The sequence below is a fragment of the Neovison vison genome, chromosome 8 (assembly GCF_020171115.1).
Source record: "Neovison vison isolate M4711 chromosome 8, ASM_NN_V1, whole genome shotgun sequence".
Classification (NCBI taxonomy): Eukaryota; Metazoa; Chordata; class Mammalia; order Carnivora; family Mustelidae; genus Neogale; species Neogale vison.
The window spans coordinates 141,289,479-141,361,567 of NC_058098.1; positions in this window are offsets into that span (position 1 = coordinate 141,289,479).

Genomic DNA, 72,089 nt, shown 5'->3' on the forward strand with positions numbered 1-72,089 from the left:
TGCATGTTCAGGTTGGGAGTCATACAAAAAAGAGGTCCCTTCTCATCACTCTGCTTCAAAGGTCTGTGCTATCAATGTGGCGTCCTGGGACATGTTCCTCTTGACCACATGGGTGATGGCAAGTTTGCCAGTGTCCTTCATGATGGAGTCTCTCTTTGTCTCCTGTTCCAACGCTGGTTCTCTGAAGTAAGTCACTAAGTGCACACCCCTGGGCTAGAAGATAGGCTGTGAGGAGGGAATGGAGTCCCCCTCCCAGAAGCATGACTATCCGTGTGCGTTATTTGAAATTCTGTAAAGAATTCTGTAATTCGCCCATAATTGCTTATGTATTTAGTCATTTATGTAACAGTACAGACTCAGGGTGTATTTTATACTTCTGGTTCTGAACCAATGCTATGTTATTTACTTTGTTTCTCTGATTGTTCTAACTTTGGCCTTTGGGGGCCACTTCAACTTGTCTCCTGTGTGCCTTCCATATATCCCATACTGTGGTTTTCTGAGCACATCTTTCCTTTGGGGGAATATTAGATGGTCCAGGTACATTCTTATTTTCCTTGACCCAGGTCTAGAATGAGCCATTTCCCCAAGGAGCCCATGGGGCATTTATTAGTTCTGTTTTTCTAGGTTTAATTAACTTCTGACTTAATTGCTTTGCTTTCAGGGAATGTGCTCTGTAGTAGTTTGTTCTTTTTTTTTTTTTTTTAATTTGCTCATTCTTACTTTATGGCCTAGCAGCTGGTAAATTTTTGTAAATGTGTTATGTTTGCTCTGGAACAGCATTAGATAATTGCTGGGTGCAATATTTTCTGGATATTGAATAAATCAAGCTTGTTGTTATTTATTTTCTGTTTTTATGTATCATTTTATTTTTTTTATTATGTATCATTTTAACTTTTGGATGTCCTAACTTGTTAATGGAGAGAAAAAGACACATTGAAATCTTACAGTAGGATGCTGGATTTGTGATATAATTCTACCATATTTTCATTTTTGCTCATTTAAGCCATTTAATAGTACATCCACAAAGCAATATGACATATTAAGATGGGTCCAGTGCCAATGGATAGTATAGGACCCTAGTCATGGGTGAGGAGGTTAATACCATCTTGCCACTGGCCTGTCACTCTGGCCCAGAAGAGAAGGATGAGTCCCACTGCACTGCAACATCACAGCAGGGCAGGACAGGTCCCTGGGCTGAGGTTGAGCCAGAGGGCAAGTCACCCGATGAATGCACCAAGGTCCTGCCCTGTTGCTCTGCTCTCAGACTTCATGGGGTACAAGCATACCCCTCCATGCCCATGCCCCGTCTGCTTCTAGGAGTAGAAGGTAAGGGCATCCCTCACTGCTATGACCCGGGAGGGAGGGAAGGGGGCCCCGGGCTGCAAGGGACAGCTGTGAGGGCTAAGAACGTATTTCTGGGAGGTGGGAAAGCAGGACAGGCCATGAGCACATGTGAGCTGAAGCTCCAGGTCCCTGACCTATATATGTTCCATTGTTACACTGGATTTCAGTTTATGAAAACAATTTCAAATTTAATATTTAAAATAATTTCATTATTGTAACTATTATTTTGTTAAGTCTCAGAAGAAGTAGAGTGGACACACAATGTTCTATGAGTTTCAGGTAGACAACAGAGTGATTCGACAATTCTGTCCATTATGAAAGACTCTCCATGACAAGTATGGTCACCCACGGTCACCACACAGTTTATCATGATGTCATTGACAATATTCCCTGTGCTGTACATTTCATCTCTGTGACCTATTTATCTTAAAACTGGAAGTCTGTACCTTCCAGTCTCCTTCATCTCTCTCTCCCATCTCCCCATCCCTTCTCCTCTGGCAACCACCTCAAATTTAGTATTATTAAAAATTTGAAGCTAATACAAAACATTAAAACCCTAGTGGGGACCCTCTGAGCACAGGTCTTTGTGTGATGGAGTGGACTGTGCCCAGGAGCCTGGCCCGGCACACAGCCTTCCTGCCACAGCTCCTGCTGAAGTTTTCAAATTAATTTTGTAATGAACCTGTCTATCCATACAAACACTTTGTATCTTAACATGTCCTCAGGCTTTTTGTGATTCTTTGTCAAATATATCTTCGTTTTTCTTTTGCCAATTTTTGATAGTTTGAATTTTGTCTCTTGCAAACAATATGTAACTTCATTTAGTCATATTTTTGTTTATGAAATCTGAGGTGTTTTTGCAATCATGCTGGAGTTTTCCTCATTTGCATTTGTTTGCATTAATGACCATTTTGCTTCACCCGTTTTACTTTGTGTTTTCTACTGTCATGATTTTCCGATCCATTTTGTCGTTTTCTCCCTTTTGACATGTGATTGAGTTTTTGAAAACATTATTTCGGGTTCCTCTCCCTAGGAGAATATGAATTTCTGCATAAGTTACTCTTTAATTTTAACATACATAATTAACCAAGTGTTTCTTTAGCCATCCTATATAACAAAATAGCTTTAGAATCAGCCATGCTGATTTTCCCCACAGACCCTCCACCCACCCCATCTATGCACCCCTGCTGTTATCACTGTGGTTCAGTCCCTGCTAGTACCTCTTCCCATTTCTTTCTGTTAGCTTGTTTTGTCGATAAAATCCTTTTCTGCAAGCAAAACTGAGAATTGGCATCTATTTTCATCTCTTTGAGGAAAATTTGTCCACTATCTTCTAGGTCCTATGATTGGACTGAGGAGTATGATGTAAACCAGGATGGTTTTTCTTGCTCAGAAATCTCTCCTTTCTCTATTTGAAATTCTCTTTGATTTTGAGGTCTGTGGATTCACTATGGTCTAAGCATAGTTTTCTCCTTATTCATCCTGCTGTAGTTGTGGTCTGACTGTGGACTTACGCATTTCATTAGCCCTAAACAGTGCTGGTCATCATCTCTTCCAGTAAAGCCATCCGTCTGTTCCTTGCAGAGTCCCCTGCTGGGATGTTCCAGATAACTTTTCACACCCACAGCTCTTCACTTTTCCTGTGTATTTTCTGACTCCTGTGCTTTTGGGTTGCATTCTAGGTAATTTTTGTGCATTTATCTGTGAATACACTTTTTCTTTTTGGTTTAATCAGCTGATTAACAATTGCATTGTTGAGTCTCATAAGTATGTATATATGTATACTACACACACACACACACACACACACACACGTATTTACAGGTAGATCTAGTGCCTTCGAGACCATCCATCCCTCCATCTACAACTCTAGCTATGCTTGTACCTGTATTTGCATCTATATCTATATATACATTGTATTCTGTATTAGTATCCATATCTATAGATACATTGTATTTGGACATTTTTCAAAGCTGCCTTGGCATTTAGAAGTTTCTTGTTGCTTCCACAGCTTGACAATTTTCTTAAAAAATATATATGTATCTGATATGTACATACTAAGTAATATTTATTTTATACTTTTTTCACTTGAAAAGAAATTCTTTTCTGAAATAAAAATATTCCAGCCTGAATGTCTTCAAATCTCTATTGATTTAACAAATTCTCTTTTTCATTGTGTTCAGCTGACCACCATATAGTACATCATTAGTTTTTGATGTAGTGTTTAATGATTCATCAATTGCATAGAATACCCAGTGCTCATCCTAAGGAGCCCAAATGTAATGCCTGCGTTTCCAGTTGCCCCTTATGTCCAGTGTTGGCTCTTTTTGTAACATTTATTGATCTTTGATTATGGTCTCTAGTGTTTGGTTGATTTTAACTTGTGGAAAACCAGAATCTCTAATCTGAGGATATCTTTTCAGGGAGGATTTATGCCTGCTTCTTCTGAGGTCTTGGGACCTCACTGGCATGGGGCCATTTTATCCTGAAACACTGAATAATGTCAGTGCCATTAGAAACAGTGATGAGTCTGAAGGGGTGGGAAGATAGGCTTTGTTCAAATGTGAGAAGTTTTCTCCAACAGTTTGGAGAGTTCATGTGAGTACAGGGGAAGTCTAGAACTAGGGGGAGATTTTAAAATCTATAGAAAGAAAATAAATGGGGACGCCTGGGTGGCTCAGTGGGTTAAGCAGCTGCCTTCGGCTCAGGTCATGATCCCAGCGTCCTGGGATCGAGTCCCACATCGGGCTCCTTGCTCGGCAGTGAGCCTGCTTCTCCCTCTGCCTCTGCCTGCCATTCTGTCCGCCTGTGCTCGCTCTCTCTCCCTCTCTCTCTGACAAATAAATAAATAAAATCTTTAAAAAAAAAAAAAGAAAGAATGAAAACACTGGAGCTCCTTAGAAGTAAAAATAGTGGAAACCACTGTGGGGATTAGACCATGAAAGGACTGGAAAACCAACCTGTAATTTTAAGGCTCATCTATATGTTTTCAAATGAGGATATTTCATGAAAGGCGATCAAAAGAAGTAAACATTATTTATGATAAAAATACGTGTCATCATCAGTGTGAGTTCAGATACAGTGTGGTCAAAAGAAAGAAGAGGATATGGCTTCTAGCTTCTGCTCTGTTGCAAGACGACTACGTGCAGAGTGATTTCTAGTTGCTGTTCTCTCTTACGAACAGAGCCCCGTCCTCACGCAGGACGGCTAAGCACATGGCAAAGGACAGCAGCTCTCCATCCTGCATACAGGTGCGGTCAGGTGTGTGTAATCGTTAACAGTCATTAGTATCACTTCTGGCAAATGTCCTGCTACAGGGCTGTCTCATCGAGAAAGTGAATTATGTTATGCTTTCTTTCTTTCCCCTTTCCTCCTGCCAGAGACTTAGATCTATAGGAGTCATCTCTGAACCTCAAAGACAGAATGATGTCAGATAAACAGATGGCAGAAAAGTGATGGCAGAAAAACAAAGATGTTCCGCCTCTGATAACTTTCTAGAGCTGCCACACCCATCCTCAGTGGTCTGATTCCAGATTAACAACCAAGAACATTCCTGAGTGACACAGTACGGGAGATTTAACCAGAAACTTTTAAGTAAACAAAGATGCAGATGAGCTGTACTGCACAGTATAGGCTGAAATAAGATGGTGCGTGTGGAAGAGTTTGCAAAACCGAAACAGTAAAAGACGGAATTCGTAAGCCAGGAAGCCCTCTTCTCCTGCTTGCCTTCCACACAGACATCATCTTTTTCATGTCATGTTTAGGAATGTTAAATGCTCTCTCTATTCAAAATCTATGTCTTTAACTTGTCATTATTTATGCATTAAGGATGCTAAGTTTCTGTTTCACATTTTAGTGCCAAATGTCCAATTCTGTGAATTAATAGGAGAAAACGAGGAAGGAAAATTGATTTCCAAGGCAACCACTTTATACAAGCTGACGTTTTTTAGGGGCGCCGGGGTGGCTCAGTGGGTTAAAGCCTCTGCCTTCAGCTCAGGTCATGATCCCAGGGTCCTGGGATCGAGCCCCGCATCGGGCTCTCTGCTCAGCAGGGGGCCTGCTTCCCCCTCTCCCTCTGCCTGCCTCTCTGCCTACTTGTGATCTCTCTCTGTCAAATAAATAAATAAAATCTTTTTAAAAAATAGAAAAAAAAAAAAAAAAAGAAGAAGAAGCAGCTGGTGTTTTTGTTCTTGATCGTGATGTTATCTTCCTGTGCTGTTTCCTTATGAAAGTGCCCTTTGGACGGGTGAGGCAAGGCAGCCCCTTGCATTCTGCGTCTTCTCCAAGACAGGTGGGGTGGGTCCCCACATCTTGGGCTCTTCTTGCCTGCCAGAAACTTACCCTTTCAGCCACAACTGCTCCCCATGAGGAGGTCAGTAAGAAGCTTCCATTCCCCATATAATGAGTAGTTTCTGATTCCATAGAAATGGAACAAAGTAATCTGTGCTGGTTTGGCTTTACTGGCTCTTAGTTCCACATCAACAGTCGCTCAGTCTCCGTAGAAAGGATGGCGTAATGGTTGACATGAATTGGCAGGAAGCTTCTTACACATTCTAAGCATCCAGCCACATGGACAAGGTCACCAGCAAGTGCACATACAGTTGTAAAGACTCAGAGAGAGTAAGAGCGATCAGACATGTGACATCACTCAACAGGAATGCAGAGAGTACTCTGAAAATTCTCGGGAAGCAATCACATAAGCTCTGAGGAAGACCCCCTAGAGAAATGCACTTGATCACCAGGATCAGGGCAGACAGAAATGGTAGAGTGTTAGATTATAATTAGGGTCGTTGAAGCAGTTCCATAATTTTATCCAATTATAACTTTAAAGCAGGGATGAGGGGTGCCTGGGTGGCTCAGTGGGTTAAGCCGCTGCCTTCAGCTCAGGTTATGATCTCTGGGTCCAGGGATCGAGCCCCACATCAGGCTCTCTGCTCAGCAGGGGGCCTGCTTCCCCCTCTCCCTCTGCCTGCCTCTCTGCCTGCTTGTGATCTCTCTCTGTCAAATAAATAAATAAAATCTTTAAAAAAATAAAGCAGGGATAACCACAATCTGAAATTCTTTATAATAAAATCAGCTTCTAACAAGAAGCCTTCCTAAGAGCTAAATGAGGAAAAGGCTTTCTAGATTGGAAAGTGCATAGTACTTGCATCAAACACACCACCAACTTGAAAAGGACCAAACATCCCCGGAAAATTGTTTTCTTCTAGGGAAAATTTTCAATTAAATTCAACAACCATTTACCATCTCTGTGTTTTCTGGAAGGCAAAGTGAATTAGACATGGTCCTTGTCCCGGAGGAGACTTTACTCTAGAAAAGCAGGTGAAGACCATGGGTAATAAGCAAAACCAAAGTGGGTATGAGAAACAATCTGTTTGGGGCTCGGGGTGCTTCCTCAGAGGGAAGTGAGCAGGCAAACACTGGTCAGCAATAGCATGGGAGGTGAGGGGAAGCCACTGGGAGCAGAGGATGCTCATGAATACTCTGGTTGCTGAGAAGCCAACCTCTGAGGTCACAGGAAGAAAGAGGAAAGGAAGAGACAAGGAGATGAAACTCCATTTCTCCAACTCCCGTGGGAACAGAAGCAATTCTTTTGAATTTCATAATATTGAGTCTTCAGATGGTTGTGTATGAAAATAACTAAAATAACTAAAATTAATGTCAAATGAAAGACATTAAATTAGACTACAGACCAGAAGTCACCAAATGTGGTCTGTGGACCCTGGAGGCTCTTTAAGATTCTTTCAAGGGGACTGTGAGGTCAAAATTGTTTCACCCTAACACTAAAACCTTAGTTGCTGCTTTAACTTCACTGACGTTCTCACTGATGGTGCAAAGGCCTTTGGGTAAATGCAGGTGCCTTACTGTGAATCAGGCACCAGCTTCTGAGCACATGGGAAATCAATGTACTCATTTTCTCTCCACATTCATGAGGGATTTAGTGTTTTGGAAAATTTTTTTGCCATCATGACCCTAACAGCTTCCCATTGCTTCAAGACTTTTAGGATGAATGTGGTGTCTAGATTTTAGTTCATGAAATGGGTCAAACTTTGGGAATGCTGCGTAACTCAGTGAACCAGTATTTTCCAAATAACCAATGAATTATGTTACAAAATCATAGGAAGTAAATGATCTATTCGATGTGCAAAATAGATTGAGACAATTTAAGGTAATATATTGCAAAATCATAATTGATATGTTCTGGATTCCATGTTGCAAATGAACCTGAAGAAAATTGAATTTTGGTTTACATTTAAGTGGATTGTTCACAAACATAGGAGAAGCTATTAAAATAGCCCCTCCCTTTTCCAACTTCGTATTTGTGTGAAAATTAATTTTCTGTATACATCTTAAACAAATGAATGTATAATAATGACTTGAGTCAATAACATATATGATTATCAACTTTTATTTTTGAAGCCAAATGTTAAAGAGGTCTACCAAAATGGATAGTGATGTCACTCTTCCTACTGTTTTGTTTTTTTGTGTGTTTTTTTTTTCCTTTAGTTTGGAAAATGTTATTTTTTCACAAGAAAGTTCATGTTGCTATGTAATGAACATAGTGCTCCTTTTACATGAACTATCAAATAATTTTAAAATTTTAAATTTAATTTCTGTCTATAAATACACATAAATAAAAGACTTCTGGTATTCTCAATATTTTTTAAGAGTATAAATGAGTCCTTAGACAAAAGTCTTTAGGACTCTCTGACTTACCAAGAAAGTAACTGGAGACAAATATGGAAGGAGATGCTAGTTCTAAACTGTAGAAATGGGGATGTCACTGTGAGAAGCCAGCTTTTTATCTGGAGGGCAATAGGCAATCCATGAAGGTCTGGGAACTAAAGAGTAATGTTTTCCTAATTATACTGGACTTAGAAGATAACACTGATTAGGATGTGACAGAAGGTAGGAAGACCGGCTGAAACAAAACCTTGCTAGTGGAATCTTATAATAGAAGATAAATGAGTGTCACTTGAGAATTTACAAGAGTATGATTTAGTGGCTGATTAGGAAAGATAAATTGCAAAACACTGAGATTGGGGACAATAATTTGGAGGATCAAGGTGTTCCCGGAGACTTCAAAGTACAAAGATATACAGAGAGGAAGGGTTGATGCTTTAATTTAGGGCATGGTGAATTTTTGCTTCCAGAGATTCACAAAATAGACTGGAGGTGGCAGGGAAGAGGTTGCCCACAGGTGGTTGGAAAGGCTGGAGTTCAGTCGGAGAACAGTAGCAGGGCTGGGGGTCCATGGTTCAGTCCGTCAAGATGGAAGGGTCTGTGCAAGCCTTGAGAACAGAACAGAACAGCAGCAAAGAGAAGAGGCACAGAGATGAGAAGTGGATAGATGATATTTCCAGTCAGGGGACCATGAAAAACGGGGAGGAATGAGAGAGAGAATAATCAGAGGTAGGAGAGTATCAGAGAATTCAAGACAGAAAATTTTTTACAAAGGGGAGACCTCAGGGTACTTTTTATTCAAGTGTAACTGATTTTAACTATTGCATTTTTGTTGTTTTACGTTTCTAAGATTTGCAAGGTATCTTGCAAATCAGATACTTAACTTCAAATTTCTTAATTTCTAATTTCTTGCAAATCAGATACTTAATTTCAAATGCAATATTCATGTAGCTAAGTGTAGTCATTGCCTAGGGCTATTGGAAAAAGCAAAGAAAAAGAGTGTATTACAGTCATTTAGATCAGAAATCTGACATAAGTCACTGGGCTAAAACCAAGGTAGCCAGTGGATGCATTGCTTTCTAGAGGCTTCCGTTCTCCTGCTTCTTCCAGGCTCTAGAGGCCACCTGCATTCCTTGGCTCATGGCCCATTTCCATCTTCAAAGCCCAACATGGCCAGTTGAATCATTCTTAACATCACGTCCTGTGGCACTGATTGCTTTGTTGTCCTCTCTCACATGGAAAGAGGCTTATAATCACAACAGACCCACTGGGATAATCCAGGATAATCTCCTTATTTTAAGGTCTGGTGATTAGCAAACTTAATTTAATCTGCTGTCTGCACCCTCCTTTCTATCTTTGGGGGAGTGAAATTCTGCCTACCACACTCAAGTGTACTTGTTGACTCAGTAACTACGCAGTAACTATTTATAGAATCATGAGAAACCAAATCATAAACATAGTCCTATTGAATTCCTTTCCTTAACTGAAAAAGTGCATGAATTTTAATGCCTTTCACTTGGGAAGGATTTTATTAATAGCAAATGCATTTTATAAAATGGCAAAATACTGCCCTGCTTAAGTCATATTAAAGCATGACCAGCATCTGGCAAATCATGTCTCTGACATAAGATTATCTTTGGTAGAGAGAAGTTTCTGGAAAGGTATTGATAGCCACAGTCCCCCCCAAGGGTAAGAAGATACCTACCCTTTTTGTGCTGTATGATCTATTGTAAGCTGAATGTCATTTTTTAAACATAAACATATGTTATTTTCATAATGATTTATTCCTTCCTTAATCCAATGCAATATGGTTTTCTATTTTACAAAGTACTTTTGATATACTGTATGATCTGCTTCCCAGACCAAGTTTTATGGGTTATTATCATTTTGGTGGTGAAAAAATTTAAAGTGTATCTCAGAGATGTGAAGTGATTTGCCCAGTGTAGCCCATCCACTAAATATTAACAACAGGATTTAAACACGTATCTTTTCACTCGAGAGCCTTCTCTTTCCACCATGCTATTTTATTGTTACAATATGCAATTTGCAGTTAATAGTTAAAGGATAATGTCAAGTCTGTTGATGACTTATTTTATTCTATATCCTGAGAGGCCCTACAGTCATGGAAATTGACTCTATTCACTGGAGGCTCACAATTAAAACTGATTTCTGGGAACTGTATACTCCAAGTGAGGCTCACAGCAGATGCAGACACATGGGTTTCTGGTGGTTTGCGGGTGGTTTCTATTGTTAGAAGCAGCACAGGTATATCTACCCTCCACCCATCCTTCTGAGAGAAAATACCATTCTGATAAAAAAGACACTCGTGAACAGGTGAGGGAGAGTGTTTGTGTTACGCTAAATACAATGTTGGAAAGATGAGTGTTAAGAATAAAGGTCTTACCTTTGGGAAAACTCTGAAGCAAATTGAGGGAGGTCTCTTTAGCCCGAGGGAGCACCCACTTGATTGTTTGATGAAAGGATATTAACACGGTCTAAAAGCAAGCTTTCCAATTCATAGTTATTAGTTTCCCTATTTATTTCTTTTTTTAAAAGATTTTATTTATTTACTCGACAGAGAGAGAGGGGACACAAGCAAGGAGAGTGGGTTGAGGGAGAAACAGGTTTCTCATTGAGCAGGGAGCCACATGCAAGGCTTGATCCCAGGACCCTGGGTTTATGACCTGAGCCGAAGGCAGACGCTTAACGACCGAGGCTCCCATTTTGGAGGTGGGGGTGGCTTTGTTGGTCAATGTCCTGGAGGTACCCATGGAGCAGAGATGTGCACACAGGGGAGCTCAACAGTGGGCATAGGGAGAGTAACCATAGGAAATTTCTTCACTTGTTTCTGATTCTGTAATGGAGTTGAGGAAAATACTCAAAATAGGGGAAGTATACATGACATCAGAACAAAACAAAAAGATTACTCAATGAACTTTTCTTTTTTTTTTTTTTTTTGGTTTGGTTTTTTTCCAATTTATTTATTTTCAGAAAAACATTATTCATTATTTTTTCACCACACCCAGTGCTCCATGCAAGCCATGCCCTCTATAATACCCACCACCTGGTACCCCAACCTCCCATCCCCCCGCCCCTTCAAACCCCTCAGATTGTTTTTCAGAGTCCATAGTCAATGAACTTTTCAATGACGAATCTGTCCTAAATAAAGCACAATGGAGAGCCCTTTTCTTCAACTCTAAATGTGATCCAGTGGCGATATTAATTGTCTTCCTCTCTGTTTTCCTTTTTTAACTTGACCAAAATGGCTGCTTGGGTTTTGGGATTGGAGCTCTGGGCCATATCTTACTCACTTTCACAGTAGAAAACTGAAGATTTGGTAAGTGTAGAAGACTGCAGCTTTAAAAATCAAGGAACTCTTGGTCAGATTCTCTTTCAAGACTGAAATTGTGTCCAATTTCAGTTCTTGTTTTCAATATCTTACCCCCAACACACAATATATTTATGATGGTCAACATTCACTTGGAAGCCATAGCAATGGGCAGCTGTATCTGTACTCATAGGGAAAGTACCATGAAGGTATAGGAATGAGCTAGCTCTGCCCTGTAATAAGGTTGTACACAAAAGTAGAGGTGGAAGGTAGGAGCAGTAGAAAGACCTAAAATGTTTGCATTTGACAAAAGGGCATAACTTGACTGCCAGACTTCTGTAAGTTTGTTATTATTTCCGAGTATTTCATTTCTGTGTTGGATAGAATAGAAAAGTCATATGACACATACTAGGACTCAGCCTACTTTTTCTATAAAGACTTAAAAATAAGTCTTTTAGGTTTTGTGGGCCTCTGTCACAACTACTCAGTTCTGCTATGGAAACCCAAAAACATCAGACAATATATAAATGAATGAGTGTGTGTGTGGCTCTGCACCAATAAAACTTTATTTCCCAGAGCAAGTGGTGGGCTGGATTTGACCCATGGGTTGTAATCTGCTGACCCCTGGGTTATAAGCTGAGAACCACAAGCGATTTTACCTTATAATAAAATTTAACAGGAATTCATTCATCTGAAATCCTACTGAAAATGTAAAATAAAAACACTAGCCCCAAGAAGGTTCTGTGGTACAGTGGGAAATACATAGTTTCTGTTCCTAGTCTTCAATCAGAATCTGAAATGCAAATGCTTAGCTCTCTAACCTTGGCTAGACTATCTGGTCTTTAGATTCTTTGGCTGAAAATAATTCTGAATCATCATTATAAAGAAATCGAGTCCTGCTTTATCCACTTAACTAGAAGAGAAGCCACGTCCTGGGCCTCAATTTCTTGTTATATCAGTCAGGACACCAACAGGACTCAAATGACGTGCACTAGTCAATGAGTCATTTGCTGAAGGAGCTGTTTACAGGGGTAAAGTCAGGGTCGGGAAAACTGACAGGAAACAGGAAGCATCTCAGGGACTGAACCAGTGGGAGACTCCACCCTCCTAGACCTGGAGGATACAGGGAAAGAGCTACTGCTGGTATTCAGAGAGTGGGAGGCAGAGGAGGCTGGAGGGTGCTGCCTGATGTGGTTCCCATCAACCTGTGGCCAGACAAGGAGGGCGCTGGGGACACAAACCATCACTTCTACATTTGCGTTGTCTGGGAAGTGTGGGAAAAGAATTTAATCCAGAAATTAGTGGTTAAAACTTTGTGGGATTTTTTTTTTGGGGGGGTGGCTTTGTTGGTCAATATGGTGGTACCTATGGAGCAGAGACATGCAGAGGGGGGCTCGGCAATGGGCCCAGGGAGAGTAACCATTGGCAGCAGCACCAGGAGCATCGAGTCCACATTGCCAAAGGAGTAGAAGAGCCCAGTGGGGATGGGGAACAGAAAAGAAATGGAGGAGTCTGTCTGGAAAAGAGCTCTGGGTGCTTTAATGTTTCAAGGTTAGAAAAAGAAAGTGATAGTAAAGACCGAGATGTGTCCAGTGCGGAGGGGGCTGGATCAGGGGAGTTTGGCGTTATCAGTCCCCCAGGGAAAAAACTATTCTAATCAGACAGAGAGAGTCACGTGGGTTGGGTACCCTTGCAAGGCCACCTGGGGTAAAGGCAGAGTGTTGTCCATTCAGGTTCAGCCCTCTTATCTGGTCTGATAGGGGTAGAAGCCACACTGGAAGATTGACTGATGAGTAGAAATGTAGAGAGAAGCATCTAAACGTATCATGGAGAATTTCTTCTGTGAATGAGGAGAATCAAAAATGCATGATGGCTTAGGGGGACTCAGGATTCATGTAAAGGGCAGAATTAATTTTATGGTGATGACAACTGTTCTATAGGAAGAGAGAACTGATGAGTAGGGAATAAGATTTTTTCATTAAAAAGGGGGAAATAAGAGTTAAATAATTATCTGCTTTTAGAAGAGTACAGAGAAGTACCCTCCTTTGTACCCACAGAGAAGAGTACATATGGATAGGAGTGTGAGGGGGGTTGTGGGCTTTGAGATTTTTTTTAAGAAGAAATAGACTTCTGATAGCCTCTATTTTCTCAAAAAAAGGTGTGAGATGATGTCATCAGCTGAGAAGGACTGGAATAGTTAGGGGCTGAGGCTTGAGAGCACAGGGGATCGGGCAAAGTTGTGACAGGCTCGCACTGAAGATTCAGGGGGCTCTGGGGGAGGTGCAGGTACTGGGATCCGGAGTCGGGGAGCACGAGCCCCAAAGTGGAGGGTGCTTCTAGTTGGAGACCATGGTGCATAAGTAGAGATGAGGCAGGTTACTTATTATTTATTAATTTAGTGAACATCTATTATGTGCAGACACTGTTCGGAAAGCATGAAAAATTTATATGATAGCCTCGTATGCCTTTGTGGGGTGGAGATGTAAGAATTTGAAAAATTCAAATGTTAAAGTAGGAACTATAAAAATTTAAAGTTTACAAACCAGGTGAAATATTTGACATTAAAGGGAAAATAAAAGTGACAGGGAGGGACCTGGCTTTTTTTGTGTTCTCTCTTCCACGTCCAGATGCGATGTGTGGAATTTATTGCAATTATTTATTCCGCTCTGTGTGTTGGAGAATATTAAGTAATCTGTGATGTCTTCAATGCACTGAGACACAGACCCAGAACATTTTCTCAGCACTGGCATTCCAATTTGATTAAAATTTAAACAATTTTGAATTTCCCCTCCTGCATGGCACCTTCAGGAGCTTGCTCTGTGCTGTGGCTGGGACCGATCTTGTGTTACGCACCTGCCTGCTCTTCCTTGACCCACATTTGAAGATGAGGAAACCAGGTCCTGTAGAAATCAGGAGAGCTGCCTGGGGATGTCCACTGAGCAAGGCAGGAGTCAGGACCTGAGCGGGTGTGTCCTCACCGTCAGTATCTGAATACTGCCTCCCTGGAGGTGGGTCCTGGTCCCCACATCCCCACAGCCCTGCCAGGCCTCCAGGGCCAGGACCTGAGCCGGGAAGTTAGAGCCGTGGAAGCAATCATCATTGTGAGGATAGCGAGTCCCATTCAAAATACTGTATGTAGGAATATCAGTGACAAAATCTTCTTTAGGCTGTGAGTAATGATGTTCATCCTAACTAAACCTCATGCCCAGTAGGACTTAACCCAAAAGCACAAATTGTTTTCCCTATGCCCAGTTTTTTAAGAAATCCAAACCCTATGTTACATACTGGATGCAAAACTCTCCAATAGGATCTCTAAAGAAGTTCTTTTGTTTGTTTGTTTGTTTGTTTTTGTTTTGTTTTGTTTTGTTTTGTTTTAATTGAGGAACAAAAACTGCTGTTAAAGAAATGCATTTGAACGTATTAAGAGCTGTTAGACAGAAAACTTTTTGGTGAAAAATTTGAAGTATATCATTTAGTGTACCAGCTTAATTACAGAGCAGCCTGAAGTTGCCTATAGAAAAACCTCAAATTTCTAAGACTTTAACTACATGCCTCAGTAATAGTGGAACTATAGACAACCTCTAGTTTATTATGTGATAAAATAAGGACGTAACGTGGACAGAAATAAAACTGAGTTTCGACTATTTAATTCCAAAATCAAATATTTCCTCTTAGATTCTAAGAAACATATTAACATCATAGACATGCTAAATATTTTTGTATTTTTAATTAAATTAAGCAATCTATCTGTTAATCTATCCCAGTGTATGTGTTTTATCATTTTATACACATACTGCACTAAATAAATCTCAGCCAGGTACCATAAAATTAAAATTATATGCTGAAATATTTATCACAGGTGTCAGTTCAACAGACTATATCTCTGTATGTAAAAAAGACTCCTGTAGGAAAAGTTTGGTTTTGTTTTTTTTCCCCTCTCATTGTATAAACATAGATGTTAGAAATATCTGGTATTAGCAGCTCTATAGAAAAACCCCAGAAATATGTAAATAGACACATTCAAATACTGATAAGACACTAACCCAAGACCAAGGATGCAGCATGCGTTACCATTCCTTTTATAAAATTACTTGTTGGCTCTCTAAGATATCATGTAATTAAAGATCTCAGATATTCATGTAAAATGAAAGCCTAACTCTGCAGAGTTAAAAGCACTGAGGAAACAGTACTGACAAGACATTTGCAAAATCTTAGGACATCTTAGAAGCTGGAAGACCGACGACCACAAGAGAGGGGTGTAATTTTATAGGAGGGATGCAAATTGGATGTCCTTCTAGTTCAAGACTTAGTAGGGACACTCCTCACCCCCGTACCTACTCTGTACTAAGCGCTGTGATACATATCGATGAGTTCACGGCCACAACAACCCTGTAACTTACTGTTTCCCAGTTTTATGGATGAAGAAACTGAATCCCTAACCCCAGGTAAAGACACTCCACAGCAAGTGCTTTCCAGAGACAGGACAAAAGCCCGTATTTCCCCCATCAATGTTCACTCTTCTCCCCCGTGGTTCAGTGGAAGTCAGATTCCTTTAGCGTCAGCATCAAAATCATGATAACTGCTCAGTAAAAGGTAGTGGCTAGAATAAAGATTCCCACGTTAGAATGCACTGTGGCTAGCATCAGTACCCTTACTAACTCAGGAGTAGATGGTGGCAAACGAAACCTGCCCCACCAAGCCCCCCACACCCTTCCCAAACACAAACAGCGGGTAACGGCGAAGCAGGGAGAGCCTCACTTAGGCAAAGGGACAGCGGAACTGTGCACGGCGGTGGCAGGCCCTGCCCTGGACATGAGGGGAATCCTTGATGGTTGTGGGTTCTGCTTTCTATGTACAAGTCTTTCTGTTTTCTCTATTGCCCCCCACACCCCTCTCCGGGAGACTCTCCCTTGCCCAGTATCCTTACTGATACGATTTTAGCCGGTATTGAGTAGAATGCCTCCCCCGGACACAACGGATTTCAAAGCTCAGTTCGTGCCGGTGCCAGTTTACACAACAAGACGTTGTTTTGATGCGGCAACCGTCAATCACAGGCTTGGGGTTTTGTTACTGAAAAACCGGTAAACATCTGCCATATCTCCTTTCTGTCAGTTCCTGTGGCGACAAACACCTCAAAGTTCTTTGTGACAGGGGATTCTGCAGCTGGTTTGTTCCGTCACTCGCTGGTCCTCCTCAGGTTCACGGCAACTGGAAACTCTCGGGCTTGACTCAGAAAGCCATCCTCCTCTCATAATCTTCTCATTGAGTTGAATTTCACGGCCCTGTGTAGCCTCGGTTTCTCAACCCCTAATCCCATTTCCTAATCAGCTCCAGGCAGAGATCGGGCTGGTGAGGACGCTCTGCTCTCCTCAACTCAAGATTTCAGGGGTGCCTCCAGCTCTGTTGTCTGCCCTGATGTCCACCTGTGGTGGGGATGAGAGGGAGGGCAAAGGGTGCTGTGTGTCCAGGTGAAGATGGACAAAGTTCTCTTCACACAGCACGAGCCACGCCTCTACGTAAGGGAAGATGAAAGGTACAGTCTAGTCGTGTGCCCAACACCAGTGGGAAAAATCAAGTCAGCAGCTTATCAGTGTCTGGGAAAACAGCTTCAACTCCATGTCAGCCCACTTATAAGCCAATTCTTGAAGAACTGGCAGCTGCCATTTCCTGAGGACACTTCCTAATATCTAAAGCCTTCCTTTCGTTCTTTGAGAGAAGTCTAAATTTGATGTTAGAATTTATATTTCAATGTGAGTTTATTTTGTCTACCGTTATAAATCAGGTACATCAAGTTCAGTTGACAAAAATGTCATGTCTTTGATAATAAATAGTTTACTTTTTAAAACATTTGTATTAGGTATTTCACAATAAATATTTTACTAGAAGTATTATATAACAAATTTTTAAATCAAAATCATGCTTACTTGTGGAGCATAAGGAATAACACAGAGGACATTAGGAGAAGGAGAGGAGAAGTGAATTGGGGGAGATCGGGGTGGGGTGGGGAGACAGACCATGAGAGACTGTGGACTCTGAGAAACAAACTGAGAGTTTTGGAGGGGAGGGGGTGGGGGATGAGTGAGCCTGGTGGTGGGTATTGTGGAGGGCACGGATTGCATGGAGCACTGCAATGCAGAGTGTGCTGCATAAACACACTCTGAAAAATTAAAATAAGATTTAAAAAAGAAAACAAAATCATGCTAATGATTAAAAATAAATAGAAAATAAAATTTTAGTAATAAATAATACCCTCTATTCCCTAGGCACACTCCTTCTCTCATTCCTTAAATAGAGCTCATTTAACTCTTTTAGCTCTTTGTTCTTTTCTTTTCCTTACTTTTCTGGATGCCACTGCTATCATTTTATTTTACCTGTAGATGTTATCTCTTTACATCCTTCTAGAATGGAGGTTTACTTGGTGTTTTCCCCCTATTCCCCTCTGCATCTGCCCAATGTACTTACATTTATTTCAACATTCTCTGTGCCAGCCACTTCTCAAAGCCACTCTCCTCTTAAGGCTCCGGAGAAGGGTACTTCCTCTCCTCCTCCAGCTTCTGCGATTGGCCAGCGATCTCAAAGGCCCTGGCTTGCAGTCACGTCCCTCCCATCTCTGTGTCCGTCACCCCACGATGTGCCCTGTATGTCCCCATCTCTGTGTCGCACTGCACTAGGACCACCCGACCGCAGCATGACTCCAGTTTCACTAATTAGATGCACAACAGCCTTATTTCTGAATAAGGTCACGTTCTGAGGTGTGGACAAGGAGGACTTCAACGTCTGTTTTCAGAAGACACAGTACAAACCACGGCACTCTCTCTCCTTCTTTAGTCTTATTGCTCTTCTCATCTTTCTGTGGTTTCCTCTACTCCTTGTACGTCATAAGATTTTTCTTTACCAGTTATATACTAAATTGGTAAATAGTTATTTCTCAGTTTTAGATTGTCCTTTTCCTGAATTTCTTCCCTCAGAACTATCCAAATTTTCTACTTAGAATAATACATATTTTGGGGCACCTGGGTGGCTCAGTTGGTTAACTTTCTGACTCTTGATTTTGGCTCAGGTCATGATTTAAGAGTCATGAGATGAAGTCCCATGTGGGACTCCACACCCAGTGCGAATTTAAGATTCTCTCTCTCCCTCTCCCTTTGCCCCTCCTCCAGCCTTCCTTCAAAAATAAATAAGCAAACAAATAAATAACTCCCATTTACCATTTACCTCTGCTTTTTCTTTTTTTTTTAAAGATTTTATTTATTTATTTGACAGACATCACAAGTAGGCAGAGAGGCAGGCGGGGGGCGGGGGGGAGCAGGCTCCCTGCTGAGTAGAGAGCCCAACATGGGGCTCTATCCCAGGACCCTGGGATCATGACCTGAGCTGAAGGCAGAGGCTTTAACCCACTGAGCCACGTAGGCACCCCAACCTCTCCTTTTTCTGAATAATTAGTCTCTCTGTTCATCTTTTGTCTCTTTTCACTGCTGGAAGTTCTCCTTAAATCTCAGCTGACCATTAGGTGACACTCCGTACCTCAGTGCCAGAGCTGGGGACATGGTGTCACCTATCTGTGTTTATGGGAGAAGTTCTTTACATGAGCTATATTTTCATGTAGACTAATATCTACTTTCCACTCCTTCCACCTTCATGATTTAAAAAGAAAATTTGTTATATTGCTCTCATTATAGTGGGATTTCAGAGTGAATGAAATATAATAGTATTACTGATGGATTAAGTGTGGGTTCCATCTGCAATATTGGCTGTATTTTTAGGATTCTGAAAAACAATGACACTGAAGAGATGCCCCAGTCCAGGCATAGAATTTAATTTAAACTCCAATAGCATTTGCTTATCCCAAGTGAAAATAATAAGACCACACAACGCTGAATTTGCAGACTCTGATAATTTTATAAAGCTTTACAATGGCATCCATTTTGGCTCCCTAATTTTTATATATTATCATGTGTTAATCAATTCAGTGTTTGACACTTAACAAAATGATCTGGAAAACACAACTACAGAATTACCATTTTATTCAAAAGATATTCTTGTTAGTGAAGTTCACTCATCATATGGTCCAGGTTTATTTTGCCCATCAAGCAAAATGATTGCTTTAATAAGGAGATCCTCTATATCATTTAAAGAGAAATACTACCACACGAAGATTTTGATTAGTTTTTCCACAATTTTACTTAGATAATGTCGTTCCTGATCCTCAGGTGCTTCCCTTATGATGATAGAAGAAAAGGAAACTCATATCATTCCCTGTCCATTCTTCTGTAATCAGGGACATGGTTTCCATGGTGCTGCCAATAATGAAGTTCTACTTGGAGGGTTAACTACATGGTTTCACACATGATCTGCCAAGGATATTTTCATTAGTGATATTAATACAGCCTGTAATTGTTGTTTTAAACTTTGTTTTGCTCTTCTCTTGATATTAGAGAGAGAAAGAAAGAGAGAACATGTGTAAAATTATCTCAGACTCCCGGTCCAGCAGGAAAAGAAATAAAGTTAAATAAAAGGCTACTCTGTCAAAAGATTCAGAAGAATCTATTTACATTTAACCTGCCTTTTTTTAGACATGGCTTACTGGCTGCCAGCAGTGTCACGGGGAGACCCAATACTTTCCCCAGAGCTGAGACTGCACGAGACCCCCGAAACATAAGATATGGTCATCAAAACCATTCACAAAGTCATTGTATCCATGAGGCAAGTCCATACAATGTTCTTCAAAAGGGGTCTTTTGTTCCAGCAGATCCTCAGCTCCTATGAGCCCCATACCTGGCCTGGATGGATATCGGGACAGACAGACCAGATCCCAAGGCAACTCTAGGTCGTTGTCCCCGGGTCTTACAACCAACCATGGCCAATAAAGGAGTAAAATAGCTGGCTTTGTTAGGGATCAGAATAGTCATTGTTTTCAAAGCAAAGCGATTCCCATAGAAGTAAGTCACTCTTCACAGTTGGCATCATAAAAGTATGCTTTTTGAAGGCAAATAATTTTCAAACATGAGACATACACTCTAGCTTTGGTTTGCAAGATGGTAAGTCCACCGCTCAGGTATTTATTTACTAGTCACCATTCATGTTCGTGTACTAACAGTTATATGTACCTCTGAGGTAAAAGATTTATAACGGTATGAAATATCTTTGAGGTACCATTTCTGTGTCTGCTCCACAACTGTGAGTTAGTGGTCTGGATGAAGTCTGCGTTTAACCAACATAGTGACTGATAATTTAGAGACGTTGCATTTAACAAAATTGCAAGGAAACGTCCTTTAATCACGATGCTTTCCTGTCAGGGAGGTGACTCGGTGATTGCATATGTGATCATATATGTGAACAAAGAGCATATGAAGTGACACTTCAAAAGCACGAGATCCAGCCGCTGATGCTCTCTCTCTGCAACTCACCTCCCCAGAACCTGCCAACAGTGGCACATAACCAAAGACCAGGTGGCCAAGAGTCTGAGGAATTGAAAGTCCTACAACATGGGGGCATAACATCTGTTTCAAAATGTTTTTTAAGTCTGTTGTTTGAGAGCAAACTGAGGGGTATTTGGCTTTTGAAAGAATTAAGCATAGTCACTGAATGAGTTCCAGATTTATTCTCATTGAGAGAACTTCCTGGTTGATCCCACATAAGTAAGGGTCTGGAACTCAAACAGAAGCTACAGTCATCCTGGCTTGAAGCAACAGAGAACCAGTTTTGGGGATATCAGAGTGGCTGGAATCAGGAAAAAATCCCTGAGTAGGGAATGTCACAGAAGAACAGTCCCAAATCTGTGTGTAGTATCCTCGGCTGATGTCCAAATTACACCTGTGCTATTGAGACACCAGGACCCCAGAGAGAAATGCAGCAAGATGGGCATGGAAGCAGAGCAAGGACCACAGCTTCTGCCCACAGAAGGGAGGCATGATCTGGAGGCTGACAGGTGCCAGACAGAGTTGCTTAGGAAACACTTTGGGCTTTCCCAATACCAGCCCAAACACAGTGTGAGACCAAGCAAGCTTCCACAGGTTCAAGGCCATCAGACAGTGACTTAACTGCCTCCCAGAATGAAAGTCAATCTGCTCAGAGGATTTTACCTATGTGTCCTCTGCAATGCTCACGATGCAGTAAACAAGTAAGAGATTTGTAGAAACAGAGGACAATTTGAAAAATGCTGAAGAAAAAAAAGTTACAATAAACAGACCCTAAAATGACCTCCCAATGGTGGAACTATCAGACAGGGAATTTAAAACTGCCACGAACATGTCCAAGGACTTGAATAGAATAACAGTCACAATGAGTGAGCACACAAAGAATCTTAATTGGAAAATGAAGCTATTATTAAAAATGGAAATTCTAGAAGTGAAAGTTACAATATCTGAATTGAAAATATAACAATATGAGTTTAACAGAAAGAAGGGTTGGTGAAAATATCTAATAAACAATTTGAGAAAAAGAGACAGAGGAAAGATAAAGTGCCATGATTGACAGAGAAAGAAAGAAAGAAACAAAAAACAAAGTAAAGAGTATTTCTTGCTGACAAATCATGAAAAGGAAATAACTCATTTTTATACTGGAGCCATTCCATTTAGTGAGTTCATGAAACAACTAACACCTACCATAACCTACTTCATACTTTTACATTTATTATGTGTTTTACTCATGAATGTATGAGAGGAGTTTTTGTACTTATTTTAAATTGAAGAAGAACCTGAGTTTCAAAGAGATTATATGAGTTATCCAATGCCCAATTTCATTAGGGAGACTTCATGTCCAAGTCTATCAGATTCAGAAGTCTACAGTTTCCAATATACAACAAGAGATTCTAATACACAGCAGATTCTAAAACCAGACCCTTTTACCACCCAAGGATTTATATATAAGAACTTAGAGCTTTTAGACAGAAATGCATATTGGTTAAATAATGAGAGTATTATGTGAGTAGCATTTATGTCTTAATGGGATCTTTCTGAAGATTATTTTTACGGTATATGCATTATCTTGAACTATGAAATTTTTAGGGCTTAGTCTGCAGGGCAAAAGTGATTTAAGGCAGAGGAGACCTTCATACATACCCTTAAATTTAGAATGATTCCAGGACAGGCTGCTATCATGAGCCAGTGTTTTAGGACATACAAGCATTCACATGAAGTTTTAAAGACAATTTAATAGAACATATCCTAGAGCATATAAGCTCTGAACATGCAAAATTCACAGTTTGTAGCCTCATCTGATTGCTAACTACAGAAAGGAACATAAAATGATAATTAAATAAAATATTTGTTGTGTAAGTTGCAAAGATAATTGAAAAAAGTATTTTCACAAAGTGCTGGTAGAAATGCAAGTTATAGCAATTCCTGCAGAAAAGTTAAGAAAGTAGGTAAAAAGAACCATGTAAAAACATGGATAAACACTCAAGATGTAATAGTATTCGAGGTTATTGTGCAAACACTAAACTTGTACTGACTTAGCAATGTAACTTAACATAGAAATCAAAAGAACGACACAAACACAGATGTATACCTTCTCAATTTGCACAGCACAATATGTAGAGTAACATAGAGGCGTAACGTGCCTCTTGATGGTAGGGATATGGGTAATTTTATGTACGTATTAGATTTTTACAAATGTTCATTCATTCATCCCACTGGCAAGATCAGTTACAACATTTTATGATAAGAAAAACATTTTAAGCTATCATTACCATTAGGTAATCTGTAATTTCTTACCTGATGTTCCTTCTGCATATATTACTTTTCTCCTGAACTTGATCTGTTTGAGATAGTATCATTCTCCAAAGTATGGCTGAAAGACAATCCTCTCAAGATGTGTTTAGAACACAGGGAGTGTAAGTAAGTAAATTAGTATCTCCCACAGTTATTCTTTGGTCAGACTTTTCCTGACTCCCTCAGTGCAAAGCAGAATTAACACACTGTGATTTCTGGTTCCTGGTCATACATTTCATCCAGCAACTCAACTGTGGTAAATTCAAATTCTCAGGACAAGGATTACAGAATACTTACTCCTATGCTGATCTTTTACGGCACCTTGCTCGGAGGAGGTTTTCCAATAAACTTTATGCCGCTTTGAAGTCTTTGGTTCTTTTTAAAAAACAACAGTGGAAAACCTTTTGGCAAGATCTAAAAAACAAAGAAAATTAAAATTTGATGGAGTGGATGGTTTGCTCTTCTTTCAAAGGTGATATGACATTTTTCTTTCTTTCAAAAAAGCCTAAATTTATTGGATATGTCCCTGACAATGCTCCATTTCCAGATATTAGATAAAATATTGCACATGTATATTTAGTTCTATATAAGTTCTATATATTTAATTTTATTTCACACTTTCCATATAGAATCTAAACAATATTTAGAAGTTAACCACTGCCCTCCACATCTAATTAAGGATGAAAGGGTTGATGTTCAAGGAACAAAATCTCCACTGTAGTCTTTTCTATTTCTTAAAGAAATACTTGAGACATATCATCGCTCAGACTATTTGCAGTGAGAAAAAAGAAATATTTCTTTCACACAGAAATTGGTTAAAAATGAGAGTATTATGTGAGTAGCATTTATGTCTTAATGGGATCTTTCTGAAGATTATTTTTACGGTATATGCATTATCTTGAACTATCATCTTTCATACTCAGTAGGGACACACACACACACACACACACACGTAGAACTATTTTTAATTAGTCCTTTCATATCATCCTATTAGAACCCATGCAACCCTGAGATGTAGGTAGCTTTATTAACTACACATGAGAGCAGGGGAAAACGGTTGATGGAAGTTACCATTTTTCTGGAAAATAACATTCCAGTTGAAGTAAACTGAACGGAAAAGGACACCTTCTTATAAGGATATAGGAATGGTCCACAGAAGGTTTTTATGCTTTGTGTCTGTCTCTCAGCTCCCCCTGGGGCCATTCTGTTCTCCCTCCTGTGCTCTCACCATCTCCTGATGGGGTTCTGTGTATCTGTGTCACATGAAGGGGGAGAAACACGAAGACCACAGGCCCTGGTTTACATGACACAGGATCATCTTGAAGAGACTCAGTCCTATTCAGTCCAAATTCCCCACAAGAGGGACTTTCTACTGGCCCAGCACAGGGCAGGTGCACCTCCTATGCTTGGATCCCTTAGGCCAGGAGTACAATGGTCAGAGCTGAGACCTTACTGCATGGCTGGCTGCATTGCTGGCCACGTGAATCAACACACGGTGAAAGCTGACCCAGGAGGAGAAAGAGGCATCTGGTACGTATTTCCTTCCCTGCAAGTGTGGTAGGATGTCCAGGGACAGTCACTCAGGGAGAGTCACAAAGCCCTAGAGAAGAAGCCAGCTGGAGAGCCACCCCCAAATTCCAGATGGGAGGATTCTTTCTTGCTGAAGGAAGAGAAAACATTTTGACAGGAGCCAAGATTGGGAATCTAGAGTGAAATGTCTGGCTCAGGGCTCTGTTTTCTGGATGAGAATGAGTCTGGGGCTTAACAGGATCCAGGAGAGCTTTAGCCAGGAAGTGTTAGCCTCGCTAGATCTTGCTAGAGGGATACTATTGAAGGTGAGAGAATTTTTTTTTCTGTGTATATATGGAAAAAGACAGTAACTTTAATCATAGCAATACCACATTTTGATTAGCATGTTATGGACTATACATCATTTTATTAGTAACTTAAACCGTGATTTTACACTCCCCATTTTACCAATAAGAAATATGGTTCAATGGTTAAGAAAACTGTCTCAAAACAAATAGTGAAGGAGAGGGCCAGTGTCTGTCTTCATGGGTTAAAAGTGGTTCCCAGATCACTTGGGCAGGTCTGGAGGGTCAGGGCAAGGATGGTTCCCCGACACCGTCCAGGGAGCCCCAGCCAACAGGGCAGCACAAACACAGAGGAACGCCATCTCAATTCATACGGAACACAGGAGCGGTGCCGACTTCTGGCTAAGTGTGGAGGACTGACAGTGTAAGATCCAGTCTCCTGGAAGAGGAGAGGGTGTGATGAAGAAGTCTGGAGACTGTCTCGTTGAGATTGAGAATCACACAACACTTGAGTCACTGAGCTGGGCCCTGACCACCCCCGTACTGTTGGTTAGTCACCTGTGCTAGTGGCCCATCTAACACCTTCTAAGGGTGGGCTCCCCATTGCTGACCAGTGCCTTGCTCAGGCACTGGATACATGTTCTCCTGTGTTGGCCAAGTGCGCTTTCGGACCCTTGGAAACCAAGCCTCCTGGAGCAGGGGCTGACGGACAGGGCAGAGACTCCCTCTGAGCAGTGAACTGGTTGTAGGTACCCAAACACAGCTCAGGAAAAAGAGGAAGGAGGGTGAGCAGTAAGAATGAATGGACTTTTGTTGCCCAGGCAGGAAGTTCTCCAGTGAGGTGTCCTCAGAGACCAGCCCAGCAAGGTCTGAGCTGCTGGGGGAGCGTTTTGAGCTTTAATCTAGAATTACTAAGAGCTGAATATTCAGGAGTCTTTAGGAATCACTTGAAAATGTCACCAAGGAATGCAGGATTCAGAAAAACCCAAGCAGAAAACGGAACTACAAGCAAAGAGAGTGTTACTAATCATGTGGTTTGCAAGATGCCTGAAAATAAATCTTTATTAGGTCATAATAATAAGGCTTAGATCGGAAACTGACCATAACCTGTAATCCCAGTTTAAAATCATGAGATAAAAATATGACACCTTCCAACATACAAATAACAGCTGGGGCTCTGCATCCTTAGCCTTTGGTCTTATTAAACTTATTTACATTAACGCTAAAGGAAATCTCACTTATCCAGCCACAGTGCATACGATTGCAAATGGCTTTATGACCATGTGCATCTTAAGTGACCATACTAGAGAAAGACCAAGGCAAACTGTCTGCATGTAAAGTAATGGTTACAAGTGACTGTCACCCCACATTGGTCCCTCACGAGGAATTAACGGGCAGCCTATTGAAAGCCAACTCATATGTTCAAAGGTCATGGTGATGTGAGTTGGGCTCACATTTATCACAGGGATAAGATAAGACCTGCTCTCTGTGAAAAGGCTTCAGAAAGAGCATCAGCGTCCCTGTGCAGGCTGCTCTCTGGTGACTTCATTATGCTGCAGTCTCTTTATGGCCTGCCTTTGACACCACCTGTCTGGGGCACTGCCTGCTTGTGACAGTAACAGTTCCTCCCTCCCACGGACAGCACCTCATGAGGACCAGCCTTCACTCCTGGAGATTACTTGAGTCTGACACGGGGACATAACAGGAAGACAAGGGTCCTGTTGCCACCCCAGTAAGAGAGGGAGAAGGTGCTTTCAAGTAGCTCACCCTTAGCCATGGAAGGGGTTAGTGGGGAGCTGCCTGTAGGTAGAGTTAATTCAAATGCAAACGACAGCACTAAGAAAGCCTTGTGCTCTGATGGATGCGATTACAGAATGTAGAGTGTCAGAGCACAGGGGTGCAGCAACCCTCTCTCAGAAATATTTTGAAGCACCGAATAAAACAACCTTATTTTAATCTGATCTTATATTAAAATAGCTTTTTCAGTGGGCAGTGCTTTGGGAGTTAGGTTCCATTTTAGAACTGAATAAAAAAATGTGCAAAGATTCAGGAGCCACATCAGAGACAGAGAATCAAGTATAGTCATTTAGACGCAGCTCAAAGAGTGGAGGGCATTTACTTCCGGCATGGATCATGACTTAACATTTCTTTCTAAAAATCCTTTAGTACATAGTGCTGTCTTCTCATTGATATGATACAGGCACAGATGGTCTCGTTTCATTTTAGGAAATAACTGAAGTAGCATTCAAAAAAGAAAGGTCAAGTAAATACTATTGGAACATCTCTGTAGAAAGACAAAACCATTTTTACAAAATCTTCCAACCTTTCAACCTCTCGTCTAAGCACCATAAGCACCGACCCTCTGCCCTCTTCAGAGGCAGACACACCGTGCGTGCCCATCTGGAGAACTTTGAATTCCAGATGTGGATTTGGAACTTGAATTCCTACTCTACTAAATATGCTCTTCATTGACATTATAAAAATAGTTTATTTGACAGATTTGATATAACAAATTTTATGAATCTCTTTATGATTTCAATTTTCAAGGTTTCATTGAGCTCAGAAGAAATTGTGTAACCCATCATCAATTTGAAGAAGTTGAGGTCTCCTCAGAAAATCGCCTCCTCTGTCTGCTCTAGAGGCGTCCGGTTCTCCCGAGCGCTGTGCTCGCCTCTGTGCTACCCACATCATGGAAACCAGATTTCAAGAAGATTCCTAGAATGCTGCTTTGTACAACTTAGTGGCTGGGGGAGCAGAGCTAATTTGAACTCACTTTTCAAAACGTGATCACCTAAAATAAATCGCATCCACAAAAACAATATTTGATGTTTGTACAAAAAAAAAAAAAAGAAAAATGTTTTATTAAGTCAACTTATGAATAATTATCTTGGGAGATGTCCACCAACTCAGGGGCTGTTCTGGCTGGCATTTCAGAACATATTCAAATGAAAGGTAAGTTCGTAGGAAGTTACAGAAGATGAAAATAATTTCGGGGCCACAGATTTTTCAAAACCACTTTTTCTTCAGACTTTTTTATGTTTATTACACTTTACTTATTAGTAAATATTTATATAAATACAGCAATTCTCCTCTGGAGCATCCTTTTATTTTCCTACTAGCATTTCACTTATAGATCAACTTTTTTAAAAATCTTATTTCCCAATTGTAGTCTTTGGAAAAGTTCATCCCTCTACAACTTTATACCTAAAGGTCCATATTTAAAATAGTAATAAACAAACAATGAATTTGTTCTTATTATACTTAAATGTTAGAGATTAATCACTGAGCTTATTTTTAGAACAGTTGACCATCTTTTCAAATATTTTCAAAGTAATATGCAGTGAGAATCTCAGAAATAACTCATATTTAAGAACAAGAGTACAGAAGTAACAGAAACATTTCTGAACATAGGAATTTTAAAGAACTAAATTTAAAAAATTAAAAATTAGTATGATTTTGGATAAAGGTTACAAAACTACAAAAACTGGTCATGAATAAAAATGTTCTTTTTGCCATTCTTTTTTTTTTTTTAAGATTTTATTTATTTATTTGACAGAGAGAGGCCACAAGTAGGCAGAGAGTCAGGCAGAGAGAGAGGAAGGGAAGCAGGCCCCCTGCTGAGCAGAGAGCCCAATGCGGGACTCGATCCCAGAACCCTGAGATCATGACCTGAGCCGTAGGCAGCGGCCTAACCCACTGAGCCATCCAGGTGCCCAGGAATTGCAATACACTCTCAATAAAACAATTCTGCTGTCTTTTCTCCCCATCTCATTCTGTTTCACAAGTGAGTAGACATAAGCCTGGCTGATGTTTACACCAGAGGTCAAGGATGCCTCGGGAGCTGCTCTAGTCAGTGACAGATGCATTGGTGGAGAGATCCCTTCTCTCCCTGAAGCAAGAGAATGAGGGTCGGGGAAACATTGCACCAAACTAGGCAACCTGATTGGGTTTTGTGAGCTTTAAACACACGCGCGCGCGCGCACACACACACACACACAAACACTATAATATCGTATACAGAGCTCAGAACACCAAAATACCTGTTCAACCCACCAAAACAAACATCACTAATCAACTGAGACCTACTGCTTCTTGTGACACCAGTACCGGTGGCAGTGCCGGCTGCAAAGGTCTTTCTTCCCCACAAAGAATATCTCCATGAAAGAAGAGAACATCTGCCAAGCTTTCTCGGATGCCTCAGTCTGCAAAATTGAGCACAGTGATAATAGGGACCAGAAGAACCCTCAGATTCCCAGTGACCACGTTAAGGCTTCTACCAGATAGACAGACGTAAGCTCGCTAAGGCAAGCCATACGTCCACACTTCTTAGGGAAGAGAGCTGCACTGACCCTGAAGCCATCCTGCCGGATTGGCTGCTGAAGGCCGCTCCAGCCTTAGGCCGCTACAGGAAACTCTGTTCATGGGCATCACCATCATGGACCCATTGTTATATAGGCTAACCTGCCTTCTCATAAGAAGCTTCAACTGGTTGGAATTATTGCTCTGCTCTTGGCTTCCAAATATTTTCCAATGTTTCCTCCAAATATTGAAGACTGTTTATATCACAGACCATGCTTATACCAGTTCCCGAATCTGAGAAATGGAAACACGGATTTTGAAAGAACTGAAATCTGACTAGGGTCAACATTTGCGACTATATTTTAGTGTGTACGTGTGTGTGTGTGTGTGTGTGTGTGTGTGTGAAATCAATTTGGATTTCTGGCCATTTGTTGCATTACATCACCTTCACTATTTTACACACACTATTTTACAATGAGGTCTACTGACTTTGAAGTTTTCAGTTCTGTTACTCTGGCAAAAGTCTGTATCATGTAATCATATGTTCTTGTTCTAGCCCCTTCTATCCTATTAATTCAAGATAAAATGGTGGTCTTCACCCATCTCATGTAGCTGTTCACCCCTGGTTATGTTAGACTGTAGCACTGACTCGTGGATTCCATTTTAACTTACCCACTGCTGCCTCTAGGAGATACACACCAGAGAAACACTCATCAGCATAACCCCTAATTATCCCAGGCTGACTTACAGGCCTTGGGTTCAGCCCTTTAATCTCCCTGAGACCTCCTTTCCTGACACTCCCCACCCCATTCTTGGTATTCTAGAAATGCCAGGAGTCTTACAGCTCCTCCCACTGTGTGGGTTTATCCTGTCCCTCCTTTCTTCTTCTCTCTCCTTCCGTATTTTATTGGCCTGAATCACCCTTACTTTTCTTTCAATCCCAGGTGAAGCATCTTCCCAACAGGGACATGATACTCATCTGCTCGACCAACATCAGTTCACCTTTCTCTCATGCTGACAGCATTAGACTAAAATCAACGTGTGTTTCTCTTTCTTTCTTTCTTTCTTTTTTAATTTATTTATTTGGTGGGGAGGAGGGCAAAGGGTGAGGGAGAGAGAACCTCAAGCAGACTCTACACTGAAAAAGGAGCCCAATGCAGGGCCCGAACTCACGACCCTGAGATGAAATCAATAGTCAGACCCTTAACTGACTGAGCTGCCCAGGTGTCCCAGAGTGTGTTTATTTCTATCTCCCCACAAGCTTATAAGCACTTTCAGAATAAATACAGAGATAAGTCTTTCTCAAAGCAGACCTCCAGTTGAGGTTCACGGGGACAACTTCTGTTGCACTGAACTCCATCAATGCCAGGGAGGAAAATCAGGTTGTGGAAATGGGCTAGTATGGTTCCAAAGAATCCTGAAGGTAATAAGAATGAATGAAGAAGAAAATATTGAGTGAGGCAAAAGAGGATTGAGTTGGTTGAAGAGAATTATTTGTATGAAAAGACAATAGGGAACTTCCAGAGTTGACACTCAATAATGAGTCAAAACAGTGTATTTCCCTCCTTGGAAAGGGCAAAAAGCTAAAGGAAATGAATTAACAAGGTTATTTTAGTCTATGCCTATTGTCTGAATTATATTTGTATCCCCCATGGCGTGATTCTCCGTCCCGTCCACCCCATAGCTTGCTAAAACCATGATGCCCTACAGCAAAGCTGGCATGAGCAGACGAACAATAGCCAGGTACCGAGGCATTATTATATTTTCCCAATAAAGCAAAACAAAAAGCTGTATGTTTTCTATCACAGCATAAAACTGTCCACATAATGGATTAAGTGTGAGGTACAAACAAGTCTGCATTGATGTTCATATCAATATTGTATAACAATTCTTACTTCTCAAAATTGACAACATTATATTCACTGCACAGCAAGAGGGAGAAAAGGAGAAGAAAAGTTGGAGGATAAATACTGAAACACGGAGAGTTCACAGTAAGTGCCGGGCATGATTGCAGCGAGCAGCGGGTAGTATCACGCCTCACGTCAAGACTGCACAACTATCTCCTGAGCTTTCAAGGAAAACTACCCAATACTGACTTAAACCACTGTATCTAATTGTTCTCTCTTTTAGAGTTGTTTGCATTAAAACACATGGATTAGGGGCGCCTGGGTGGCTCAGTGGGTTGGGCCTCTGCCTTCGGCTCAGGTCATCAACCCAGGGTCCTGCGATCGAGCCCCACTTCGGGCTCTCTGCAAAGTGGGGAGCCTGCTCCCCTTCCTCTCTCTCTGCCTGCCTCTCTGCCTGCTTGTGATCTCTGCCTGTCAAATAAATAAAATCTTTTAAAAATTTTTAAAAAAATGAATTAAAAAATAGTGATATTATTTATTTTTTAAAAGATTTGATTTATTTATTTTAGAGAGATAGTAGGAGAGACGGACAGTGGAAAGGGGAGAGAGAGTCCCAAGGAGACTCCACACTGATCACAGAACCCCACGCAGGGCTTGATCTCATGACCCTGAGATCATAACCTGAGCCAAAAGCAAGAGTCAGAAGCTTCACCGACTGCCCCACTCAGGCGCCCCTCATTTATTGTATATATATGATTTATAAGATCATTATCTATTATGCTAATAATTGCTATTACTTACAACTGCTCTGTGATGTAGGTTTTATTGGTTCAGCTGTACAGGTGTGGGAGTTTTGTGCCCAAGAGTGCGCACCACTGTCTACACGCATGCTGATATTGGAACACAAATTGTTCTGACCCAAAATCCCAATGGTGCAAGCATGTAGGCATCTTGGACAATCCTGGATGCAAAATGAAGTCATACATTGTGGGTGAAGTCGTGCCTCCCGTGCCTTCTGGTCAGTACTCTCCTGCCATCAGTCACCAACAGTTGTACTGTTTCCGTGCTGACTAATACCACCTAGTGCGGTCCAGACAGGAGGATTCAGAGACTCAGGGCGCTTGTGCACGGAGTCAGCTCGAGGAATGAAAGTGAAGGTCTGATGCTTTGAGGCTGAGAAGGAACAAACAAACGAAGTATGCCTGGAAAACTTTGTTCCATTCCTGATATGGCCACCAACCAGCTATCCAGTCTGAGAGGTGTCACTTAGCCTCAGTCTTGTCGTTGCAAAATGCAAGACACAGGGCAGGATTTTTATATTTGCTTCTAGCTTTCCAATTATTCAAGCTTATGTTTGTCAACAATCTGAAGGATCAAATTAATTTAAAAAGTGATTTTAGAATTTGAGAGGCCACAGTCTGCATCTTGACTCTGCTGTATATTAGCTATGAGACTTTGGACAATTAGGTAGTCTTTTTGAGCATCTGTCTGCTCACCTAGGAAGTTAGTAATAATTATTTCACAAACTTACCAAAAGGATTAGAGTTAGTACAGACAGTCTGCTGAGCAATGTGTCTATGGGTATGATTGTGGTGGTTGTTAACTGCTTATTAAATTCAATTGTTTATAGAAAGACCTGAGTGCTACCCCTGGTGGGTCCCAGTTCTCTCATTCTAACTCTTTCTCATCTACGCAGGGACTTAGAATTCATAACACAGAGTTGTCTTTCTGATTTATCCCTGCAGCAATTTAACAATCATAGGCAGGACTAGCCTTTAGTGTTGTCAAAAATCAACCTGCTTGGGGTGGGGCATCTGGGTGGCTCTGGGGGTTAAGCCTCTGCCTTCCACTCAGATTAGGATCCCAGGGGCCTGGGATTAAGCCCCACCTAGGGGTCTCTGCTCGGCGGGAGCCCGGGGCCCCCCTACCCCAGCATCTCTGCCTACTTGTCATCTCTGTCTGTCAGGTAAATAAATAAAATCTTTAAAAAAAATTAAAATAAACCTGCTTCTAATCCCACAAAATTAGCTCTATCTCTAAGACAAAAAGCTCTTTTAACTGAGAGGATCGTCTTTGAAAATTCAAGTGCCCAGAGAGTGGTCACCTTGAATTTCTAGGTCACCTTTCAGTAGAACCTATTAATGGGAACAGGCTGGGTGTATGGAGAGAGGGAATGCAAGTCCAGAGAAAAGGAAGGAGTAAGGGCATCAGGGAAAGGAGCAAGAAGCAAGGGGCTTCTAGAGCTTCTCTTGTCCTTAGGAGAGCTCTCTTTCTTCCTGTCTCTCTTGGCTCAGTGAACGCATGATTCAGGAAGAGGTAGAAGGAGCATCATTTTGGAGATGTGGCTCCAGAGTTCATGGGATACTTGCAGGAACCTATTCCTTGACCTTGGATATAACTCTTAACTGCTAGGACATCTAAGCTCTTCTGGTAAGATTAGTGTCATCTCTGACCTGCCTATCTGAAAAGTTTCATATGAGGCTCAAAAAAGAAAACAAATAAAGGAAGGTTTTGCAGATAGAACACCTTATGCAACGGGGACTAGTCATTTTCAACAATTTTACATGCATTCTGTACTCTTTGCCAACTTTCTATATTATCCAATTTCTTCCAATACTACCACTGCTTTTATGGGCCATAAGATTAGATTTAATTATCATTAGAATCAGGTGTATTTCTTATGTAAAATTAATAGCATTGTATAGAAATGCAAATTTATGTAAATATCATGCAAATGAAAACTCAGCGCATCACCTTGAGCTCCCCATAGAATACAGAAAACCAGGCATGGATCCTCTTACAGAAGTAAGCATAAGCTTGAACACACACAGTTTATGGCATAATTAATCATATGCAATATTACAACAGTTGTAAGCCAAATTTCCAGTAAATAAAAATGAATTATGAGGCACATACACTTTTAATTCGAGAAGCTGTGCTAGGGTTCGTGATGCACACGATTACTCTCACAATTACCAAGGGTGAGGCGTGATTCTGATCCTTTAAGGAGGTGTGAGAATGAGGATGTGGTTCAGGGCAGAATGGGTGTCAGAAACAAAGATTGAATGCTTTCCCCAGTAAAAGGACACAGTCTTTAAGGTAAGTTCTCCAAGTTAGTTTTATTTGTATTTATTTACACTTTGCATAATTGTGGTCTAATGTGATGACTGTATCATAATAGGTCTTCCGTTCGGGCTTCCTGGTATTTAGTATTCTGTAATAAATCACCCTGGATGTGTTTATTTATTCAGTAGAGGTTTAATGGTTACTTAATATGCACAAAATGGAATGCTAAGTACATCTGGAAGGTCTTTGCTCTCCTGAAGTTCTTAGATAACTGGGGAGATAAGACAAGAACAAGATTCATTAGAATTCATGGTCGAAGACCAGGGGATGTTCGAGAAGCCTTTAGGGAGGCGATATGTTGGCTCGTGGTATTGAAAGATAAATAGAATTTATAACCTTGGTATATGTTTAGGATTTTGTCAGAACCTCTGTTCAGAAAAAATTAATTTTCAGACTAAATTGATATCAAGGGGACTTCATGAAATTTCGATAAGTCTGCCTTTCTCTTTAAAAAGATGTTTTATTATCCAATATGCTTCATTAGTTGTTTCCATGTGGTCTCTAAGTATTCCATTTATTAGACAAATAATTTCTAATTTCTATTATGTGTCAGGCACCAGGTACCAGGTGTTGGGAATATAAAGTTAACAAGGTAGGGTCATTTCTGGCCATCATGAAGCATTTAGATTAGTCGGGGAGATAGATATTAAGTAATCGAGTAGATAATGACAGTGATTGTGAGTGCTATGGGAGAAGGAGAAGATCCTGTTGTGTGCCTTGCATGGCAATGCTTCCTGTATGACCGGCACGCTAGTTAGGACACCAGAGAAAACAGAGAGGACTGTCGGGAATGCAAAGTGGATGGTGAGCACAGAGAATAATACTGAAGGGACAGGATGCCCAGAGGTACTGATAAGTGCCAGGTGACAGCAACGGTCTTGCAGACCCGGTGACTTTGCACGTGGGGAGTGTTTTATAGAATCGTCTTCTTTTCTGTATGTTGTTGCTGTTGTTGTTTTTTAGAGAAAGAGAGAGAGACAGAGAGCAGGGGAGGGGGAGGACAGGGGGATGGAGAATTTCAAGCACGCTTCCAGCTGAGCGTGGAGCCCCATGTGGGGCGTTGATGTCATGACCCTAAGATCCTGGCCTGAGCGGAAGCCAAGAGTCGGACGCGTAACTGACTACACCGCCTGTTTTAAAGAGTTTTACATAATCCGATAGTAGGATCAGTTTTACTTTTGTTTTTCTTTAGAATCTCTCTGGCTTCTGTGAGAAGAGAAGGTTCCAAAGAGGTGAGAGTGTTCCTAAGGAGAATATTCGGGACGTTTGGCCACATGCCCAGAGGGAAGGACAACGGTTCAGCCTAAAGCAGCACAGAGGCTGAGGTGCATGGACACGTGTGGGAAACGGAGGTGCATTGGCCGCACCTGGGGGCGTCCGGGTGGGTTAGGGGACAGGAAAAGCTGAAGGATCATTTCTGGTACTCTGTCACAAACAGGCGAGCAGGAGTGCTCTTCCCAGAGAGGACTGCCACTAGAAAGGAGTATGTTTCTGTTGTGCTGAAATTATTGTGGTTTATCCAAGGGGTGATATTACGGGTCACTGGGTAGGTAAGTTTGGAACCTGGAACAAAGTTCTAAAGATAGCATAGAAATGTGATAATTTTAGACACCAGCAATGATCCGTGATCAGTGAAAGGCAGTAGGGGAGGGGCTACATTGTGAGTAGAGCGAGGTGAGGAGTGGGTCTGGGACAGGATTTTGATGGACATGGGGGTCAGGTCGGGTGCATTGAGAGACACCCACAAAATTAGCAGGAGAAGCAGCCCCATAGAGGAAGGAGAGGAACCTGAGAGAAGGCCCAAAATAGGAATGAGACGAAACATACAGGGACAGGGTTGTTTAAGAAGTGAGCGGTCTGCAGAGTGGAGTGAACCCAGAGAAGCTTTTAACTCGGTCTGCTCAGTTTCCCCATTTTTTGCCTCACATAGAACAAAGAAAGGTAGAAGAAACACCCAATCAAACAGAAAGAGGAGAACAAACATCAGAGCTCTGGGTGCCTGGATGCATGGCTTTGGGCACATGCCCTAACCACTTAGAACGTCGGGTCTGCTGGTGTGCAGTGAGGACGCACATTCATTTCCACAGAATTTTCAGTTTACTCAGTATGATGATACATGGAAAGTTCAGGGCAAAACTGAAGTTAGCCTTCCCTAACTCAAAACTCTCCTTTCTCCCTCCGATGTGTACATGTGGTATTGACTCTTTGACCGAAAGATGTGTGTCATTGAACATTGGGGGGTCTAAGAGCTGAGCCTCATCAGTTACTCTGTCTTGTCCCTGGATGCCATGGAACACAGTGCTGGCTACTTTCTGGAGTCAGGGTCATCCAAGAAGTGCTTCTGCCCCCCTGTAGGGGGAGGGGTGCTAGACATAGATGGTTTTGGTGCTTTAAGCCACTGAGATTTTGTGATGCTTGTTAGCTTATCCTGATGGACAGGCCAGCCAAATGTACTCAAATAAGAGAAAACACTGACGATAACAGAAGGAATTAGGAAAGTGGAATGCCCCATGCCACAGGGAAAGAATAAACCTAAGACCTCTGATATAGTTCTGATTTATTAAATTTTAAAAATTGAGCAAGAATACACATATAAGAAATATTTACCAAGAATACACATATGAGAAATTAAGCAAATAAAGGGGTATAACCTCAATTCTAGATGAAATGTTTAACTTTCATGAATTCTATACATTATATAAAGCTCTATGTTAATAAGTTTGCAAATATACTAAAAAATATTTTTCCTAGGAAAATATAAGTGAAAAGAGTTCTATAAAAATACCTGGTTTACATGTTTTAGAAGTTTAAATGTTCTTCAAGGCATACATACTTTCTAAAGCATTTCAAGTTTCAAAGCATAGAAAAAGATCAATATTTTTAAAAGACCGATGACTTATATATCCATCTATGCCGGCATCAGTGCAAATACACACACGTGTACACAATTCCAAGGTTACAAGGATGCTCCAATACTGCCAGAATTTAATGCATATTTCCTAATTAATGCATATAATCCATCTAAGAAATAGTTTGGAGGTGGAAATCCACTCCTTTTGAGTGGCAATAAAACTAATTTTAGGATGTAAAATATTTTCCTGATTAAAGGAGATGTCAGTAAATTTGTTATGGAAGAGAAATGTCTTAATATGATAAATGGAGTACATCTAACACTGGTTTTAAGTATACTAATTAAGGCAAAGCACAGTGGAATTCCTATTAAAATCAGGAACGAAACAACCAGACCCATTATCGCTGTTAAAATTCAACATTGTTCTTGAAGTTCCAGCCAATGCATCAGGCAAGAAATATAAATATGTCCTATAAACAATGAGGAGATCACTATTACACCCAAAAGGTCTGACAGTCAAAATAGAAAGTTTAGTAGTTTCAGGGCACCTAAGTGGCTCAGGGGGTTAAGCCTCTGCCTTCGTCTCAGGTCAAGACCTCAGGGTCCTGGGATGGAGCCCTGCATTGGGCTCTCTGCTCAGTGGGAGCCTGCTTCCCTCTCCCCCTCTACCTACTTATGATCTCTCTCTCTCTCTCTCTGTCAAATAAAAAAATAAAATCTTTAAAAAAATAGGAAGTTTAGTAGTTTCAAATGAAGACTTATTCAAATTTTTAAAAATTCATAAAACTGAAAACACTATATCCAAATTTCATCTGTTTAAGATTATGATGTGGTACATGAATTGCTTCCAGGCCAGGAACTTACATTGTGTTAGCATCCACTAAAAATAAGCTATCAAAAACAACACAGAGATATGCTTATTAATTATACTTGATTATAAAAATAATAAAATAGTATTGAATAAAAATATTAGGATTTTGTCGATACACATTGTTACAAATAGCGAGCCCTTCGTACAGGGCCAGTCACGGTTCTGAGACTGCTCCCATCATAATTTATGTCCACACATTTTTTCTGTTCGAGACTTAAACAAAGTTCTAGTCCCTTTGATTAGGGTATTTTGTAAGAATTACTGTCACTCTCAACACATACTGGCTAAAGTTATTTGCAAACTTTTACAGGAAATAAAAGCCAAGTCCTTCACTATTTCGAAGCCTGATGCCCCTAGCAGTTTGTCTGACCCTGAACATTGTTTCCTTGGCAGGAACTGAGCAATGACCCCCTCCCCCGAGTTCCCCCCCTCCCCTGCCCCGGTTTGGACAACTGCTCCTCTTGTGTAATATAAAACAATACACTTAGATGGTATAGCGTAACTGACTATTACCGATCTTGTTTCTATTCCCAAAGCTAAGTATGAGTTTTTGTCTCACTAGAAAACTCTAATGTAAATGAATATTTTTTGACTCTTTGAAACCCTTTACTGCATTTATTACTGCCAAGTTGTTGGGTGTTGTCATCCCGACCACCAGAACTCCAGTTAACACCTTTATTGAGCAAACTCACTATGAGTTTAGGATCAGACAGAGCTAAATTGATTGACTTGTTTGCTCCAATCTGATGGAGAGTTAATTCATATAATTGCTGTATTTTATCTTGGCTTTGGCTGCTAGGGAAATTGAGCCCACCTAGCCCAAGATGGTACGCTGCGCACGTCTCTGTGCTGGGTTTACCCTGGCCGCAAGTTTCTCTGCTCTCCTGCTTCCTCGCACGCTCCCAACTTCATCAGTTATAGTCTCTTCCCGAGATTTCTTCCTGGGTGCTACCTCAACTTCTCTTCCCAATGACCTAAGCAACGTGCATATATATTAAAGTTTGCACGTTGGCGTCACATACTGTTTTTTAATGGTCCCCCTAGTTTCTTCCCTTCACTCTCAACCATTTCTATCTGTCTTTTGCCGGTGTGTCCGTCATTTCCCCGTCAGAATATGCTGATCAAAGGCATAGCCCCAGTGAAGCCATAGACAAACCCCTCCGTGAAGGTGGGGGTCCTACTCCCAGCGTGGATTTCGACTCTTCTTACCGACAGCATGGTCCTATGTCTGAAGAAAAGCAAAAAGGAGGACTTTCAGAAAGAACAAATGCAGATCAGCCCTTTGGGGCGTCCAGGTACCCGTGGGATCTTGTGAACTGCTAATTGCTTTAAATACCACTCTTAAAACTGGTCCGGGGACGGTGATTTTGTACAGTGTCTTATTAGCTGAACCGACATCTCTGCTTTAAAAAATTGGCAAGAACACGAAGACCTTGAAGCTTCTTTTGTTATGAGGAAACCAAAATGGAATATTAAATATTTAAAAAGTAGGTCAGACTTAATAAATGCATTTTCAAGTAATCCAGCCTTTAAATTAAGCCGCAGTCTGGAATGGATGGACTTGAAGCGCCCACAGCCATGCTGGTCCACGCCGGCGCTCCTGTTATGTCAAAATGCTATTTACACAGAAGTAGCTTCGTGCAAATTTACATCCAAAAAAGCCACAATAAGGACCCAGAAAATTAAACACCTAATTCTCAGTAGACGCAAATGTGCCGGCAGGCAAGCTGGAGATTATGCCAAGACTTGGTGTCATAAAGTCTGGGAGGCACAGTGACAAGGGAAAGAGGCTGTGACAAACACACACGCACACTGCCACCGAGACGTCAGAATTCCCGTCTTGCTCCCACCACGCGATGACAGGATTTTCCCCACTGCATTGAGAATGATGTTTTCCAGCCACTGCTAACAGGCTCCGGAAATGGGGTGGTTTTAATGAAATCCACGCTGGGCTTGCAATATTTCAATGCACCAGCTAGGTGCATGTGTATTACACCCTTTTCTCTGTCACTGATTTGGGGACGGTGCTGCTGGCCTGGTTCCATGAAGAACGTCTTGCTGGGGAAGATGGGCGGGCCAGAGCTGTCAGCATCTGTCTCTATTTGAGGCAAAGACCAGAGGACATGGCTGATACTTGTCTCTTGAATAAAGCAGTAATGAACAAGGCACAGATGAATGCTCTATTTAATCTCCATCAATCTGCTCCCAGTGCTTTACCGTGGGACTGCTTTGCCCAGTGGGAGGGCAATCAGACTGATCCCCAACCATACTAAGTTGTTTTACCAAAAGCACAAGATTCATCCAAGACGAAATAACTCTAGAGATCAATTAGCATACATTTTCTGACTTTGGGGTGCACCTTAGAACACCCAGGGAGTTATTCTAACCATGGCTTCGAAAAAATCATGATGAAGTCCAGCCCAGATCTACAGAATGCATCATTACAAAATGGGACCCCAGACATCCTATTGCAAAGCGCATCCCAGGCAGCTCTAGTGCTTCATCCAGAGGGCGGACATTTTAATTCCAGTCTCTGCCAGACACGTGGACAAGCATAAACACCCTTTGATTGTCTTCTCTGTAAGAAAATTTATTACCTGATACTTTCGACTGCAAAAGGTGGCCTATTTCAATTTCGGAGAACTCCAGTTTTCCTAAAGCAAAAAAAACAAAACAAGAAAAAACAAAACAAAACAAAAAAAAAACCCTTGCCACTTTCATTCTTTGGAATCACAGAGAGTACATTTTTATCCCTTTCTGTATTGGAAGGTTAAATTGTCATTATTATGGCTCCATTAAGTTCCTTTTCACAGACGTCTCCATGTCCTCCTTCTGGTTTCAGGCTAGGCGTCCTCACGAACAGACGCTCCGTCAGCACCTGGAATGAACACATGCAGTGGGAAAAGCCCCCTTTGGTTTGATGGCAAAATGTTCTTGGTTACATGTGAGAAAGCAATTCAAAAAGGTTGTCTACACACAAGAGAAAAGTCTTAGAAAAACCCTCACAAGTGATCAGATCTAATATCCATGGAAGTATTCCTTGCAAGACTGTTTTAACCAAGAAGCTCTCGTACTACCTGAGCAAGGCCACTTAAAATGCTCTGATCCTGAACGGAAAAGAATTACTTTGTCTTGCAAGTTGATTATCCCCGTCTTCACAAACCCTTGCAAACTGTGGATACATTTGGAAAAGACAGAAATGGTGATCTTTCCCTTGGATCCGTGTGCTATTTTAGGCTAAAGCATGTTAAAAAGTCTAATATCAGTAATGTTCAGTCTTATTTGCATTCACAGTCTCCCCTGCATGTTTAATTTTGATTTTAAAACATTATAGACATTATTTTTTAAATAGCTTAACCTTGAGGAAGCTGTAATAAAACATAAAGTGGGGGAAAAAGTTCTTAATTTGAATTGCAATGCATCTTTCCTTTAACGGTATGATAACAGGAATGTTATGGGATTTGAAGATAAGGCTTGTGTTCGGAGTTGAATTACTTACTGTTAGTTTTCAAATCTTATCATTTAATCCTAAAATATTTATGTAAATAGGCACAATTATTATTATCACATCATTTTATAGATGTGACAACAAAGTGTCAGAAAGGGTAATAAATTTAAACAATCCAATAAATCGTGCATCTGTATTGATTTTAATTATTTTACCTCCAAATTGGTTAATCTTTCCATGTTTTCACATAAGTCAAGATAAGGTACACGTTCCTTTTCTCTTTCTTTCTTTCTTTCTTTCTTGTCTTTCTGTGGGTTTTTTTTTGGGGGGGGTGACACTTTCCTGATGAGAAAGCTACCCCTCCTCCCAAACTCTCAATCAGAGCAAAGGAGGATATTTATGTGAAATGTGTCTCTAATGAAATTCCTAAAAGCTGGATCTACATTGATCCCCTACTAGATTTTGCTCTCTCTCTCAGCATACACATTCAATTTCCCATACTCAGTTGTTGATGTCCAATGACTTATACAAGAAAAAGAGAATAACTCTCGTTACTTGAGCATGTTCTACACGGCATAAAGCATCCAACTGGAGGGTGGGGGGTCCACAGTCCTGCAGCATCAGGGAGAGACGGCTCCCAACAGTGGCTTCAGGAAGGTTCTCTACGAGACCCTTGCTTACCCACTGCTCTGACCAACACTCAGCCTCTCACGTTTAACTTAGAACTTCCTCTATCCCAGCCTTCTGAACTATAATGAGCTTTTCTACATGTTTCATTAGATTTGTCATGCCAGCCACACGGAACTCTGCCTCATTCACTGTTCACCTTTGTCGTCCAGGAGTCTGGAACTCTCTCTGTACCTTAAGGACACTCAGTATCTAGCTAATAATTTAATAAATGAAACAAATGAATGAAAAAACAAACTGGGGACCCCGTGGGGCCGTGGGACTGGTGTCAGGATGCAAACCCTTTCGGACCTTTGGCTTTTCCAAGGGACAGCTCACCCTGTACGACATAAGTGGCAGGACTCGGGCGAGGAAGGAGATACATACCAGAGGCAAGCGTGCTTTCTAGACTTGAACATTACCCCGCTTAGTCTCAGGCAGAAATGACAAAACTAAATTCGCTATGAGACGTACATATCCCTCGTTCACTTGTTTGCTTGTTCATTCACAATTCCGCTTCTCCGCCCTTCCACGTGCCAGGCAATCTCCCCCACTCGGGAATTCCACAGGGAATCAAAACAAGGCACCTGCCTTGTCGATCTCACATCCTGGTGTTCTCCTTCCTGTTCCAAATCAACATCCACAGAATCCTTCCCAGAAGGGAAATGCAGGTCCGGGTCCTCCGGTGACTCACACCACCAGTCAGGGCGCAGAGGGATGGGACGGGACGCTGTGCTCTGCTAAGCTGGCATCTGAAAACAACTCCGTTGCACAAAACGTTTGGATTCCAGGGTGGGAGAACGTGTGTGTATTTCAAGAGATCTTTAAAATCAGAGAGAATGAAAATTAAAAATAGAAAAAAAAATTGCTGACATTTGAACATGGAGTATAACGCCTGTAGCACAGCAAAGAAGCCATTGCTCAGTGTGGGCCGGTGAGGCAAAGGGTTGATCCCTCCGTCCTGAGTGGAAGGACAGAGGTCATCGGAGGGCTCTGGTCACCAGCCGTTTGCCTTTCCGAGGCCGATCTGAGGGCACGCGGGGCTGGGCAGGTGAGCGTCAGGGGCTCCTGCGCCGGCAGGTGCGTGCCTGCGGGATGGGGCCCCTCGTGCTCCCCTGGGCCTGGCCGAGGCCGGGAAGGCAGCGGCTCCGGCCTCCCAGGGAGGGTAAGGCAGGCGCAGGCTCTGGGCTGAGCTCCCGACACCTGCGGCCACTCAAGGAGCCGCGAAGCTCGAGGTGTCGCCGTCGCCATCGCCCCGGAGAGGCTGGCTGCCCACCAAACCCGCTTGCTCGGGGGTGCGGATCCAAACGACACGGAATCTGCGTGTTCGTGTCGTGCTTCGGGCTCCAGGTTCCTCCCAGAGAGCCGCCACCGGGGAGACATGACCTCCTTCTCTCTCTCTCTGGCTGTCTCTCGTTTTGGCTGGAATTTTCAAGTTTAGGGACGATGTAAAAATGACTTAAGCAGCCGTGCTTAGTGCTCGGACAACGCACGTCGGATCTGGAGCTGAGTCGGCGGGGCCTTCGCTGAGGAAGAGGGCGGTTTGGGGCCTGTACGGAGCTCCCCGCTCCGATCTGTGAAGCCGGACAGCCCAGGCCCGCGGGAAAACGCCGGGAACAGCGGCTCCATCGCAGCGTGGACGGGGCGCGTCTCGGTTCCGGGCGCAGCGCGGGCCCAGTAGCGCCCGACCTGAGTCCGGGCCCGGACGGTCTCCTGCCGAAGGCTGCCGTGGGGAGCCTCCTCGTCCTCTTGTCCTTACTGACTACAAAGGTCTCCATCAAACCGCTCAGCGCCACGGTTGCTAATGTTTTCCCATAAAACCTTTGAAGAATTTTGATTTTGAAAAGTGAGGTCAGGTGAGCAGAGGCGCGTGCATCCGAGCCCCTGGCGCCTGGGTCCCCGCGTCCTGACCCCAGAGCCCCGGCTCCATCCCTTGCCAGCAAGTTATGCTCTGGAATGCTCTTCCACGGGCAATAATCCTGTTCCGCTGGGCATAGGGATTATTAGAAAGGGAGTCGGTGTCGGCCCCGAGGAGCAAGACGACCCTCACCACTTTCTGTTCTACGCATCCTTTCCTAAACACAGCGAAGTTAGAATTGCAGGAAACTAACCTCAAAGTTTCTCTCGCGGAGAAACCATCCGTGCTGCTTCTGAACTAGAACTTACCCACAATTAAGTTTCATGAATCTTCGTATCAAAAATTATAGGGAGATCTTAAAAAGGAAATATCTATCCTGATCCTGCCCAATATTTGCAAACATTAATACCACTTTTTTTTTTTTTCTAACAGAGAGATCACTCGTCTGCAAGAAGAAAAGTCCATAGTCCAGTTCTTTCGCTAAGCATTAGGTAGTTGCAAAAATTCTGAAAAATCACTTGTTGGCTCCTTAACCTGACTCCTGTATTTGTAATATACAAACATTACTTCAGATTTTTGCAGCTCTAAGACACTAGTAAAATAACTTAGGACCCATGAACTTACATATGAACAATGATAATAACATAATACCATTTGCCACATGTCGGGGAGTGTGCAAAATACCTAATAAGCATCACTCCACTTACTTTCCACACACATAATACAAAATACCTTTAGCTCTGCTCTAAGATGACAAAATGGAGGCCTGGAGAGATTAAGTGACTTATTCAAAAGGACAGGGTCTACTCACTGGCACGGCTTGGTTGGAATCCAAATCCGCCTGAGTCCAAAGATTTCGCCGAGACGCATCCAACTGTCTCCCTGAAGGGTTTGGAAGCTGATGGGTGTTTTCAAGGTAGTTGTTTTCCAATACACCGATGTGTATTTTTTTTTTAAGATTTTATTTTTTATTTGAAACAGAGAGACGGGGGGGGGGGAGCGCAAGCATGAGCAGGGGAATGGTCAGAGGGAGAAGCAGGCCTGGCATTGAGTGGAAAGCCTGATTTGGGGCTCGATCCCAGGGTGCTCCTAAAACTGATGTGTATTCTTTAAGATATTTTAAATTGTGCACTGACCTGTACCTGCAAAATAAATAATACATTATATGTTAATTTAAAAAAAAAAGATGTTTTGAATTGTGGCAACTTTGATATTTGAAAATAATAAAAATAAATGAATACATATTCACTTCTCAGCAAATTCTAAAAATAGCAGCCCTAAAATGATTCTACTTATAGAGCCCCAGGGTTCATTATCGGCCATCTACTCAACACCGGGGACCGTATGATGGGATTTTAATCCCCCCAGCAGCACTATAAAGTAATTACTGAAATTTAAAAGAAAAGAAAACTGAGACGTAACTGGAATAAATGAGACATAGTTGGAATGAGCTGCTAGAGAAAGGAGCCCAGCATGGCACTTTGTGATTATTACTTTTTTTTTTTTAAACTATGCTTCATTTTCTTGAGTAGTTTGAGATTTAAAATATAGATAATTTGAACATAAAAAGCTATAGAAAAATTGAGAAAAGAACACAGAGTTTTCTTATAGAAGGACACATGGAGCTCCTACTTTATTAACATCTTATATGTGTGTCTGTTACGATTAATGATGTGATATTGACAGATTGTTATCAACCAAAATCCACAGTTTGTTCAGATGTCCTTAGTTTTTACCTAATTGACTTTTTTTTCTGTTCAGAATCTCATCTGCACTACATGTTATATTCGGTTGCTATGTCTCTTTAAGCTCCTTCTGGTTGGGATGGTTTTTCATGCTTTCTCTTGGTTTTTGTGAACTTGACAGTTTTGAGGAATACTGGTCAGGTAGGATTTTCCTCTGTTAAAACCGGCCTATTGTTTTACTCATGGCTGGATTTGGGGTTATGGGATTTAAGGAATTATCAAGACATGAAACAACATGTGTTGGAGAGGATGTGGAGAAAGGGGAACCCTCTTACACTGTTGGTGGGAATGCAGGTTGGTGCAGCCTCTTTGGAAAACAGTGTGGAGATTCCTCAAGAAATTAAAAATAGAGCTTCCCTATGACCCTGCCATTGCACTCCTGGGTATTTACCCCAAAGGTACAGATGTAGTGAAAAGAAGGGCCATGTGTACCCCAATGTTCATAGCAGCAATGACCACAGTTGCCAAACTATGGAAAGAGCCAAGATGCCCTTCAACAGACGAATGGATAAGGAAGATGTGGTCCATATACACTATGGAGTATTATGCCTCCATCAGAAAGGACGAATACCCAACTTTTGTAGCAACATGGACGGGACTGGAAGAGATTATGCTGAGTGAAATCAGTCAAGCAGAGAGAGTCAATTATCCTATGGTTTCACTTATTTGTGGAGCATAACAAATAGCATGGAGGACATGGGGAGTTAGAGAGGAGAAGGGAGTTGGGGTAAATTGGAAGGGGAGGTGAACCATGAGAGACTATGGACTCTGAAAAACAATCTGAGGGGTTGGAAGTGGCGGGGGGTGGGAGGTTGGGGTACCAGGTGGTGGGTATTACAGAGGGCACGGTTGCATGGAGCACTGGGTGTGGTGAAAAAATAATGAATACTGTTATGCTGAAAATAAATAAATTTAAATTAAAAAAAAAAAAGGAGTGAGATCACAGAAAGCAAGTGCATTTTCGTCCTGTGATATCAAGGGCATGTGACCGACCGCATTCGTGGCGGTCGTTGATTTAGAGCACTGCATGCAGTAGTGGCTGTCCGGTCTTGACGCCCCTCACCTGCCACAGCAACTTCCAATGTCCTTTTTGGAGGGAAGTCCCCATGTGTGGCTCACACTTGAAGAGTGGAGGGTTATGTTCTGTTACCTTTAGGGAAGAAAAAGTATATATGTTTAAATACATTGTTTGGAATTCTCTGTGGGAAATTGATTTCTCCTCCCTCATTTGTTAGTTGGAAATCATTTATGTCAGTATGGACTCATGGATATTTATGTTATACTTGGAGTCAGAGCCCAACACCACCTTATTTATTATTCCAGCTTTGTCCGACTGGAGCTCCTTTAGGTGCCCCCCATGCTCAGTAGGGGTTGGTGGCATTCCCTCTGAGCTCTCCCCACTTTCTGGCATTGCCATGTGCTTGTCCTGCTTACTTCCTGGCCCACTCCTAGAATTAGCCATTTCTCCAAGAAGCTTTGGTTCCCTTTATTGGTGAAGGGTGTTGGAAACCAAGATCTGGGCACTAGATAGACTCAGAAGGCTGAAGTGCTATTTCCTTATTTCAGAGCTGACAGAGCAAGGGGTTATTTCTGTGTATATTAACCTGAGCAGATAGAAAGAGCTGTGCATGCCACTAGCTGGAGCTATGTTCGGCTCTATGAGTTCGGATAGGTCATCTCCAACCATCCTATGCATCTCCACATGCATGCTTTCAACCCCTCCCCTTGCTTGTCTGCAGACACCCTCAAGGAAGGATCTGGATCTGACCACCCGCCACCCATGTCCTTCTTCGTTCCCTTCCAACACACACACAGCACCATGAGGGCTGTTTTCGAGTACCTGTGGGAAACCGCTCGAACAGCTAGGAGACAGTGCTTATGTGCAGTTTCTCTTCTTTGCTCTCACATAGCCACTCATCCCCAAAGTTATGTGAGCCAGCACTCTCCTCCATGCCTCCTTCATTGAGCTTTTGTTTAATTATTTGCAAAAACATGGGAATCTTGTCACAGTCCGCATTCCTTCCCAGAATCCCTCAGCCTCCCAAATTACTTATATCTTAACTTATGTACAGTGAGGTTCATTCTTTGTGGTGTACAATTCTATGCCTTTGGACAAATGCACAGTGTCATGTACCCACCATAAGACAGTCATACAGATTAGTTACACCACCCTAACAATCCCCAGTGCCTCACCTCTTCCTGTCTATCCTCTCCCCCTTAACACCTGCCACCTGATGATGTGTCATAAAATTGGCCTCGTAGAGTACGCAGCCTTTTCCAACTGGCTTCTTTCACTTAGTAATGTGCTGTGTATCCATTCCCCCCTGGATAGCTTATTCGATCCAAATAGCTAGTTCTCTGAATAATTTTCTTGTAATTTTTAATCAAATATGAATTTTTAAGTATTCTTTCAGAGCCTGTGGTTTGTCTTTAATTCTCTTAACTTTGAAAAAGCAGAAGTTTTAAATTTAATAAAGTCCAATTATCTTTTTTTTTCTTTCAAGTATCATACTTTTGATGTTCCCTCTTGTATCTACCAAAGCCTAGTTTTGTTTTGCTTTTTTTTTTTAATGTTTTATAGTTTTGCATTTTTATATTTAGGTGTCTCAAAGTAAATTTTGTGAATGGTGTAAAGTCTGGATTGATTTTTTTTTTGTTTTTGTTGTTGTTGTTGTTTATGGACATTTATTAGTTCTAACACCATCAGAAGACAATTTTTTTCTCTATTGAATTGCCTTAGCACCGCTGTCAAAGAGCATTTGAATACATCTGTGTAGGTTTATCTCAGAGCTCGCTATTCTGTCTTGTTGATCAATGCTTCCTTGCTTTGTTTTTTTCTGCCATCAACACTATGCTGTCTTGAGCGCAGTGGACTTACAGTTGGTCTTAAATTTGGGTAGTGTCAACCTTCCGTTTATTTTTTCTTTTTCAGTATGGTGGGCTATTCTGTGTCTCTAGCCTTTCCATATAAATTTTCTAATTAGTTTGTCAGTGTTTACAAAATAGCTTGCTGGGATTTTGATTGGAATTACATTGACTCTACAGGTCGATTTGGAAAGAACTGACACTTCAACAATATTGGGTCTTACCATCTATAAACTATCTTTCCATTTATTTAGGTTCGTGAGTGTTTAGGCACATTATTTTCTCTTGATGAATTGACACAATTATCACCGTTCAATGACCTTCTATACCTCTGAAAGTGATTTGCTCTGAAATTGCATTTGTCAAATATTAATATAGCCCCTCTAGCTTCTTTGAGCATTCTTACTGTGTGACATCTTTTCCATCCGATGTCATTTAACCTGGTACTGTGTTTACAATGTGTCACATTTCTTCTAAGCAGCATGCAGCTGGGCCTTGCTCAGCATCCAAACTGACCGTCTCTGGTTTTTCATTGAGGCGTTTAGTCTCATTACACTGATGTATTCGCATATTCTTATTTTTTTCTTATTTCCATTGTTTTATTCTTTTTTTTTTAAACTTTACTTCTCTGTTTTGAATATTTTTAAATTTCTTTTTATCTATAACTATTATTTTTTTAAATACTTTGACCATTAAGACTCTTATCGACATTTTTTCCCCCTCTAGGATTCAGGTGTGAACTCGGAGGTCAAAGACTGGAGAAAATCTGAGTGAGACGCACAAAACTATATCGACATTCATGTGTCCATTTTGTCAAAGGTTTCATTCCTCAGAGCAAACATGTACATGCAGATGATAGATTTCCTGAAGGTCACAGGGTCACGTGTGCATGTGAAACAAGGGTCACTTTGCTCTTCCTACATTTTTCCAGATGTCACCTGAAACATGTGAATTACTGTTTAACAAAATTAACTCAAGGTATATAGAAGTAGTCCTGGTGAAACATATCTTTAAGATGCAATTATATTTTTTTCAAATAAACTTCTTATAAATCATTTTGCAAAATATATGTTTGCTATGTTGTGACTCTATCACATGACAAAAACATCTAGGAATAGTGACAATATTTTGCATTATCAAGCTCACATGACCGTCTAACATTCTATTTAAGGATGTGATTATGTTGCCATGTAGAGAAATGCATTACAGCTCAGAGGAGTTAAGATGAGTTGGAAGCAGGTGGGTTTCCTCTCATGCAGGAGAATAATGACTTATAAAGTGGCCGTGGGGATATATAAAGGAATGCCAGAATTATTAGAAAGGTCTTCCATTTCATTATTTCCAGAGACTTTATCTGCTTTATTCTTGTTACAAATAAGAAACATTGTCTATCTTTACAGAAAGCATCAACAACAAACAACCACTTTGAAATTCAGTTCTAAACAGATGTGAAATGGAAAAAAAAATCCTTGGGGAATATGTGTGCATAAAATTTGGCATGCTAATATTTCTGTGGGAATGCACTTTCAATATTTTTTTCATAAAGAAGCAATCTCCACATTCTACCAACCAGCATGTGAGGGGATCACCATGGAGGAGAAAACTGGGTAGTTTTTTAAATGATTTGACCCTAAAATCCCTGCTGTGGAAGGCTTGAATTATCCAGACTGGCTCTCCTGGAAACTGCTGATCAGATTAGACGCCCATCTTCATGACAAAGGAGGCTTCTGCAGTTAGGGCAGCTGTCTGTGCAATCCTAGTCCGCTCCCCTCCCTACCGCTGCCACACATACCACATTCACAGCCACAGCTCTCTCCTGCTTTGCATCGGTGGCCTCAGTATTTAAGCACAGGGGAGACCTGGAAACCGGCATTTGCTCTGATGGAGCACTGTGGCGGGCTGTGAGAGACGTGGACTGAGACCAGATTACAAATGGAAAGGACTGATTATCAAACCCCCACTGCAGAGCAGGGGGCTGGACTTGCCTTTTTACAAAGAAAAGGTAACTATACCACATCACACAGGGCCTGGCAGAGCCCTTTTCCCTTCAACGTTTGTACAGATCTTTATTCAGAGAAAACAATTTGAGGGTTGTTACACAGAAATGGAGCCAATGAGGCCCAAAGAGAGAATAAAAGTAAACATAATCAGAAGAGAATTGGAGTAACCACTTTCTCTGAATACATTTCTTTTTAATATAATGTTTACTTAAATATCCTGCTTGTGCCAATCTCCTGATTATAACCCAAATAATTCATCTGTGTTCACTTTAAGATGGTATTGGAAGATATGTAACACTTTATTAGGATACTGTGAAATGGCACCTGGGAGGTTAAAACTCTATACTTTTGTTTGTTCTAGGACTCTCTAAGGGACTAATTAGAGGGAACTTTGGATTTCTTATGCTTTTCCAAAATTGTGTATATATTCTCAAGTGGACTTTAGAAAACTGTTTGAATTGTGAGAATTCTAGGTTTCAGCTTTTAAATAAATCAATGCTCTGATAAAAAGCATAATTGATTTAGATGTTAATATACACAAATGAAATTTGAGGCCATATGAAAATACAGAGAAAAGCATTGAATTGGCATTTTCATTGAGAAAGGAAATCGCAGGTGAGTAGAATCCTGGGTCTGCATTTGAACGGATCTTTCCCCTCATCATACCCACACAGGGAAAAACTAGAAGACAGGGTGGAAATTTCTTCACAGCTCTTTTTTTTTTTTTTTTTTAATCTACAACTTACTATATTGATTCTGCAAAACCTGTTACAAGATGTGAAGAGGATTAAATTTACATCTATTAATATACAACAATGAAAGTTTAATTAAGTCAATTTGCATCATAGAAATAAATCGTGGGCCATATGATGTATTTTAAGCTAGTATTTTGACATTATGTTTCCTGGAGACCAAGAAAAGAAAATGACCACATGCACACTTACCAAGTTCCTATTTTCTAACTAAAGAGAGAAAAGCAGATTCTCTGAAAGCTGGAAAAGTTTACATGGAGTCAAAATCTTCAAGATATTTCTCACATGGGCTTTACAAAGGGGCAATGAAATATCACAGAGTGAGCAAATATAATATTGTAGAAAAGGAAAGAAAATGATACTAAGTAAAAGCTAGGAATGTAATTTGAATGCCTCCATTATTGACTTTATTTTTGTGAGAGTTTGAACTAAATAGACCTGTTTAACTTTCTTATTCCAGGACGGACAATGTCGCATAGCATGCCACCCTGAATAAAAATTTTCTGGAGGAAGCATTCGACTTTGTAGGTACAGGAAATTTTTAAACATTAGTTGCTTAGTTGTTCCTACTTGCCAGATTTGTGTTTGAGCTAGGATACACATACTTAGTATTCTCTAAGTATACAATGTATCTCAGAAGTGATGCTTACAGTTCTGGTTCTGGAAAAGAAGGAGTAAGCACATTTTATCCAGTCCTTTCGACTGAATGCACCCATGGAACTGGAACAAATCCCTGAAGCAGCTATTTGAGAATGCTGTAAAGCAAACAGTAGCAGGTGTGTTGGAGAAGAACCCTGGGATTTGAAGTTCTACCCAGCTGGAGGTGAGTTTAATGTTTTGTTTTTGTTTTTGTTTTTAAGATTGTATTTATTTATTTGACACAAAGAGAGACCACAAGTAGGTAGAGAGGCAGGCAGAGAGAGAGGAGGAGGAAGCAGGCTCCCAGCTGAGCAGAGAGCCTGATGTGGGACTCCATCCCAGGACCCTGAGATCATGACCTGAGCAGAAGGCAGAGGCCTTAACCCACTGAGCCACCCTGACGCCCCTAATGTTTTGTTGTTTTGTTTCTCGAGGTTTTTTTGTTTGTTTGTTTGTTTTTCCTTTTTGGATTTCCCAGCCTTGAATCAAGATGTAGAAATCCAAAAGTGAGCACTGAAGAGGAAAGAGAGTTCAGGATGTGAGGCGAGGGAAGGTGGCTCCTTGGCTGGGAGAGCTTCCATAGGGCGGGCAGCATGTAAACTCTGAGGAAGGGAAGGAAGGCTCCTCTCCACTTGGAGGGAGTGGAGCTCGAGGGGGAAGGGCAATCCTGCTGCTTATTTTCTTCTCTGTGTTCGCAGGGCTTGGAGCCAGATGTGGGTACAGCTGTAGTAAGTGTGGCAAAGCAGGAAACTCAAGTCCCAAGCTGATGGCTGAGGAGCAAAGGGAGGTCTCGGGAAATCAGAGAGGACCAGAGAGACTGCGAGCTAAAGGCAATGTGGCAAGCCTCCTGCAGCGCTGGGGAGCTGAGCTGAACAAAGGGTAAACAGCCTTCCAGGCCTTGAGCACTGGATGACACACCCTGGGGAAGACCTGAACAGAGCTCTCCAGGCTTTGAAAGTTGAACCCAGCTGTGGGGCCACAACCACTGATGGTGGGCAGAGTGTGTGATCTGAAAGCAAGCCAGTCAGCAGCCTACTAAATTAATAATGCCCACAGTGAACAGGTCCCGTAGTCTACGTGGTAATACTGGAAATGTGCAGGACACAATTTGAAGGTGTTCATGAGAGGACAAAAGCCCAAATATCTCAATTCATACAAAAGACAATCGATCGACAGACGCGAGTGATGGGGTGATGAAGATGCTGAGAGTGTGAAGCAAGGACGTTCCACCAGCTCCTATGAAGTGCTCAGAAGGGCTCCTGGAGCACCGCTGAAACCATACGGACCTTAACAAGCATGAGCAGAGTAAACAAAAAATGCACATCAGGAACAAACAATCGGAAAATGTAGAAATTAAAAAAGTCATGATATAAAAACTCACTGGAGGGCCTTGGTAGAATAATGGGTACATAAATAAGAGGAGAGGAAAATGAAGAGCAATATTAGCCCAAAAGAAAAGTAAACAGAGCGTCAGTAGCCTCTGGGATAAGGGAAGCAGATGAGCCGCGTGCATCTCAAAGTCTTGAGAGAAGGGGAAGTGCAGTGCCAACCACTGTGTTGACGAAATCACGACTGAAAATCTCCCAAACCTCGTGAAACTTGTAAACATATGGATAATTGCTGCTCATTGATTCCAAACAGACAAAATCAATAGGAACCCATGGCCAAATGCACCGTAATCAAATGGCCTAAAACTAAAGTCACATTAAAAAATCACAAAAGCAGAGCAAGAAAGTGGGTCTGTTATTTTCAGGGCATGATAACCTCAGGGACTACATGTTTCTTGTCACCGATCTTGGAGGGCAAAATATTCAAAGTACTGAGGAAAAGAATTACAAGCCCAAAATTCTGTGTCTAGCAAAAGTATCCTTCAGGAATGACTAGGAGAGAAAGGCATCCTTAATATAATGAAAGACTAACTGAATTCACTGAGTGAAGATCATTCTGTAAGTATTGCTAAAGATGGTCCTCACTCAGGGGCAAGGACACAGTAGGAAGCTGGGAAGCCGGAGAGAGAAAAGCAGTGAGTTTAGTGACTCTCTGGGGGAAAATACAATCTGTCCTTCTTCCATTGTGTTCTTCCAAATAAGTTTAGAGATGGAAAACAAATAAATATAACATTGTTAGATATGATTGCCCAGGTATGTAAAGGTAATATATATGACACCATATGCTATTTAAGGTAAAAAGACCTTGGGGCACCTGGGTGGCTCAGTGGGTTAAGCCTCTGCCTTCGGCTCAGGTCATGACCCCAGGGTCCTGGGATCGAGCCCCGCATTGGGCTCTCCGCTCGGCGGGGAGCCTGCTTCCTCCTCTGTCTCTGCCTGCCTCTCTGCCTACTTGGGATCTCTGTCTGTCAGATAAATAAATAAAGTCATAAAAATATAAATAAATAAAAATAAAAAGACCTATGTGACAGCAAGGTTTATGCATTGCATTGAAAGTGGTAAAATATCAATTCTAAATAAACTGGAAAGTATATATTTGTATTGCAATCACAAAATAAAACAATAAACATGTACAAATAGAAATAGTAAAAAAAATCACATATAAATAAAATGGAATTGCACAAACAAGATCAAATAACTCAAAAGAGGGAGAAGAAATTAACAGGCAAAACAGAAAGAGAAAACGAATATAAAAATGGTAGACCTGGGTCCAATTGTATCAATAATTGTGGGAGGCCGCATTAAGGCTTGAGACGAGGACCAAACCAGGCCCTGACTTGTGCCTCCTTTAAAGGCTGAATAGCCAAACAAAAGGCTTAGGTCGATAAAGTCGAGCAGCGCTGACAAAGGGTCTGTGCTGTGTGCTGTGTGCTCACCCACGTGACTTCCCACGCGCTTGCTGAACAACTGAGAACAATTCGGTTGTGGTCATAAGTTCGTGGCTGGTCCTTGCTGCCCTAGTACAGCCCATAAATTACTTTCAGGTTTGCTCTATCAATACAGAACAATTGTACTGGCATCAACCGTTTGGCTTCACGAGGTCTGCTTATAGTTAAGTGTGAAACTTATTACAGGAACTCACGGGTGTTTAACTAGACACAGGTGTATTGCTTCTCCTATTATCACCACATATATGGCCTTAATGCTTTGAATAAACTCAGCACTGTTGGACATCCTCCTCCTGCCCCCATCTCTCTGCTTCTCGAGTTCTTTGCTTCATCCTCTTACCCTCACGTTCCCAGTCGGTTTGTCGCACCAGCCGTGACAAATAATGCATTAAAGATAAGTCATCTGACTATCCTAATTGAAATGCAGATTATACCGAAATAGATTTTCTAAAACGACCCAACTACTTGCTATCTACAAGAAGCTTACTTCAAATATGTTGACAAAGTAGGTTAAAAATCAACAGATAGAAAAAGATACATCATCTAAAAACAAAGCATATATAACATATAGAGTGCCTGTATTTACATTGGACAAAGTGTACTTAAAAACACAGAAAAGTGGTAGGTGAGCCACCCTGGGGACTCAGACATTAAGCATCTGCCTTGAGTTGAGGTCATGATCCTGGGGGTCCTGGGATTGAGCCCCGCAATGGGGGTCCATGCTCCGTGGGGTTCCTGCTTCTCCCTCTTCTGCTCCCCCTGCTTATATGCTCTCTCTCTTGCTCACTCTCTGTCAAATAAATAAATAAATACTTTTAAAATACAGAAGATTGTTACAGGTAAGTGAATACGTCACACAAGGAGGGAGCACTAGTTTTACAAAAAGACATGACCATCTAAAGTTTATGTGCATCGAGCCAAAGAGTAATAAATAAATAAAGAATAATAAAGGCCCGAAGTTCATTAAAAGAAACATGTCATGGAATGGAAAACAAGTAGCCATGTGTATCATTTCATTTGGAGACTTCCAATTCCTTTTCTAGTGATGGAAGGATAGGTAAGCGGGAAATCAGCAAGGATATGGGAGCTGAACACCACCAAATTCCACGGATATAGAACACTTGACCCAAAGGCAGCAGAAGACAAGTTTTTTTCAAGAGCACATGAGGCATTTGCTGAGAAATATCCTGTCTGTCATCAGAAAACAAACTAGACAAATTTCAAAGGACTGAAATTACCTCAAGTATTTTATATTACTATAACTGATTAAAAGAAAAAATAAATTGATAACAGAAAAATAGTCAAAACCATCTCCCAATGTTCAAAAACCATCTCCCAATGTTCAAAGATTTCTACAAAATCAGTGGGTAAAAGAGGAAGCCTCCAGGAAACTATTTTTAAAGGTATCTCAACCACAAATGAAAATGCAGCACACAGTTGATGTGATGGCCAAGGAACTGTCTGGAGACTCAAGGCTTCCCACGTTCCTGTGAGAACAGAAGGACCCAGATCCATCACTTATACCTCTACCTTGGGAACTTAGAAACGGGTATGCAAAATAAACCCAAATCATGTAGAAGGACAGTAATGAATACCAAAGCAGGAAACAATAGAGAAAATCAACCAAACCAAAGCTGGTTCTCTGAACAAACCGATGAAGCTGATAAACTCTTGTGAGGGTAACCAAGAAAAGAGAGAAGACAAGCAAACACATTACCATATAAGAAACAACGAAGGGTATCCCTACAGCTTGCAATAGAAGTAAAACACCTTAAAATTTTAGTAGAAGAAGGCTATGAAATACTCTATGGATTTTAATTTGACAACTTGGAAAAACAGGCCAATTCTTCAAAAAAACACAGATTGCCAAAACCTACCCAATAATATAGAAAGATAACATGGATAGCCCCCTAATTATTAGATGTATTTAATTGTAGTTAAATGTACCACTCTCCCCACATCACTGAGACACACACACACACACACACACACACACGCACGCACACATCTCTAGGTTCACTGGTGAATTTTATCAAGGGTCTAAAGAAGTAATACAAATTCTATAGGATCTGTTCTAAAAGGTAACAGAATAACAAGAGATAACAATTTATATTACCAGGGTCACTCTCATATCAAAATCAAAGACGGTACAAGAAAAGAAAACCAAATCCCAGATTCACAAACCTGCAATACAATATTAGCAAATCCATTTCCTTAATATGCAACATGGTCATCGTGACCTGAGAATTTAAGTTGTTCTGTGCGTACCAGTGAAACGTTATCATCCATGAGGAGAAAGTTCCCGAAATCCAGCGCAGACAGACACTAACCTTCTCCTCACTCCGTAGTGCTGGTTAGAGGCCTCTCGGTTAAAGTGACCAAGCCTTCCTCAAAACTCTAATTTCCTTTTCCTCCTACCCCGTCGTCCGCCCAGCCTGAAGCATGTCTTCCCCACTGGAACTCGGTAGGAAACTAGACCTGACTTCTGACTGTGCAGACGCTCGCGGAGTCACTGTTTCTGGTGCGCATCTCATGAACACGTTTGAAAAAGCAAAACAAAAGCGATTCCTTGAAAAAACTGTCAAGAAAATACTTAACCACTTCCGATGTGGTCCTTTTTGAAAACTATTCATAGCCTTTCCTCAGGCTCTGATCCTGGCATGGCGACAAATACCTAGGGGTATTAAAAACGTGAATCACACTTGTTCTCAGAACCAAGCCATGTAGAAGTATAATTTCGAAGGCTCCCAAATGCACACGTATGTAAAAACCCTGCAGGAGTACAGAGGAAGGAGACACAGCCTTCGGCTAGAAATTTAAATCCCCAAATCTCTTTATGTTTGTTTATCCATTCAAAAAGCATTGATTAGCCATTTTGTGCGAGGTTTTAAGATACCTACTGGATATACAAGGCTTATCAATGCGTTTATTCTGTTATCAACACACATTTATCAAGTGCTTAGTATTTTCCCGGCACACAGACTGTACCTCCAGTGGGGGGAGAGGCAGACAGAAGCCCCTACCAGGGTCAGAAGCACCCAAACAAGAGCACACGCTGCGGGTTGTGGGGAATTCAGGGAAACTCTGTGCCCTCGGTCCTGCAGGTCAGGGCATGCTTCCGGAGGACTCTCTCCTGCCCCAAGCAGAGAGGACGAGCAGCCTGTCAGGGAGACAGGGCTGAGGAGATGTCCGGGCAGAAGCGTCCTGTCCAAAGCTACATCGATGAGGTCGTGCGGCACATCTGAAGAAAAAATAAAGAATTGGAGGGGCGCCTGGGTGGCTCAGTCGACTAAATATCTGCCTCCGGCTCAGGTCATGATCCCAGGGTCCTGGTATGGAGCCCTGCATGGGGCTCCCTGTTCAGTGGGGAACCGTTGGCTTCTCCCTCTCCACTCCGTTCCTGCTCTCTCTCGCTCTCTCTGTCTCTGTCTCTCAAATAAATAAATAAAATCTAAAAGAAGAAGAAAAGAAAGGAAAGGAAAGGAAAGGGGAAAGGAGGAGAAAGGAGAGGAGGGGAGGGAAGGGGAGGGAAGGGGAGGGGAGAGGGCGAGCTCCAAGTTTCGGTTCCGGGTGGAGGAGGTCGTGAGAGCCGCAGGTGCCGAGGTAGCTGGGACTGGGGAGTGAAGACCACAGACCTCGGAGCAGTGGTGTTGTGATTCCAGTAGCTGCTGACGAACTTGAAGCCGCTGAGCAACTGCACAGATTTGCAAGCAGGAAGAATCGCTGTTATTTACAAGGACGGGGAACAGGAAATTCAGAGTCCCCAGTTAGAAGTTTTTTTCTTTCATCTGCCACTCTTGGAAGACGGTTGGACCAACGGACCATATTTTGTTTATATTCTTCATTAGGTCACACTCCTTTGAAGTCTGAGACCCTACCACTCTCTTGTAGGTCCTCATTAGGGTCGCGAAGGTAAGACACACGACAGAACCACGCCGCTGCGGGAATGGAGAGCTGAATGCCCGTCCGGGATCTAGACAGACAACACTGCTCCCTGGCGTGGTCTCCTCACCCCGGTGCCCTGCCCCCACCACCCATGCCCGCCACCACGGCTACACCTGCGGAACCCAGATCTAGGGGTACTGCAGGAACCTGAGTCTCATGGTTTTTTTGTTTGTTTGTTTGTTTGTTTTTTAGTTTTAATTTATTATTTGAGAGGGAACAAAAGTTAGAGTGAACATGAGCAGGGGGAAGGGGCAGAGAGGAAGGAAGAAGCAGTCTCCCCATGGCACAGGGGACACAGGGCTCGATCCCAAGTCCCTGAGATCATGTCCTGAGCTGAAGACAGACGCTTCGCCGACCAAGCCACCCGGGCAGCCCCTGGGCAGTGTTATGAACTGTACCCCAAACTGCACACCTGGGAGCTGGGCAGGTAAATCAACCCACGCAGGCTCACATGCTGGAGAGCTGAACAGCAGCCAAGGGCAAGCTACCCACAAAAGCAAACTGAAATGCAGGTGCGTCTGGCAAACACTGTGCTGGATGCAAGAACTCAGACAGGAAAAGGCACTTACTGAGTATTTATTTTTTATAAGGTTATAAAAACACTGGCAAAATGACCGGAAGTACTTAAGATTCATGCTTCGCTGGTTAAACTACAAGGGGAAGCAGGAACATTATAAGGAAAAGAAACTTCCATAGTTGATGAGTTGTTGACCTCATGGGAGTGGGACGAGAAGGCGCCGGGGTGACGGGAGGAGGATGGTCTCTGAGCTGAGGACCGTGCACGGCCCCTATGCCTGGTGTGGGGACATTATTGACATCTCCATGTGATAGCCGCTGCGTTATCGCACTGCGTTATCCGCTAGTGCTTTCCCGAGTAATCTGTAGATTATGGCTTACGGAATGGTATGTTTATCTCATGCAGGGTTGGGGGGGAAAGCAAGGGTTTTTTTTTTGTTTTTTTTTTTTTTTCCCTCCCTATTTATAAGTTTCTTTCAGCAGAATTACTGATTTTACTCATCAGAACAACAGCCGGCCAGAGGAGGATCCCCATATCTTCTGGAACACTGTACCTTTTGGCTTCGGAGTCTGGATGCATCTGGGGACCCGGATCTCTGCTCGACCAGCTCTCAGACCCGGCCGTCAGCGTAATCACCAACTTTGGGAAGTGGCGGAGGGTTCATGATTGGAAGGGATCTTCTCTTACCGGGGCTGACCCTGTCCCTGACGGTCCTTCACTAAGAATTGGTTGGAGATAGTCTGGAATTTACTTCATAGTCATGAGCCAAGGTCAGTTTCCTCATCTTGACGAGTAAGCTGTGGTAATGAAGAGCTTAGCCCGGGAAGATTCCCAGGGTTGGGAATATGGGAACACTCTGTACCGTCTTTCCAACTTGTGTGAATCTAAAATACTTCCAAAATACAAAGTATTTTTTTTAATGAAAAAGTAGAACCTAACAAAGATGAGACACCACACCTTGTCATTCCTCCTCGGGAACTCTGAACAAAGAAGACGGAAAAGAGCGACGAATGTCAGTTGGCAGGTACTTCGTACGTTCTCCGGAACCAGAGGAGCTGCAATCTCCCATGAACAGCCGGGGCTGCGCGTATTCTCATCCAGATCCCCGTGCAAAACAATCAGAAAAAAAAAAATCGTGATGTATGTGATATGACTTTGATAACATGATTTGAACTACGTCGTCTTCCAGCCCTGAAACGCTGTTTTCTTCATCGGCCTCCCAGTCAGTTGCGCGTCTCCCAGAACTAACAACACTCGCGTGTGCTCCCCGTGTCTTTCTCCAGGACCAAGGGATGGCCGGCCGGTTGTGAGATCCGAGGGGCTTTGTAGGGGAGACAGACAGACAGACAGACGGCACATGGACCGGTAGATTAGCAGATAGATTTAAAATGTTCAGGCTTTCTCTGAATCTTCAGTGACTCCTATTTCATTCCTGTTTTCTGATCAGCAACACCAAAAATGACTAAACATTTATGTTTCATGAAAGAGAAGTGACACGTTTGACAAGAAGTTAGTCACACGGACATAAAGTCCCGCGTATTCAGGCCGTACAAGGATCCGTGCGAAATCGGCACAACTGGCTGGCACGGGCTCGGTCAGACCTAAGCTTGTCATGAGTTTACGACTCAGGCAATACTGAGTCCAGACGGGAAGGGCCAAGCGTGCACCCGCGGCAGGAAATGCGTGTCCTGCGGTGGTGGGTAGCGCGGCCACCCCCGGCCTCCAGTGATCCGGGCAAGAAGGCAGCACCTGAGATACGAAGAGAAGTTTAAAATCCATGAAATTCACCACATATTTTCAAGACTTCATCCCCTATTTTACTTGTGTTCATGTTATTTTAGTTCTACTGCGCACGAAGAGCCCTCGGTGAGGACTCAGACGGACCCTCTGGAATGCTGCCGTCGGGGCGCCTGGGTGGCTCAGTGGGGAATGCTGCCGTGACCCGGGAGCGGCGCGGGGTCCTCCGGCGCGGCTCGGCCCAATCCGGCTCTCGCGCTGCAGCGGCTTGACGGGCGAGGCGGGTCAGGAGCGGCCCCTGCGACCCCGTCGTGCGCGCACCTGACAAGCCTGCATCACGGGTGAAGCCAGGGTCGCGGGGACGGCCGCTGGCGCCTTTCCTCCCAGGGTGTATCACGTCTGCTTCTCTTTCGACCTTCACGACCCCCGATGTAACCCGCCTCCTGCCCACACGGAGCCGAGCTTCCCGCCAAGTCCTCCCGGGACCCGAACCTCGCCTTCCCCGCCTGCGGCTGGGACAGGCCTGCCTATGCGGATCCGCGCACTGCAGTAACAGTCGTTCGTCCCCGTGGGCCACGTCGAACCAGACCTCGAACCCCCATCCCTGGAGAGACACAGGATGTGGTCATCTCCCGCGGCAAAGTGGGCAGGGAACGGGGATCGGGTGGAAAAGGGTGCTAAAGTCATGTCGTTTGGTCAAATCCCTTCGCGTATCATCTGAGGAGCTGCTGCGCACGTCCTTTTCCAGAACGACCTCCTTGTCACGGTTTTGCCTAATCAACAACCATATTGGACACCTGGCGAGCACATTATTAAATATCTGGAACTGAGTGGAAATGCCTTTACATACCCCTAACCACTGCCTGCAAACATGCTCTATCCCAACACTGTCCCTGTCATCCTGCGACACCCCAGGCCGACCAGTCTCCTACCGGCCATGTAGCCCCTTCAGCCCGGAAGGAGACCTGCCCGCCGGCCCCTTCCCGCATTCTCCTGGGCGCCCCGCTCTCTCTCCTCCGGCGCACCTGCCACGCCTGCCCCACCGCTGTAATCCGCCGCTCGCAGCTCTGCCGTGGGCAAGGGCACAGGTGGCCTGTTCTCTTCTTCCACGTCTCTGTTTCTTCTCTTCTGGCTCATTCAGGGTCCGGTGGGGAACAAAGTATCAGCAAGAAAAGGGCGACGTGTTTGTAGGTTTGTCTATAACGTTCATCGCCTCTGCCAAGGCAGCCGTCCTCTGGCTAACCCTGGGTTGCCTCTGACGCCCAGGTCAGTGGGACCCTGACACTTTGACTACATGAAGCTGCTTGGTGTCTTAAGCTAGTCCTCGGTGTCCCTGCCTCCGGAACGGCCTAGAAACTGCCTTGCAGACACGCTCTCACTCTTGGTGCAGTCGCTGTAAGATGCTCAAGTCCACCAGCTTCCGTGGCGTCTCCTTGGCAAAAGGCGTGACTCAGATGGACTGACTCCTTGACTTTCTCTTCAAGCTGCTCCCAGCCTCTGGCCTTCAAAATTTCCAGGGAGAAGAAAAAGCTGGTTGACTTCCTTGCTCCAGGAGCAGACACAGGTCAAATTTGCCGCACCATGCTCCAGCCACTGGAGCAGAAAATGCCCCGACTCGCACCTCGGGCCCGTCCTCCGGCACACCCGCCACGTCGCCGACCGATTGCTTTGGGCCCCTCCTTTCACCTGGCTGGAGTCAGGAGCCTCTTCTCACCCGAGTGACAATCACTTCTCCGTGAACTCGCCTCCTCAGGGCTCCGGAGGGCTGGCCTTCTGTTCGATTGCGGATTTGTGGAGAAGGATCCAGCAGGTCCGGATTGCGGGCAGGGCTGGATGGCTCCCATCCCAAGGCTGGATGGAAGAGATTTCTCACGGCCCGCTGCTGCGATTGCTGTGTTGCACAGATACGTACCCACTTCAGATTTGCATTTGGGAACTTCACACGAAATGCTGAGATGAGAAAAGTAGCATTCGGTCCCCTGAACCCCTACTTGTTACAGATCGTTTATGGAGTCTGGTTAGCAAGTCCACGATGCCTTTTCAAGTCATGGAACATGAGACCTGCAGACCGTGAAGGATCAGTTTCAGTGACTAAGCTAAGCTTCTAAGATTATACATTTTTAAAAATTTAGAACAATATTTAAACTATTTGTTTTCTTGGTCAAGAAATATAGGCAACTTAAATTTACTTTATTTCATGTATATGTATGTGTATATGTATATGTATATACACATACATACATATTCAAAGCAAAAAATAGAACATAAGATGGTAAGTACTTTTCAGAACACATCATTAGACACAGTTCCTGTATAAAAAGTTTTTTTTAAACCAGAAGATAAATCAAGAATAAGAACTACTGATGATTTCTTAAATTATTTTTCAAGCTTACACGGAGTTCTTCTTTATAAAATTTCAATGAACTAAACTTTAAAGATATGAAAGTATTTCTGTGCTAAGTAAAAATAAAATTTCTGAAGAATAAACTAAAATCAAAATAAATGTTCCAAAGCTGCTATGAGCTCATCATCGAGATCTTAGTTGGATAACAACTTTCACTTAGAGAACAACTTTTCACTTAGAAACGAAGTCACACGTTATTTCATAATTCCTTGGCACTGACACTGGAAGCTCCTGTGTTTACTTCCCAGCACCAACATGATGCAGTCAGCTCGCCTGAGTCCTACAGCGGCAGGCTAAGAGCAGTAATAAACTGTCTTTATGGTCAGGGTTGATCGAGCTGGAGGGTAGAACTGTGTCCAAAAGAGGCTGTAAGGTAAAAAGACCAAGAGCATCTGAAATGCGTTATCATGGACCAGGGAGCCCAGCGGAGTGTGGTAGCCCTGCTGAGTGTGGTGGCCCCCGTGCCGGGGGGTGAGCAGAAGGGCCACTGGCAGCAAGGGAAAGCATGCCGCCTGGGTGCCGGGCCGCTGCCTCGCCCTTGCCTTGTGGGCAAGGGAGAGGACAACAGAGCTCTGAAATGATCATACATTTCCTACACTTTCTTCCTGTCCTGCTTTCCCTCTACTGCATTTCCTGATTGGGATTTCCTCACTTCCATTTTCTGCTTGTTTGTAATCAAACCTCTCTTAAGAGTCCCCACAAGCAGACCATGTTGAAGTGTGCAGCAGTGAGTGCAAATTCCCATTTCCAGCGAGATCTTACCTCCTCTAGTGATGCTTGCTTCCCATCGCTGCCGCCTGACTGGTGGGCAGTTGGAGCCAATACATGATTCAGAATCTCCAATAAGTTTTCAGGATGTGTGCTGCCGGCAGACGGGGTTATGTTGCCTCTACCCCCGCTTGGAGGAGGCGGTGGTGGGAAGCTTCCATCTGCAACAGGTTGCGGTGCAGAGACCACCGTGCTCGATTTTATTCTGGTTGTTTCCTGTCCTGTCCAGGCTTCATTCATAGATTGAGGATGGAAAAGTGACCTTCAGGAGAGAACCATTCCCGTCTCTGAAAGTAAAGCGGAGGGGATGCTCAGCTTTGGGGTCAATAGACCCTACATCTCGGAATTTGGGGAGTGAGGCGGTGAAAACAGTTATCTTCCTACGTTTCTGCCTAGAGGTCTGTATCCTGGAGCAAAGCCAGCACCCACCTTGAGCAGAACCATAGATGGGGGAGAAGGCTTCTTAACACACATCCATTTGTCTTCTAATGAGTATCAGTTTATGTCTGATTTACAGCTTTCAGGATTTTCTTGTTTTATACTTTCCGTGTGAAAAATTGTTGCCTTTCTTTTTAGCTTTATGGTATTGAAGCGTGAGGACAGGTGCAGAGGAATCGCAAGCTGCCTGTGAGGTATCACCTTGTGCCCTCGTGCCCGAACGTGGGAATACGAGTGATCTCTTTATTTCAAATTAATAACCAGAGACATTATTTTATAAAGCTAAAAACCACAGTTCCATAAATATATTTCAAATATTGATGCACAATGCTTGATCTTTACTTTGAAAAAATATCATGACACCTCTAGGGAACTAATGAAATTTTCTGGATAGCTTCTGGGCTCTTCATCTCTAAATCAATACTCGTTTGGAGCTAATGTGATGAATTCAGGACTAATTGAAAGGATGCATATTATTAATGCCATTCATTCACCCTAGCTGCACAGTCAGACAGGGTTCATTTTTGAGATGAGGAAATTAAAGATTAATTCCTATGGCAGAAAAAACACAGTGAGAGAGCATAATCAATTTATATGCTGTGCCACCCCCTTTGGTCCAAAAGGCATATAGATTAGTCACTAATGCATTCGAGCTCAGGTCAAAAAGACAAATATCTATTTGCAGGTTTCTTAATAACTGAGTGGTATTCTGTTATTTCTTCCAGGCTAAGTTTCTCCCATGGCAAAACACAGACCCACTTGTTTCCTTCTTAGCTGGGAACCTTGCAGAGATTAGGATTTTAACCATTCCTATGTAAATGATCTGGGAAAATTATTGCTGCTTTCTCTGGCCCCACACTTGGTCAGGTGGGTCACAGAGTCTTCATGCTCACTGGTAAGGTATGCACGCATGTGCTCAGTGCATCTTTGAGATGATTCATAACATACTTAAGAGAGGAACTAAGTTCATTCCAATGGGCAGAAGAGTTGGGAAAATAGTGTATCAGTCAGGGTTCTTCAGACAAACAGAACCAATAGGGCATCTATCTTCATAGATAGATGGACATTATAGAGTATGTATAGATGGAAATATACATATATATGTTTATAACAAATCCTATATATATATATTGATTTATATAATAATATATAATATATAGATATAGATCTATATAGGATTCCTTATATATAAGAATATATATATATATAAAGATTTGTTACAGGAAGTGGCTTATGCAGTTATGGAGTCATAATCTTTGGTCTGCATGCTGGAAAGCTAGTTCTATAATTCAGACCCAGTCCAAAGACCAGAGAACTGGGCAACCGTGGTGTAGGTCCCAGTCTGAGTCCAAAGTGCCAAGAACAAGGAGCGGTGACATCTGTGGGCAGAAGAAGATGCATGTCCCATTTCAAGCAGAGAGCAATTCTTTGTTGTTGTTGTTGTGTGGTCATTCTATTAGGACTCTCAATGTGTTGGACGATGCTGGAGAGGACATCTTCTTTGCTCAGTCCACAAGTCCAAATGCTGGTCTCTTCCAGAAACACCTTCCTAGACTCACCCAAAAATGAGTTTCCCCACTCTCTGGGCATCATGCAGCCCAGTCAGGTTGACACGAGTTTAACCATCCCAAATAGAAGTCCCCTTTTCTGGTAAATAGAACATTAAAGATGCGGCTCACAGGGGTTTGGGGGAGCATGAGATGGGAAAACTGGAAAAGGCAACACCAATGGTCACTCTCCAGCTCCACAGAACCTCCCTGCTTTGGACTTCTGAAGGAAAAAAAGGGCAATATTTCCGGCCAAGACTCAACCGTCTCAATAATCAAAACAGATGCCTATCAAAGAGGGAAGCATTAATTCTTCCATTTTCACTCCCAAGTCGCTCATTCATGCACGAGCTAGGATTGAGAGTCAGCCAAGCTTTGGGATCAGACATGCTCTTGACCCTTCATTGTCATCTGAGTAACAGATGCGGTGTCATCTTTGTAGAGAAGTTGAGCCAACCAGTTGGCAGGGGGTGTGATAGCATTGCATTCAGAACATAATCTTTGCAATCTGGTATTCTGGGGACGCTATAGTGTTGCACGTTCTGTATTCTGTTGTCTTCGATTTGCTTCAGGCCACAGAAACACAGCCTGAACACCGTAGACGACGATTGAGTGAGTATCTGTTCACTGCACATTTCCTGGGAGTTAGCTGAAAAATCCCAGCCATTCTCGTAACTCCGTGTCTCACTGTCAGAAACACTGCTCATCTCAGGAAGGAAACAGAATCATGTAACATCCTTCCAACCTGGTAAAAAGGAAGAAGTCAGCAAAAGACATACTAAAGTCTAACAGCTTCTACTCCCATATATTTTCCACCTTCCTGATGCCAGGCGGGCTCCAGGTGCTGGTGTTGCTGAGGCTGGGAAGGTTTGTTGGGCTGGGACACGATCTGTCGACGCCAGTGTTGTGACCTCGGACACATGCTTCAGGCTCTATGTGCCTCAGTGACACGACTCATGAAATGGTGATAATAATAGTACTGGGGACCCAGAGCTGATGTGAGAATCAGGTGGGCCAGTTCTCATAGCGTTTAAAAATTTTATTTATTTATTTGACAGAGAGGGAGGTCACAAGTAGGCAGAGAGAGGAGGAAGGAGGCTCCCTGACGAGCAGAGAGTCCGATGCGGGGCTTGATCCCAGGACCCTGAGATCACGACCTGAGCTGAAGGCAGAGGCGTTAACCCGCGGAGCCCCCCAGGTGCCCCTGTCATAGCATTTAGAACAGCGGCTGGGGTGTCGTGGGAGCCGGCAACGCCACTAAGGGTGTCCCAGGACGGACGCCATCACGATTCACGAAACCAACCCGGGATGGAAATCAGGAAGACAGAAATGGGAAGCAATCAATAAATCCAAAATGTCTGAATGTGAGTCGGCGCCGTGAGGCAAGGTGAGGGGCGAGGGACAGACCGGGGCGATGACGTCGCACCTTCGCGGCCGCTCTCTGCCGGGTTCAACAACCCCATGCTGTGTCCACCTCCCTCACCGCCACAGGCATCCCCACCCACCTTCAGCGTCGGGCGGTCGGCGATATTCCCTCGCAAGCGGGACTCCCAGCACGAGTCCTTGTGTTCCTTGTGTCTGGAATGGCCGCCCCCTCGTTCCCTGGCCTAGATGACCCTGCTGTCTCCCGACCTCTACATGAGGTCGTGCATCTCGGCCTCACGGCTACGTTGGAGCTCGCTCTTACACCTTCTTATGTCACCAACATCCTCACCTTCTCGGCATTAATCAAAACTAGAATCCTCAGCCGATTTATGAACTCTGTAATGTCATCCTCCATGTGATAGTAATACCTTGGGCAGAGTCTCAGACGGTCCCGGCCACCGGCAGTCATGAAACACTTGCAAGAAAGGCTGATGCTGTCTTCAAAGTCAGGATCAAATTCATCTTCAGAAATCTCCTCCCAACCCTCAGGTGAGGTTTGCGCTTCTCATGTGGAAGCCACCAGCCCTGCACGTGGCTTATGGCATCATTAATGGTGCTGAGGGTTCTTCTGCCTTACGAGATCATAAACAATCCAAGAGTGGGATCCATTGATTTGTTGTGTTTGTTTTTTCCAGACCACCCAACTAGAAACTTAGGTCTAGCTCTATGACCAGACACACTAGAGGAACACTGGTGGGCGGACAGAATCATACTTGTGAGAATCCCTGGCTTTCTTAAAATTACAAAGACCATAGTTTGCAGGTACATTGTAATGATTGCAAGGAAGTTTGTAACTTAGAAATTGTCTTGAATACAAGCAAGTTCTCTCTGGAAAGGGGCCTTGTGTCCATGCACCTTCACTGAGCATTTAGTGTGGTGTTAGCCCGAGATTCAGACATCTTTGGGTCTGACGCGCGCAGCAGGAATCCGCTGACTGTGGGAATCTGTGGGAACACCAATACCGGCTTCCTCCTTCGCAGGGTACCTGGACAGGACCGAAGCCAGCACAAGCAGGTGCCCCTCCCCCTGCTTTTTAAAACTAATTCTCTTAGCTTTTTTTTTTTTTTTTGGACTGCTACATATGCATAGATTCCTCTTCCTTTCCTTCTTGCATGAATAAGGTACAAACTAGTGTTAGTGTGAAAGAAAACTCCTTGCACTTACGGGATAGCCACGAGAACTGGTTTCCCCCAAGGAGCTCAGGGTTTTGCATGAAGTTGATCACCAACAGGTATTTACTTGGAGGTGTTAGCAAAGTGTCAGGAAAAGTGAAAAAACTCTGTGGGTTCACTTTCAAGGCAAACAGAGAAAGGTTCACAATTTGTTTATAGCTCTCTATCGACACTGGAGTGTGGGGGTAAAGCAAGCAAAATGATGACTTGGGAGTTAACTTATTTCTAAGCAAGTCGCCATGCACAACTCTGAGCAAGGGCCATTGTCTTCTTTCCTCCTCTGGGCTTTGCAGTTCGCTGTGAGGAGGCGGTTGGGGACTGGAAGGGAGAAGGAGCCGACAGAATGACGGGTGATGTGACCCTCATGACATAGTAAAACAGTACAGACAGCGAGCCTTTGAGAGAGTCGTGGTCAAGAAGCCATGGTTTGTTTTTTTTTTTTTTTTTCCCTCACATAGGTTATTAATATCACACATATATTAAAATAAGAAATAATGTGAAGAACAAATATGGTCAACAGGACTACAGAACCTCAGACGTGCAGTGAACTTGTCCAGCCCACAACCGTCTTCCCTCTCTTCAGTGTTTCAGACGAACAGCATCCGTTTCGCACACCATTCAGAACAGAAACTGTGGGCTTAATACCCCCTTAATATCCTCTTACCTTGAGATGAAGATAAAGCTCTACTCCTTTGTCAGGGCTACGGCTTTTCCCACCAGAGCACAACGTTCTTAGCCGTGCGGTCATTAGACTTATCCCAACTGCACTCAACTCTCTTTCCTTTAAAATGCATGCTCCAAATAAAAGCGTTTTCATATTCATTTAAGACTTATTCCCATGCACAATTTTTCTATGATTATAAAAATGTGCTTTCAAGTTTTTATTACTCATTTCAGGTTTGTCGTTTTAAAAACAATCTGCATATAATGGCATAAGGTCATCAAGAATACTCAGATGAGAAGTATTTAAGAAATGATCATTCAGAAGAAGCATCCTCATTCAGAGAAACGGGTTTTGAGAAGGGGAGTAAATGGTCTTAATAAAGTACTTTGAAAATAAAAAGAAAGGGGCAGGAACACATACGTGACATTTGCCTAAAGTTTATTCTCTTATTCAACAGTTTCTTGGTTTTTTTTTAAACAAATACCTTTGAAAGAGTCAGTCATAATTAATTTGCAAAGGATATTTACACAACACATTTAGTTTTAAAGGAAATGATATAATCCCAATTACAGGATTTTATCCACTAAACACTCAGGATGAGTGGTAGATACAGAAAAGGATGGTGTTAGTAGCAGCCGTGGAATCAAGACGGGAAGTCTGTGTGGTTTGAGGATTGAAAGGGTGAGTGAGAGCCAGAGGAGAAAAAGACTGAGACTAAGGGACCGAAGGAGAAGAACTCTGGAAGGCATTATATGAATTTGGTTGTCCTGTTACTTCTCATGATGTCTTTGTTTTGTGATTAATATGTAGCACTCAAATAGCTAGACTTCACTCTAGTCCTCCAACGATGGTCACTCTGGTGAGGGCAGTATTTACCATCGTGAAGTATAACATACAGTTACCGAGTGATTTTTCTTGTGTGGCGTTCCTCTGTGCATAAAAATGGTCTGAAGTTGCTGACCCATGGGCCCAGCTAATCCTAATAGTGGACTTTACTGTATTCAGCTGTGACCACAGAGTTATAATCATTTATGGCACAGAAGTTAATTAGATTATCAGTGGAGGAAGTAAAAGCATAGGAAACAGCCCAGCGTATTTCACCAATGAACAAGAAAATCATCTTTTCTTTTCCCCCTTGGGATAGCCAGGGGTTATAGAGTTTTGTGGACACATCATTCCTTTCTAAGGTTGCAAAAGAATGCTGCCCTCAAGACAGAGCATCGCAGAGATGGAGTTAACGTAATTTTTCGGCACCAAATTTAGTTCGAAAGGATTAGGTAAGTGTATACATAGATTTTAAACCAATCAGATTACAAAGCCAATCCCTGCATTAATTTTCCAGCTAAGTTAATTAGAGAGCCCCAAGCTCTGACTTCTCATCAATTAAGTGAGCTATAAAAATCTGGAGCCCAATTCTACAAAGTATTAATCAACTCATCCGATGTAGGGAAACAGACTTTGTTAGAGTCTCTGGGCTGGAAATCAAACCAGTAACCATTGTTAATTTAGCCATATTTGGCTTAAAGGCACATTAATGCCTTAAAAATTTAATTTTTTAAAAGTTGTGCCCGTTGACCAGATAAGATAGTGCAGTAGATACTGAAGAAGCAAGAAAAATAAAGGTGCTAGCAACAAAGCACTAAGTAAACAATTTTTTTAAAATTCAAGACAAAGTCGGAAGACAGGGATCAGCCAGAAGTCAAGAGCTGTTTGACTACGGTAGAGATGAGGCAAGGTGCCGTGGACAATCCGAAATCCTCTCAAGGGAGGTGACCTCAAACAGCCCCTCCGCAACCCCGCCCCAGGCATGTTTGGTGGTACATCTGGTCAGACCAGACTACGATGATCACGAGCTGCTCCAATCCCAGCTTTCGATGTTTTCTCCTAAGAGGCTGTCGCCCCAGAATAGCTCAAAGACCATGCGCTGGGCTCGCAGGTGTCTCTACTACGGCAACACAAAACGATGAAAAATGGGAGCCGGTGAGATCCCGTCTCTCCCCTTTCCTGCAGGATGGCCAGAGTACGTGCCTCAATGCATTAGACAGCTTTTTGTACAAAACTGACAGACATTTGAGACAGTATATGGTTTGTGGAATAAAAGAAAAACCATGTTGGAAAGGAATTTCAGTTTATTTCTTTTTTTTTTTTAATTTTATTTTTTTAAGGAATCTTTACACCCAACATAGGTTTCGAACTCACAACCCTGAGATCCAAAGTCGCAGGCTCTACCCACGGAGACAGCAAGGCGCTCTCACTGGATAAGAATTTAACATTGGTGCATACTGGCATTTCCCAGATATACATAAGCGTTCAGGTCAATCTTAACTAAAACCTAAAATGGGTTACACGCATTATTATTGCGCGAGACCAAGTTCTAAAAAACTTCCAGGATGGCATCTCATTTTCTTCTCCTATAAACTCTGTATGACAGGTAGACGAGTCTTAAAATGGACCCCAAATGCCCACTCTAAAGCCTTTCCCTCTTTTGTTTGACTTCACTTTTCTTGAAAATCCATGGAAGAAGTAAGCAATAGATAATGTGTTATATATATATATTTTTTTTTCCTCATGTCAAAAAGTAGTTAAAACTTGTATTTTTAATTGGAAGACAAAAGGAGGTACATAGTGTTTTCCGGGAAGTTAGTGGTCAATGCGATATCTGGTTCCCGCGTCCTCAGCCACTCACAGCCAAGTCCTGCCTTCTGGGACTCAGAGTGGGAGGCCACCATGACCTTCTCCTCTGGCAAAGCTTCAAACCAGTGCTTCTCCCACACCCTCCACGAGCTGG